This window comes from Lathyrus oleraceus, chromosome 1 (assembly GCF_024323335.1).
Source record: "Lathyrus oleraceus cultivar Zhongwan6 chromosome 1, CAAS_Psat_ZW6_1.0, whole genome shotgun sequence".
Taxonomy (NCBI): domain Eukaryota; kingdom Viridiplantae; phylum Streptophyta; class Magnoliopsida; order Fabales; family Fabaceae; genus Lathyrus; species Lathyrus oleraceus.
The window spans coordinates 26,625,861-26,697,949 of record NC_066579.1 but is presented as its reverse complement, the minus strand read 5'-3'; the positions used below and the strand labels follow the sequence as shown (position 1 = coordinate 26,697,949).

The window sequence follows — 72,089 nt, the reverse complement described above, 5'->3', positions numbered from 1 at the left end:
TCCAACATCTATTAAGTTGGTCATGCAGAAATTCAACGAGTTTTCTCAAGTTACTGGTTTGGAGGTTAACCCTAACAAGTGCAGTCAATAAACTAAATATTTCAATAACATTTTTATTGGTCAAGATTTCAACAGGGCAATAGCAAAACCATTAACAATGACAGTTGTGGTGGATAGTAAAAATTTGATCAAGATTGCAACAGGGCAATGGACAAACCACAAGCATTGAGTGTAGATTCAAACAGGACAGCCATATGCTAACACCAAACAAGCACATTTGAACTCATTGCATTACAATCAAACAAGCACATTTTTAGAGCAGAACGTACCGTGAGAGGCGAGTGCGGCGGTCGAATGTTTCGTTGACGGCGGAGGGACCCTCGACGGCGGATAAAAGGGTTTTCGGAAGTTGAAGGAAAATAGGGTTTTCGTGTTTTGGAGTGGAAGGCGTGATGTTGTGTGCTGTCGTCTTTTAGAGTGGAAGGTTGCTGGAGATTGAGGGGAATACGAGTGCGGCGGAAGCGCTGTGAGGTGAGTGAAAGGTTGCTGGTGAGTGAAGAGGCAAAACAAAAGAACAGAGAACGAAAGCGCTAAAGTCTGAAATTTTATTTTTATTAGATCTTAGACAGCGCTTTTGGGGAAAGCGCTTTCTAAGGGGGGCCTTAGACAGCGCTTTCCAAAAGCGCTTTCTAAACCCCCCCTTAGACAGCGCTTTTGGTTTTATTTTTTTTTTAAAATTTAAAGACTTTAGACAGCGCTTTTTCAAAAGCGCTGTCTAAGGTCTATATTTAAAAGCGCTTTCATTATTTTCTTGGAACATTTTCAGCGCTTCATTTTAATTTTAACCTTAGACAGCGCTTTCTTTTTAAAAGCGCTGTCTAAGATGCGCTGTTAATAGTCCTTTTTGGCGTAGTGTTGGGGTGGTAGCTAATTCCCATGGTGAGGAATTAGTGAGTGAGTCACTATGTCTCAAATGAGTGGGACTAGTGAGCTTGGTAGCCGTGCCTGGATTTGGACGGTGAGGTTGAACTATATGTTCACAAATAGTCGGTACCGCATGCATAGAGTCTCATTGCATAATAAATGTATGGCATATAATATGAATGGATGTATTCCAGTATTATATGTGTGTTGTGTGTTGTGCTGTTGATGTTGAGTATGGTTGAGATTATATATATGCTATATGTTATCGTTGAATATGATGTTTGAACGGATACTGCCGTTGTTGAGTGTGTAGTCTGATTAGGGTGAATTAATGTGTTAATTACTTAGCATTACATGTTGTTCTATAATGCTTGTTATATTGATTGAGGAACTCACCCTTACGCCTATTTTTCAGGTAACGAGAAATGAGTTGAGTAGAAGCTAATGCTTGGAGTCTAGAGTAGTTCTTATGGGTCATGCTCTGATAGATGTAACATCGGGAGGGGATGTTTTAATTAAATTGATATTGGTTGTTGAATGATTTACATGTATTGTGTTACATGTTTTACATTGATGTTGAAATATTCCGCTGCGAATTATGCAAAAGAACCTTATTTTGATTTAAGTAAATGAGCATGACAGGAGGCTTGATAATTTTGTTAAATGATTGTGTGACACCCTTCGGGGCATAATTACTCTGATGAATATATTGTTATTTTAATTATAATAATTGGGGTATTTTAGAAGGGTGTTACATTAGTGGTATCAGAGCATAGTCGGTCGTGTCGAGTCGTAATTATTCTGTTTCCCCTGTACGGGATAGGTGTTGTGTGACCCTATCAGTACTTATTGTTTTAGCTTGTTTGGGTTTTCAGAATAGAGATGGCTGGAAGAGGTAGAGATGATGCTGCAATTGCTGAGGCTCTGGGTATGCTAGCTGGAGTACTTGGAGGAAATCCGAATGTTATGGGAATGGGGGCTGCTCGTCAGTTGAGTGAGTTCCAGAAGAACAATCCTCCAATGTTCAAGGGAGCATACGATCCAGATGGTGCTCAGAAGTGGTTGAAGGAGATAGAAAGGATCTTCAGAGTAACTGAGTGTGCTGATAACCAGAAGGTCAGGTTCGGTACACATATGCTGTCAGAAGAAGCTGATGATTGGTGGGTTGCCACCCGCACTGAGTTGGAAGCTGCTGGAGATGCTGAGATTTCTTGGGCTGTGTTCAGAGAGAGATTTCTGAGGAAGTATTTTCCCGAGGATGTCAGAGGAAAGAAGGAGATAGAGTTCTTGGAATTGAAGCAGGGTAACAGGTCCGTTACGGAGTATGCTGCTAAGTTCACAGAACTGTCGAAGTATTATACTCCCTATGCTGAAGCTGCTGGGGAATTTTCAAAGTGTGTGAAGTTTGAGAACGGGTTGCGTCCCGAGATCAAGCAGGCGATTGGATATCAGAGGATTAGAGTGTTTTCTGATTTGGTTGACTGTTGCAGGATTTTTGAACAGGATTCCAAAGCCAGAGCAGAGAGCTATCAGCAGAGGGTTGATAGGAAGGGTAAGAATCAGATTGATCGTGGAAAACCGTATGCAGCTGGCAAAGGTTTTCAGAGGCAGAGTGGGATGAAGAGGCCTAGTGGGGGAGACTCTAGTGCTCCTGCTAAGTGTTACAGATGTGGTCAGGCTGGACATCGTATCCATGAGTGTACCAGTAATGAGAAGAAGTGTTTCAAATGTGGAAAAGGTGGTCATTTGGCTGCGGATTGCCGATTGAAGACTGTGACTTGCTTCAACTGTGGAGAGGTGGGTCACATCAGTCCACAGTGCCCTAAGCCGAAGAAAGAGAACCAGTCGGGAGGCAAGGTTTTTGCTTTATCAGGTTCTGAGACTTTTGCAGATGATCGTTTGATCCGAGGTACGTGTTATATTAATGGCTTTCCTCTTATAGCTATTATTGACACAGGTGCGACTCATTCTTTTATATCTTTGGATTGTGCTGTGAAACTTAAGTTAGAGATATCTGAGATGCTTGGTAGTATGGTGATTGATACTCCTGCGAAGGGTTCAGTGACTACTACTTCTGTTTGTCTGAGTTGCCCTTTGAGTATTTTTGGTAGGGATTTTGGGATAGACCTTGTGTGTCTTCCATTAGTGCAGATCGATGTTATTCTGGGTATGAACTGGTTGGTGTTTAACCGAGTTTCCATCAACTGTTTTGATAAGACTGTGATCTTTCCTGAGATTGAGGAAGGCAAGAGTTTGTTTCTATCAGCCAGGCAGGTGAATGAGGAAGTGGCAGATGGGGCAGAGTTGTTTATGCTGTTAGCGACTTTGGAGGCTAAAGATAAACTGGTGATTGACGATCTAGCTGTGGTGTGTGATTTCCCTGATGTGTTTCCGGAAGAAGTGAATGAATTACCGCCAGAGCGTGAAGTTGAGTTCTCGATCGATTTGGTACCTGGTACTAGACCGATATCGATGGCTCCTTATCGTATGTCTGCTGTTGAGCTAGCTGAATTGAAAAGTCAGTTGGAAGATTTGTTGGATAAGAAATTTATTCGTCCGAGTGTGTCACCGTGGGGTGCACCAGTGTTGTTGGTTAAGAAGAAAGAAGGTACTATGAGGTTGTGTGTGGACTACAGGCAACTGAATAAAGTGACGATCAAGAATCGGTATCCTTTACCGAGGATTGATGATTTGATGGATCAGTTGGTTGGTGCAAGTGTGTTCAGCAAGATAGACTTGAGATCTGGGTATCATCAGATCCGTGTGAAAACTGAAGATATTCAGAAGACTGCTTTCAGAACAAGGTATGGACATTATGAGTATTCTGTAATGCCTTTCGGTGTGACTAATGCACCTGGAGTATTTATGGAGTATATGAATAGGATTTTCCATCCGTACCTAGATCAGTTTGTTGTGGTGTTTATTGATGACATTTTGGTGTATTCTAAATCTGAAGAAGAGCATGCTGAGCATTTGAGAGTGGTTTTAGGAGTTCTGCGAGAAAAGAAGTTATTTGCTAAACTGTCAAAGTGTGAATTTTGGTTAGAAGAGGTTAGTTTTCTCGGTCATGTGATTTCAAGAGGTGGTGTTGCTGTTGATCCTTCTAAGATAGAAGCGGTGTCGAAGTGGGAAGCTCCGAAGTCTGTTGCTGAGATTCGAAGTTTCCTTGGTTTGGCTGGTTATTATAGGAAGTTCATTGAGGGATTTTCTAAGTTGGCATTACCGCTGACGATGTTGACGAGGAAGGGGCAAGCGTTTGTTTGGGATTCGAAATGTGAAGAAGGTTTCCAAGAGTTAAAGAGAAGGTTAACTACTGCTCCTATTCTGATATTACCGAGTTCGTCGGAACTATTCGAGGTTTATTGTGATGCTTCATTGTTGGGTTTAGGTGGTGTGTTGATGCAGAATAAGCAGGTTATAGCTTATGCTTCGAGACAACTAAGGGTTCATGAGAGGAACTATCCGACGCACGATTTAGAGTTGGCAGCTGTGGTATTTGTTCTGAAGCTGTGGAGGCATTATTTGTACGGGTCAAGATTTGAAGTTTTCAGTGACCATAAAAGTTTGAAGTATTTGTTTGATCAGAAAGAGCTGAATATGAGACAGAGGAGATGGTTAGAATTTCTGAAGGATTACGATTTTGGGTTGAATTACCATCCGGGTAAAGCAAACGTGGTGGCGGATGCATTGAGTCGAAAATCATTGCATATGTCTATGTTAATGGTTAAGGAATTGGATTTGATTGAGCAGTTTAGAGACTTGAGTTTGGTGTGTGAGAGTACTCACAATAGTGTTAAACTGGGAATGTTGAGATTAACAAGTGGCATTCTGGATGAGATCAGAGAAGGTCAGAGATCTGATATGCTTTTGGTTGATAAGTTGACTTTGGTGAACTCAGGTCAGGGTGGTGAATTCCGAGTTGATGAGAATGGTGTTTTGCGATTTGGTGACCGGGTGTGTATTCCGGATGTTGCCGAGCTTAAGAAGAGTATTCTTGAAGAAGGACATCGTAGTGGCTTGAGTATTCATCCTGGAGCTACGAAGATGTATCATGATTTGAAAAGGTTATTTTGGTGGCCGGGAATGAAAAGAGAAATTGCAAGTTTTGTGTATTCCTGTTTGACTTGTCAGAAGTCGAAGATTGAGCATCAGAAGCCGTCTGGGCTAATGCAACCGTTGGCTATTCCAGAATGGAAGTGGGATAGTATCAGTATGGATTTTGTTTCTGGTTTGCCGAGGACAAGTAAGAATTTTGAGGCTATTTGGGTGATTGTTGATAGATTGACGAAGTCGGCTCATTTCATTCCGATCAGAATGGATTATCCGTTAGAGAGGCTAGCCGAGTTGTATATTGAGAAGATTGTAAGTTTGCATGGTATTCCGTCGAGTATTGTTTCGGACAGAGATCCTAGATTTACATCAAAGTTCTGGGAAGGTTTGCAGAGGGCTTTGGGAACTAAGCTGAGATTGAGTTCTGCATATCATCCACAGACTGATGGTCAGACGGAGAGGACGATTCAGTCACTGGAGGATCTTTTGAGAGCTTGTGTTTTGGAAAAAAGAGGTGCTTGGGATTGTTATTTGCCTTTGATTGAGTTTACCTACAACAATAGTTTTCATTCGAGTATTGGTATGGCACCGTTTGAAGCTTTGTATGGTAGGAGATGTCGGACACCTTTATGTTGGTATGAGTCCGGTGAGAGTGCTGTGGTTGGACCGGAGATTGTTCAACAAACTACGGAAAAGATTAAGATGATTCAGGAGAAGATGAGGATTGCTCAGAGTCGTCAGAAAAGTTATCATGACAAGAGAAGGAAGTCACTTGAGTTTCAAGAGGGAGACCATGTGTTTCTTCGTGTTACTCCGATAACCGGTGTTGGTCGAGCTTTGAAGTCGAAGAAGTTGACACCTCGATTTATTGGTCCTTATCAGATTTTGGAGAGGATAGGAGAGGTAGCCTATCGTATCGCTTTACCGCCGTCGCTTGCGAAATTGCATGATGTTTTTCATGTGTCTCAGTTGAGGAGGTACATTCATGATCCGTCGCATGTAGTCCAAGTAGATGATGTACAGGTGAGAGATAACCTGACTGTTGAAACATCACCTATGAGGATCGAGGATCGAGAGTTGAAGCAGTTGCGGGGTAAAGAGATTTCCTTGGTGAAGGTAGCTTGGGGAGGACCAGCAGGTGGCAATGTGACTTGGGAACTTGAGAGTCAGATGAAAGAGTCTTATCCGGAGTTGTTCGCTTGAGGTATGTTTTCGAGGACGAAAACTCTTTTAGTGGGGGAGAGTTGTAACACCCCAATTAAAATAAGATAATTATTTAATTTAAATTAATATTTTATTTATTAATTTAATTGAATAATTGAAAGTTTGGAGTAATATTATTATTTTTGGGAATAATAATTATTGGGATTATTATTATTGGATTATTATTTTATAATTGGAATAAAAGTGGAAATCAGTAAAAAGGTCCCATTTGGTAAAAAGGTTTATTGTTTTCACGTGAAAAGGAAAAAGAGGCAGAACGTGGAAAAGGGCAAAAAGAGAACCAGAGAACAAGGGATTGAAGGGAGGAAAAGCTTGAAGCTGCAGAATTTGCCGGATTAACTCAGGTAAGGGGGGTTTATCATCAATTAACGGGTATTATGGGATGATAGGTACTGGGTAGTGATAGACCATTGTTTTGCCTCTGATTGGATGATATATGTTGAATTGTGAACTTGGAGATGAACGAAAATTTGGATTATAATTGACGAAATTCGTAGGAATTAGAGGTAGAAAGGTTAGAAAATTGTGAAATCGAAAGTGTATGATTCGTGTTAGATGATATGAATGAATTGTGTGTGAAAATTGGACTGTAGAAGGTTGAATTGGATAGGTCTCGTAGCAGAGAAAGCCATTGCAGATCTGAGAGCTCTGGTCTCTGGTCATACGCGTATGGCACTAGGCAATACGCGTATGAGATGTTGGTACGCGTATGGGGGGAAGCCTTACGCGTATGGGAGAAAAAGATGACATTTTGAACGTAAATTGGTCTCTGGTGGTACGCGTAATGGGATATTGTTACGCGTAGCATACGCGTATGAGACAGGTGATACGCGTATGAGTTGGGCGAGGAATTGCGCAATACGCGTAAGAGAGTGGGCATTACGCGTATGGAGTTGGCCAGGTTTGGGCAATACGCGTATGGCATGGGCAGTACGCGTATGGGCAGAGTTGGGATTTTCCTGAACTGTTGTTGTGCAGTTTTGGTTGTTTGGGCTGAGTGATGTACTTAGCTGAGATATGATGTTGTAGGGATAAATTCCCGTGGTTTTGAGTGGTATAGGTATTAGTAGAGTGTGCTAATACTGCGTTTGATTATGTGGCATGACATGATATGCTTTTGTGATTAATTATGTTGATAATGTGTGATGGTATACATGATGATGTGAATGTATACATGTGTGAATAGACTGTATTATGGCTTAGAGTGTGAGCATGTGTCTATTCTTGATTATTGTTGATGTTGCATTGCTAGGTGATTAGCATGCATGTTGTGGCCCATTTGGGGTGGTAGCTAATTCCCATGGTGAGGAATTGGTGAGTAAATCATTTTGATTGTTGTTGTTGATGTTTGCATGCTAGGTGATTAGCGTGCATTTCATGGCCCATTTGGGGTGGTAGCTAATTCCCATGGTGAGGAATTAGTGAGTGAGTCACTATGTCTCAAATGAGTGGGACTAGTGAGCTTGGTAGCCGTGCCTGGATTTGGACGGTGAGGTTGAACTATATGTTCACAAATAGTCGGTACCGCATGCATAGAGTCTCATTGCATAATAAATGTATGGCATATAATATGAATGGATGTATTCCAGTATTATATGTGTGTTGTGTGTTGTGCTGTTGATGTTGAGTATGGTTGAGATTATATATATGCTATATGTTATCGTTGAATATGATGTTTGAACGGATACTGCCGTTGTTGAGTGTGTAGTCTGATTAGGGTGAATTAATGTGTTAATTACTTAGCATTACATGTTGTTCTATAATGCTTGTTATATTGATTGAGGAACTCACCCTTACGCCTATTTTTCAGGTAACGAGAAATGAGTTGAGTAGAAGCTAATGCTTGGAGTCTAGAGTAGTTCTTATGGGTCATGCTCTGATAGATGTAACATCGGGAGGGGATGTTTTAATTAAATTGATATTGGTTGTTGAATGATTTACATGTATTGTGTTACATGTTTTACATTGATGTTGAAATATTCCGCTGCGAATTATGCAAAAGAACCTTATTTTGATTTAAGTAAATGAGCATGACAGGAGGCTTGATAATTTTGTTAAATGATTGTGTGACACCCTTCGGGGCATAATTACTCTGATGAATATATTGTTATTTTAATTATAATAATTTGGGGTATTTTAGAAGGGTGTTACAGCATGGGCCAATGACACTTGCTGGGGATAACAAAGGTAAGTCATGAACAATCTTCAGTCTGAGTACTGGAAACAACTTCTAGCTTATCACTTGGGATACCGAGAATGTTTTATGCTTACATGCGTATGTTTGAATATTTCAATGGCGTAATGCTCCATGAAAATGGAAATGCTACGCGATTTGGAAGGATGCAATGCAATATGATTCTACATGCAGGGATGTGAAATGCTGGGTAGAATGCCAAGCTGAGGCAAGGGGATCTACTGGGGAAATGATCACCATCTTCTGGACCCTGGCAAGGCTGTTGGAGATGCACAGCGCAAAGAACTCTATGAGGAGATGACTAGCCATGCGGTGTTCTGGCCATACCGAGACTCTGATCGGGGAAAGAATGGCATTGGAAGCCTGCTGCTGAGGAAAGCTACAATGGTTCTGGCAACCACGATTTGCGAGAGATGACTCAACAGGGGGAGCAAACACTGATACGGTACCGAGGTTCTGCTTCAAGGAAAGAAACCATGGATCTGGCATTGGGATTATCGATCTGGCATCGAACTCTAAGGAGCAGCCACTTCTGCTGGGAAGATACAGTCTGGCACTGTCAACTCCGCTGGGGATATATAGTCTGGCACTGTCAACTCTATTGGGGAGTGTATGTCCTGAAACAAACGCTTGGGGAAGTACAGTGGTGAGAACCTGCTGGGGTTTGAAGAATCCAACACTCTGATCAGCTCTGCAGGGATAAGACACCAGATTCGTCTGTTGGCGACTTCACTGGGGAAGATATTCATGATCGTCCGCAGCGGATTTTAATGGAATGCCCCGAGGGTATCTGTTCTGAATAGACGATCCAAAGCACTTAAAATTTACAGCAATTTTAAATGTTTATTAAGCATGTACCTGTAAAGCCCTTATGTGTCATGATGCAATATTTATCAAAAATTCGGATGTCATTTTTGCAAACAAAACAGTAAAATGAAAATGAAGACAGAGATATACTGAATAACATGATTTTATTGATTGAATGGCCTCTGAATAGGCATTTACACTAAGAAGCAATCCCTGGAAAGAGGTAATCGCACAATAGATAAAAACAGAAATTAATCTAATGGCAATGTGAAATGGATTTCTATTGGGTTCCAATTCTGCTATGACTTGCCCGTCTTCAAGATCCTCCAGATGATCAGCTTTCTGAAAGAGTGATTGGACTGTTTCCTATCCTTCAAAAATTTCCAGTCATTGGCACGAGATGAGATTCAGAACTACTCAGAACGTAGTCATTCGCTTAATCCCTAACTTCTGCCTGGATCGCCCTTTTCGGGTTTTCAATCCACCGGGATACCCATTTTTGCCTAAGTTGCCTTTTCAGGTTTTCAACTTACCGGGTGTATAATCTTTTTTTTATTTTTGTCCCTAATTTTTGCCCGAACCTTTTCATTTTCTTGGTTCGTCGGGATGCCCATTTTTTGCCTGGACTATTCTTTTTACTGTCCAGCGGGTCTATTTTATGCGAAGTATTTTTTAACTGCGTCTGAGTTCACCGGGGAAGTGAAGTTTTCACCATCCATAGTTGCAAGCATTAAAGCCCCACCATCAAAAACCTTGGTGACAATATACGGTCCATCATAGTTAGGAGTCCACTTGCCCCTGTGATCTGTCTGAGGAGGAAGGATCCTTTTCAACACTAAATCTCCGACTTGGAAACAACGAGGATGCACTTTCTGATCAAAGGCTCTCTTCATCCGACTCTGATACAACTGCCCATGACAAATGGCTGCCATTCGCTTCTCTTCGATAAGACTCAACTCATTGAACCTTGTCCGAATCCATTCAGCTTCGTCTAGCTTGACATCCAACAAGACTCTTAGGGAAGGAATCTCCACTTCAACAGGTAGGACTGCTTCCATACCATACACAAGGGAGTAAGGGGTTGCCCCGGTCGATGTACGTACTGAAGTGCGGTACCCATGCAAGGCGAAAGGTAGCATCTCATGCCAATCTCTGTACGTGACGACCATCTTCTGCACAATCTTCTTTATGTTCTTATTTGCCGCCTCAACAGCGCCGTTCATCTTAGGGCGGTAAGGGGAAGAATTGTGATGCTGAATGTTGAAGTTCTGACACAACTCCTTCATCATTTTGTTGTTGAGATTAGAACCATTATCAGTAATGATTCTTTCGGGAATCCCATAGCGACAAATGATTTCTTTCTTGATGAAACGGGCAACCACATGTCTGGTGACATTCGCGAACGACGCTGCCTCGACCCACTTGGTGAAATAGTCGATGGCAACAAGGATGAAGCGATGCCCATTGGAAGCAGTCGACTCAATCTTTCCAATCATGTCAATGCCCCACATGGCAAACGGCCACGGCGAAGACATCACATTCAGAGGATTCGGCGGTACATGCACCTTATCAGCATAAATCTGGCATTTATGACACTTCCGAGCATACTTGAAACAATCTGATTCCATGGTTATCCAATAATAACCCGCTCTCAACAATTTCTTAGCCATTGCATGTCCACCGGCATGAATACCGAAGGAACCTTCATGAACTTCCTGCATTAACATGTCCGCCTCGTGTCTGTCCACGCATCTGAGCAAAACCATGTCGAAGTTCCTCTTATACAGCACATCGTCTTTGTTCAAGAAGAAACTGCCTGCCAATCTCCTCAAAGTCTTTCTGTCATTGTTGGATGCCCCTGCAGGGTACTCTTGATTCTTCAGAAAGCACTTGATATCGTGATACTAGGGCTTGTCATCGACTACCAGTTCAGCAGCAAACACATACGCGGCCCTGTCAAGGCGCATCACATCGATCCTGGGAGCATGGTTCCAACGAATTACCTTGATCATGGAGGATAGAGTAGCAAGTGCGTCTGCCATCTGGTTCTCATCACGAGGTATATGATACAATTTTACCGTTGTGAAGAAAGTCAAAAGTCTTCTCGTGTAATCTCTGTAGGGGACCAGAGTGGGCTGGAGAGTATTCCAATCACCATTCACTTGATTGATCACCAGAGCTGAATCTCCGAAGATGTCCAGAGTCTTGATTCTCAGATCAATGGCTTGCTCAATACCCAAGATACAGGCCTCGTACTCAGCTTCATTATTTGTGCACTCAAAAGTCAAACGAGCGGTGAAAGACATGTGGGCACCCTTCGGAGTAGTAATGACAGCGCCAATTCCACTTCCTCTAGTATTGACAGCCCCATCAAACAACAAAGTCCACTTTTCGTTTGGATCAGGTCCCTCCTCAACAACTGGCTCTTCACAGTCTTTTATCTTGAGGAACATGATGTCTTCATCAGGGAGTTCAAACTTCATTGGCTCATAATCATCAATCGGTTGCTCGGCAAGGTAGTCTGACAGAATACTCCCTTTGATGGCCTTCTGTGACGTGTACTGAATATCATACTCTGTTAAAATCATTTGCCAACGAGCGACCCTTCCGGTGAGAGCTGGCTTCTCGAATATGTATTTCACTGGATCCATCTTAGAAATCAACAAGGTAGTATGGTTCAACATATACTGTCTCAGTCGGCGAGCAGCCCAGGCCAAAGCACAACAAGTTTTCTCAAGCTGCGAATATTTGATTTCATAGTCGGTAAACTTTTTGCTAAGGTAGTATATGGCATGCTCTTTTCGACCAGACTCGTCATGCTGTCCCAATACACACCCCATCGAGTTCTCGGTCACTGACAGGTACATTATCAGAGGTCTCCCAGGAACTGGAGGTATAAGGATTGGAGGTTTCTGTAGATACTCTTTTATCTTCTCGAAAGCCCTTTGACAATCTTCATTCCACCTGATAGCCTGATCTTTCCTCAGCAATTTGAAAATTGGCTCACACATGGTTGTTAGGTGAGAGATGAACCTTGCAATGTAGTTCAACCTCCCTAAGAAACTACGGACTTGCTTCTCTGTTCTTGGCTCTGGCATTTCCTGTATCGCTTTTACTTTGTCGGGATCCACCTCAATCCCTTTTCCGCTAACGATAAAACCCAGCAATTTTCCCGATCTCACCCCGAAAGTGCACTTGTTTGGGTTAAGTCTCAGTTTGAATTTCCTCAAACGCTCAAACAGTTTCTGCAAATTCAACAAATGTTCTTCTTCTGTCTGAGATTTGGCAATCATATCGTCCATATAAACCTCGATTTCATGATGAATCATATCATGGAACAGAGTCACCATTGCTCGCTGATATGTTGCTCCGGCATTTTTCAGACCAAACGGCATCACCTTGTAGCAGAAGGTGCCCCATGGGGTTATGAAAGTTGTCTTTTCCATGTCCTCTGGTGCCATCTTGATTTGGTTATAGCCAGAAAAGCCATCCATGAAGGAGAATACCGAGAACTGGGCTGTATTATCCACCAAAACGTCGATGTGAGGTAATGGGAAATCATCTTTAGGGCTAGCTCTGTTCAGATCCCGATAGTTGACACACATCCATACCTTTCCGTCCTTCTTAGGTACTGGGATGATGTTCGCAACCCATGGCGGATAATTGGTGACTGCTAGAAACCCTGCATCCAACTGCTTTTGCACTTCTTCCTTTATCTTGACAGCCATCTCTGGTCTTGTTCTTCTGAGCTTCTGCTTGACCGGAGGACAACCTTCTTTGAGAGACAAGCGGTGTACCACGATGTCTGTGTCCAGCCCAGGCATGTCCTGATAAGACCAGACGAAGATGTCAACGTATTCTTGCAGCAATTCAATCAGCCCTTTCTTCACATTATCTTCCAAAGCAGCCCCTATTTTGATTTCTCTCTTGGCGTCTTCGGTGCCGAGATTAATCACTTCAACAGACTCTTGATGCGGTTGAATAACCCTTTCCTCTTGTTTTAATAACCTGGTAAGTTCTTTAGGGAGTTCACAGTCTTCATCACCCTCTTCTTCAGCTTGAAAGATTGGATTTTCAAAGTCGAAACGAGCCATAGCAGAACCGTTATCAATAGGATCCGGTGTTGTGCATCTGCATGAGTGATGGTATGTGCTTATGAGTGTGAACAAGAAGTGAAAACTAAACGAAACATTGCCATTTTTTTTATTTTTTATTTATTTTGAAAAACTGCAAAAATAGAAAGACAGGGAACGAAATATTTGAATGCAAAAAGACGTCCTTTATTTATGATAAAAAATGCAAGCGTCACATAGATGGGCCCTACAATGAGTCATTACGCCCTGGGCGGAACGTAAGACTTGGACATGCATGAATAAACAAAGAAAATTACTCTTCAAGAAGAGTGACTTGGATAATCTCTTCAGAAGACCAATTGTTGATGACTTCACCCGGGATCCTCGGACGCACCCAGTTGTCAATGTCACAATCATTATCCCCATCTTCTTCGTTGACTGCAGAGACTTGACCATACTGAATGATGCCAACACTGGAGAAAGTAATCGGCCCCTGATGAGTCTGAGGCGTTGAAGTACACACATCCGAAACATCGGAATCCATTTCAGTTACATCATGGATTACAGAAACCGTAGGAACAACATCTGCGAATTCATCAGTAGCATCTTCAAACACTTCTTTCTCAACCCCTTCCACAGACTCTTGGACAGACAAACCCTCAACCTGGAGGATACCTTTGTCGAGCAAGGCCTGGATACCCTGCTGTAACTTCAAGCAACCTCCACTCTGAGTGGCACAATCCAAACAACCCTTCCCACAACCGGGGAAAACGTCGGCCTTCAGCAAGCATCCTTTGATATCCAACAATGGAGTCTTCAACTTCAACACATCCTTAATGGACTTGGCTTCTCCCTCTACCAAATTAACATTTGCACCACCATGCTGGGGCATGGGATTGTTGACGACATTCGGAGCCGGTGCAAGGTCGATGGCCTTTGAATCTATGAGGTCTTGAACTACGTGCTTAAAAGCTTTGCAGTTCTCAATATCATGGCCAGGTGCCCCAGAGTGGAAGCTACACCTAGCGTTGGCGTCGTAACCCACCGGAAGTCTACCAACAGGAGGAGCCAGAGTGCGCAATTGCACAAGTTGTAGTTGTTGAAGACTAGAAAGTAACTGGGCGTACGACATTGGAAGGGTGTCGAAACGCCGGTCCATCATCCTTTGCCTCTGTTGATAAGCGGGTCTGTTACCCGATTGTTGCTGTTGTTGATACTGAGCTGGTTGACATTGTGATTGTTGTTGTTGTAGTGGTTCTGCAGCTGGAATGGTCACCCCTGCGGCAGTACCTGTTATGTAAGACATGCTAATGAATATGCAAATGCAATGACATGTTTATCAATTCCAAAGGTATTCTACCCCCTTGATTCCAGTCTCACATTTGATAAACAGTGTAAGAAGAAAACCCCGACTAGAATCAAGAAGAAGATTTAAACCTCCTTGAAAAGGATAAACATGTGTTAAATGATATGAATGCAAATGATGTGATGATGTGAATGCAATGCAGTGGCATGTCAATCAGGATTGCTGTATCTGCTTGAACATCTGTCAGGTTGCACTGTCTGGAGAGAAATCAAGAGCACACCAAACAAAGGTCATGGGATGGATCATGTTATCCTTAATATCAACCACCCATTTCAGCGGATTATGGTTTACACCTTATCAACACCCGGGTTTCATTGATATTAAGGATACCTGATCGGATCAACCATGAATCAAGGGTTTGTCGCAAGTCACGAGCATGGAGTTTAGGTTAAGAACCACCCAAAAGGAGTGTACTAAGGTTTAAACCTGCCAAACATGTTCTACAAAAGGTTCCCATAGTCATAATCTCATCTTTCGGATATTATTAGAGGAACGATTACTCGTATTCCAACAATATTCTCAAGAGAGACTCTTATGAGTGTAGTATCGTGTAACAATCGTATCAAATCTTACACTTGAACGACTTTCGCACTACGTCCTACGAATAGGCCAAGATGGGTTAGGTAAACTAAGGTCCTTGGCTTCTTAGGTCTATATTGGAACAAGTAATGTCTAACCACAACTTACTTATGTGACATTATTGATCTCAACATGACCTCCACCAAGTGAATGGGCTTGCAAGTCAACTCGCTAAGGAATACTCCACACATGTTGACAGGACTATGCCATTCTCCTATCTTAAGTGCACTCGAGTTCGGGTATAGAACTCATCTCACAAAGATCACCAAGCAGCCATAGCCAACCAACAGATACAACAATGATATGTACACAATGTAATAAGGTAAACCAGGTAAATAAATAACTGTACAAAAGCATGAACACCCAATACACAAACAAACTACAAAAGCTAGGAGGGACTCGCTTAGGGAAGATGGACCAGCAGGAAGTCAACTTCTTGGTATCCCCAGCAGAGTCGCCAGCTGTCGCAACCTGAAAAATACAGTGCGCGAAAAAAACAACCGGCGAAAGAGAATGACAGGAGAGTCGCCACTGTGCGTTATTCATCCCAAAGGAGGGAAAGGAAACGCTCGAAGTAAACCTGAAAAAAAGAAAGGACAAGACGGGGTCTCGCAACCAAATCTTGGGTTCGGGAGTCGGTTATGCGAAGAGAAGGTATTAGCACCCCTACGCATCCATAGTACTCTACGGGATCCACTTTTGTGTTTTTTGTCTAAAGGGTGTGGGTTTACCTAATGTGTTTATTTACTAAAAAGGTTAAGAGAAATGACTCGCGCGGATGTCGCATCCACTGCATACGTATCTCATCTGAATATGAGAATCAGAGTCTTCGTAGCTCGGCTGACCTATGGGTTAAGGGGATGTGTGCTTGCTAAGACATCGCGTCTTATGCCTACGTATCTCATCTGGAATGAGAATCAGAGCAAGCCGTAGTTCGGCTAACTACGGGGTTATGGATTGGGTTTTGGACGAACGACGTCACTACGCAATCTACCGGATGCTCGACCTTCGGAGACTTACTCGCCTGTAGTAGAAGGAGTAAACGTGTTGCTTTGGGTTTTAGGGTTTGGGATGCTCGAGGGCAAACAGGCAGTCCTTGACGAAGGAACCGCGCTACATGTGGGGATATGAATACAAAACACAAAACATGTATCTCAAAGTAAAATGCCACCCAGGGGCTCAAACATTGCCTCCTATCGAGGTCTTCCAGCTAAGAAAGCGATAAAGTATGAGAAAGGGAAAAAAATTACCACACGGATAAAGATCCGAAGCTATAGCAGTTAAAGGGGCAAGAAACTCTGAAATGTCTCCAGCTGGACCGTCAAAGGAAATCAGTCAACACGAATAATCAGAATAAAACTCCAGGGGGTATCCCACAAATAAAGTGGGAAACCACGCGAGTGTCTCTGCGAAAGCCATGTGAGCCCTCACAAAACTCGACAAAGGGTTAGAGCAGCAGGATGAAATCAAGAGAAAACAATGCCATGGAAACACAAGACAGGTTAGAATAAACAAAATAGGGTAACCCAAAGTTGCCCCTAAATCAAAATGTAACCACATGAATAATTCCATCAAAATTCACAAAAGGCTCACAAAAAAGGTATCAAATTCACCCATAATACCTCATACATTTATAGCATTCAAATTAAAGGCATAAAGATGATGGATATAGGGCAAACCTAATTGGAGAGCTTGATTGAAATTGAGTTGCACCCGTGAGGTTTACAAGTTGATTTCCCTTCAGGGTTTGGAGGCTGCTCTGAACTCTGTTAGTTCTTCTCTCACTATCTTTTTCCTCGGGGTTTTGTTCCAAGGAAACCTCAGAGTATTTTGCTTCTCTCCCTTTTTCTCAAGTGAATCTCCCAGTGTAACTCCAAGTGTGTTTTCCTCTACTGAAACTTCAGTATTTATAGACTGATTTTCGTGGGTAATGGGCTCAAATGAGGGAGACCCAAGTCCAAAATAATTTGTTATATTTTATTTATTTATTTATTTTATTTATTTAATTAATTAATTAATTAATTAAATAATTTTTTTTCTTTTTTCTTTTTTTTCTTTTTTTTTCTTTTTTTTTCTTTTTTTTTCCGTTTTTTTTTTTCCAGGAAAACTGAAGGGTAAATTTTGGGGTATTACAAGTTCGGTCCAACATGACCTACGTCTGGGGGCTACCAAGCCAGGGAGGAAATCCACTATCAGTAGTATTAATTCAGACCTTAAACCAACTATTTAACCCTATCACTTAATACCTACCCAATGCAATTTCAATCTTACACCAAGATCAGAGTTCCTACTCACTCCCCCTCAATCACCTCAGTGATTACTACCTTTAATCAATATTAAATACAATTATGAAGTCACACTTCAAACAACTCTTGATTGTGCTTAACAGCTTTAATCAAGATACACAACACTCACGCTTAAAAGCTTAGAGTGACACAACACTTACAACTCAATGAACACCCTATACCAATGCAATCATCTACGTGATAATAGCTTGGCTTACAAGATACGTCTAATACAAGATACACAAAAATACAGCAGTGAAGTATGATGGACACACTAAATCTTCACGCCTAAAATCCCTAGTTCTGAATGAAGGATTGCCATCATTTTATATTGCAGCACTTGGGCCTTGTACTTGTATTTTCCTGAAATTTAGGTCACGCGAGTTCCCCTAAATTCCACATCTAGGTTACTAACAAATAGGCTATTTGTTAGGTTCATTAATTGTAGCTTGGTTGTTGGTTTCCTGGATTTTCTCTCAGCTGTTGAATCCCTGAAGAATAGCCTGAGAAAAATGCTGAAACAGAAAAACTAAACAACCTACAATCTAGCATACACTGTCAGGAATGAATGTCACAACATTCAGTTTGACATCCAAATCACTGACCATATGCTAAGTCTGTTTTTCCTGAAAACATACTGTACAAATTTGCTGAACTGTACAGGACCAATCTGTCCATACCTCAGTATCAGCGTACATTAGTAAATGTCAAGACATCCAATTTGACATTTACACAATTAGCCTTATGTCAGGTCTGTTATCCTCCTGAAGAACAGACTGAGATACATACTGAAGTGTAGCAGAAAACCACTCTGCCTATTGTTCAGTATATGTTGTCAATGATGAATGTCATAACATCCAGTTTGACATTCAGACGGTAGGCCTTATGCCAGGTCTGGTATTTCCTTGATAACCAGACTGCAAATAAATACTGAGTTCTAACAGAACACCAACTGTTGTATTCCTCAGTATCTGCTGACAGGGATGAATGTCATAACATCCAGTTTGACATTCAATAAATCATGTATTAGCTAATCCTGCAGTATACTACTCAAGTATGTCATGACATCAGTCAAGACATCAGAGTACAGCTAGATATTCTAACATACAATGCAGTCAAACAAACACCTCCACAGCATGTCATGACATCAGTCAAGATATTAGAATCCAGCTAGTGTTTTACCATACAATGCAGCCAATTAAACACCTACACCAATGCTTCTAGAAAAAGGCCATGTAAAACCTGTTTTTAACACACAACAGAACGAGCAAAATAGTGAGAGAGAATAAGGGTTTTAGTCGTGTGTGCATTTGTGTATTCTGAGCCATTCATTCATCCTCTTGATGATTGAATTGGATTGACTTTTGAGTTGTAATTTGTCCACTCTAAGCTTTGAAGCATGAGTGTGTGTGTACTTGGTTGAATCTTTTAAGAAAGTTCAAGTATGTGTTCTTGAAGAGTGGCTTCTTTCATTGTAATATTTGTTTTTACATCACTGCTGTGATTGAGGGGGGTGAGTAGGATCTCTTATCTAAGAGTTCTTAGATAGAAGTCACATGGGTGGAGATTAGGTGAAAAGACTGTAACTTGAAGTTGTTTATTAAGAGTCTTTGAACTAATTCTGTTTAGTGGATTTCCTTCCTGGCTTGGTAGCCCCCAGGCGTAGGTGAGTTTGCACTGAACTGGGTTAACAATTGCTTGTGTCACTTGTACTATTGTTCTTTATCTTTTATCCTGTTTATATTGTTCAGATATTAGTGTCGTGACATTACCTTTGACATCTCATATCTGATACCAGAATTTCAGCTACTATGGGTGTTCTTGTATGATATTTAATATGCTATAAATTGATTTGATGTTGTTGGATGTGAAATAATATGATTAAAACTCTATAAAGATGAGTGAGGAAACCTAGGAGAATAACTTGATTAATAACTTAGAAAGATAATCTAGGTTATGGAAATGAGTATACAGAGATGCTTGGACGCAACGGTACCTAGGTGTGTATCGTGGACAAGTATTCACTTGGTAAGTGAACCAATATGCATTGTATGGAACATGTGTGACTTATGTATGAGAATGGATCATGTTATGATGCCATGAGAATTGATATGATGTCATGAGAATCGTTTGATATTTTTGGTGAGGAACATTTGTTCCAAAAATCCTATTTTGGTGATGAGCATTGCTCCGAAAGCCCTATTGGTTATTGAGAATTAATCACGTATTCAGAATTATTTGTGATTGTGAACATACCACTTCAAGGGCTTCGGTAAAGCGGTAAGTGGGGATGTGGCACCAATGATTCGCGCCTCAATTGGGTTTGAGTCCCAACCATGACAGAAAGGTGGACACCTAAGTGGGTTAGAGTCCCATATGGTGAAAGATACTCAACGTGGGTTAGAGTCCCATATGATGAAAGATACTCAATGTGGGTTAGAGTCCCATATGGTGAAAGATACTCAACGTGGGTTAGAGTCCCATATGATGAAAGATACTCAACGTGGGTTAGAGTCCCATATGGTGAAAGATACTCAACGTGGGTTAGAGTCCCATATGATGAAAGATACTCAACATGGGTTAGAGTCCCATATGATGAAAGATACTCAACGTGGGTTAGAGTCCCATATGGTGAAAGATACTCAATATGGGTTAGAGTCCCATATTGTGAAAGATACTCAACATGGGTTTGAGTCTCATATGATGAAAGATACTTAACATGGGTTCGAGTCCCATACGAGTGATGGTTCTTAAAAGTGGGTTCGAGTCCCATAAGGGAACCTGATATCCATCGTGAAAGTCGAATCATACGGACATGCGTGAACCAAGCCTTGGCCTAGACGTAGGTACGGTTGGGGATAGATGTTGCGTGAATCCGAATAGTGATTTGTTGAGTGGATGCACTCAAGTGACATGTTTCCATACATTGCGTTTATCCCTCTGTTACTCAAGTCCTAGTTACAAGGTGCGAGTGATGCACAAGTAATAAAAGGTGAATACATGAGTTAGAATCGAGTAGGAACCCTGTAGAGCCGAGTGGACCCATATGATAGGAGAACTCACTGAGATTATTATCCCATCCCATTATTGTTGTTATTTTTCAAGTAATCCTTGCAGGTTAAATCTAAGAGAAGTTGTTTATGGATGCTTCAAGGGATGCTGTTTATCATGATCTTCCGTTGTGGAGTTGTGTGCAATGAAGATATTGCACATAGTTCTTAAATTTTTATTGTTTAGGCACTATTGTATACCATGTTTCATTGATGTTTTTAGTTTGGACATGTGTATATATTGATGCCATTAGGCACTTATGTTGTGACAATGCAAAAATTTAACACTTGTATGATATTATTCTAGATATATATTATATGGGTTGTTACAGTTGGTATCAGAGCAGGTCGATTCTCGACCTAGCCTTGAAACATCATAAGTAAATCTATTCCTGCCTCATATGTATGTTTAGCCAACATGATTCTTAATATCACTGTATGTAGTATTGGGCCTGATTAACCTAATGTTATGTGCATGGTAGGTAGGATCATGGTTCAGCGACCACGAGGACTCCGAAGTGTGGGTTGAACTTGTGCTTTGAGAATATGCTCAAGCCAATAGTTAGAAAGTAAGGAGAACTAGATAGCCTAGTTGAAGTTTCTGAGGAGTTGTGATTTGGGTATTATGGAATTGAAGAGTAGTGTATCGTTCAAGTGATTTTGTAGTGTTAACGGAGTTGAGAAGTTGAGGGCCTCTATTGGATAAATTGTCAGAACTTTGAGAAATGTGTGAATTACTAGTGGAGTAAGATATACTCACTGATATGGAGTAAGTATTGTGAGTAATTCCGTATGGTGAAGGAAAAAGGATGGTTATGTTACGCATATGTCATAAGGTCTGTAAGTGAGGTAGTGTATTAGTGTTTCAGTTTCTAAGGCCACTAAAATATTTTGGAAGAACAAGAGTACTTCATGGAATATATATTTGGAATGGTACCTTGCAAGTGGTTAAGGACTTGAGGGATAAGGACATTCAGTTTTGTTGTGAGCCTAAGGTAGTGGTGAAGTCTAAGGAGAGACTCGAGGACATGGCTGCCTATTCCAAGTGAAATATGTATGGACCAAATGGAGGTTAGAAGATAAACCAAGTATGTTCAGTCTTAGAAGGGAGATCAGATTTGGAATAGCTCAGCAGTGGTTAAGTGTTAGTTAGAGACCATTATGGAATGTTGAGTTACCTAAGGATCAATTATAAGACTTTGTGTGGAGGGGGAGAACGCACATTATATAGTAATGGAAGCTCCGGTGAGTTTTGGTTGTAGGAGATTTGGTTGAGGAGAAGAGCAAGTAAGTCGGATTTAAGGAATTCCAGTAGAATGGTTTTGTAATTGGAACTGGGAGAATTACCATAGGAAGATAAGTGAACACAGAGTGTGGAAGCAGTGTGAATGTTATAATACAACTGTTGTAATGGGGTATATTTTAGATAAAGGAACAATGGGACCATTAAGATTCATTAAGACGAAGTTATGGGCGTGTAGTTGATGATTGTTCGCATCGAGGATTTCTAGAGTATGTAGTGGAAAGGAGGAAGTTAAACCTTGGTATTAAGAGAAGTATGTGATAGCAGCATTATGGTCACAAGTAAGTGTAATGGATTCCTTGTCTTGAGATGGATGCGAAGTAACACACATTTTTTTGAGTGGTAGTCTTGTATCCTAAGAAGTTGAGTTGATGATAGACAATAATAGATAAGCCAAGCTGGAGCATGTGAACTAAGTGTAGGATATGGAATATGTTATGTTGCAAGAGTTTATTGGGAGACAATGAGAATTGTTCGAGCAAGTCATCTAGACAAGTAACCCCAGTATGATGAAGGGTGTAGTAGGTATTGGTTTAGAAGAAAATTCCAGTCATAAGTGTGTGGCCATGATAAGGTTCATCTTAAGTTCATTTTATTTGAATTGCAAGAGTAATAATGGCTTATTGGAAGTCTGGTTGTTATTAATCTTCTTGAGAAGTGTTTGGTTGGTTGGTCACGGAGTATAAACATTCACACCGTGTTGGAGCTAAGGGTGTCTTAAATGTCATAAGTGTACCGTCGTGGATGTACAAATTGAGGATGGAGTTACAATTCACCACAAGTTAGATTGGTAATTTTGGAATTGGGATTTCTGAAGGTGTGGTGCGTAGTTGGTCATCTGTAGAGATATCATAGAAGTCATATGTTTGGGGGACCAACCTAGTGAACCATGTTAGGTGTGAGTAACTCTTGGGTGTATCACTACTACGGGTAATGAGAACCATAAGGAGTGATGTTGGAAGAGACTTACTAAGTGGTGATATGGAAGGGATTAGCTCAGTATATTGTATGCACTAGTAAGGTGTGAATTGATTAGTCGGAATATGGCATTCAATAATTTCTTGGATTCATGGCTTTGGATGAGGACCTCCAGGAGAGTAGTATTTTGTATATAATGATGCTCTAGACTATTGGAAGGATTTGTGAAGTTTTACTTCCAAGATGGAACAAGAATTAGATTCTTGAAGTTAAACATGTAACTCATACTGTATATTAGTAAGAGCATAAGCTAAGATTAAGGAAGATGGGACAGGACGACTGAGAGGAATGATTTTGGATGGGAAGTGCAATGTTATCTCTAGATATGTGTGAAATATTATGTGTGACTCTATGAGGTGTATTAACACTCATAGTTACACTCTCGATTGCTTAAGTTCCTTGGAAGTGGTATCTTGTTGATGATTTAAAGTTCCTTGACGGTGTTACTTCGTTATTGGTCGAGATCATGTGTCGGGAGAAATCTTGAATGAATCAAAACCCTACAAGAGGATTTGATATGGAATATAGTAACCAGAACCTGATATTGTCAAACTAATTTGGTTTAGCTGCATTGAACACATGATGAATTTGGATGTTTTACGTTTTTATGGTTGTAGTAATGTAACTCCTGGATACCTATCTTTTGAAGAGTGTTGGTCTTATTCTAAACTTTTGTGAGTCATCAAGGAAGTTATTCTACTAATGGGAGTCGATAAGGTTCTAGTACCATTTTGGATAGTAGGCACTCTTGAGAGTAAATGTGTTTCTCTGTAGATTGTTAGCTAAATAGTAGTGCCTAGGAATCCTAGGTGTTCCACTATTGGAATCAGAGTAGCACAATCGAAGGTGATGGATGAAAGAGCTCAATCAAGTCTATGGGGATCAGGGAGATAGTTACTCGTAAGAATGGAGGTAAGGATGAGAGTAAGACAATCTCGTGCTAATGGTTCTATCTCATTGGAGTAGTACGAGAGAAGTGAATTAATAGGAGTAGAGACTTGCAGCATACAATATCAGATCAAATGAAGTTGATGAGATTATCAATAAATGGATTACAAGGTTGTCGCATTTGTTTAAAGAAATTTGTCAGCAAGGACAAGTTAGAATAATGAGTACGTCAGAGGTTTGGAATCAAATAGAAGTTAAGTGTTGGTCTAAGACTTGGTACAAGAATTGTTCGTTTGTTGAGTGAAGGAAATTCGAGGGCGAATTTCAATTTAAGGGGGGGAGAATGTAATATCCCATATTCCCTTAAATGCTTAATTAGTTGTCAGTTGAGACCAATTGAGTTCCTATGTACTCTGTCTATTATCAATTGTAACAATTTGAGCTCATATGTGCTCTAAGTGTTATCAGTTGGAACCAATAGAGTAACTAGTGAACTCTGAAGAGATTAATTATTAATAAAAGAGACAGACCAATATTAATAAATACAAGAGAGGACATTTTGATAACATTAATAATTGGTCAATTGATACTGGAAGATAAAATATCAATTGAGATATTTTATATTACTACTTAATATTATATATTATTTATATATATTATATAGTATTTGTGTGGTTATAAGAGAAAGAAGAAGAAAAGGATAAGAAGAAGTAGGTAAGAGAGAAAAAGAGATATCAGAAAAAGAAAAGAAAGAAAGAGGAAAAGAGGAAAATAGGGAGAAGAGAAGAAGAGGAAGGAAACCACCACCACCACCATCATGTCATCTTCATCATCATCACCAACTTCACCTCCATTTCACAACATTCATCTTCAAGGTGAGTTCTTAGATAGATTTAGTATTTGGGGGAAAATAATCCATGTCTGGGGGTTAGGATTTGTGAGAATTTGTGACGAACTTGTTGTGTTTATACTCCCCTTGGTGCCATGTAGTTGTTGTTGTTGTTGTATGTTGTCTGTGATCTTTCATGTTGCCATATTAATGAATATTATGTTGTGATGGATTAAGGTGTTGTTCCTTGTTTACATGATGCTCATGTTGGTTGGGTTGATGGGATGAATTAAAGATGGATAGGGATGGTATAAATGGAGTTAACAGATGAATCTTTGAAGAAAAAGGAAGAACCAATCGATTGGTTCTTTGGTGCAATCGATTGACTGAACTTTCTGTTTGTGAAGAAGTGAAATTTTTCAGGAACCAATCGATTGGTCCTTTGCATCAATCGATTGATTGAACTTTATGTTTTTGAAGAAGTTGGAATTTTTCACAGACCAATCGATTGGCCTTGGGAATCAATCGATTGATTCCTTTGTATTTTGTGAGTACGGAGTTCCAACCAATCGATTGGTTCCTAACCATCCCTAACCATCTTTAATTCACCCCATCAACCCAACCAACATGAGCATCATGTAAACAAGGAACAACACCTTAATCCATCACGATATATCATTCATTCATATGGCAATATGAAAGATCACAAACAACATACAACAACAAGAAATACATGGCCCCAAGGGGAGTATAAACACAACAAGTTCATCACAAATTCTCACAAATCCTAACCCCCAAACATGGATTATTTTCCCCCAAATTCTAAATCTATCTAAGAACTCACCTTGAAGATGAAAGTTGTGAAATAAAGGTGAAGTTGGTGATAATGATGAAGATGACATGATGATGGTGGTGGTGGTTTCCTTCCTCTTCTTCTCTTCTTCCTCTTTTCCTCTTTTCCTCTTTCTTTCTTTTCTTTTTCTGATATCTCTCTTTCTCTCTTACCTACTTCTTCTTATCCTTTTCTTCTTCTTTCTCTTATAACCACACAAATACTATATAATATATATAAATAATATATAATATTAAGTAGTAATATAAAATATCTCAATTGATATTTTATCTTCCAGTACCAATTGACCAATTATTAGTGTTATCAAAAATGTCCTCTCTTGTATTTATTAATATTGGTCTGTCTCTTTTATTAATAATTAATCTCTTCAGAGTTCACTAGTTACTCTGTTGGTCCCAACTGATAACACTTAGAGCACATATGAGCTCAAATTGTTACAATTGATAATAGGTAGAGTACATAAGAACTCAATTGGTCTCAACTAACAACTAATTGAGCATTTAAGGGAATATGGGATATTACATTCAGGGTATCCCATGGACATGCATCTCAGAGATCCAACAATTGATCGCCTCAATGGGCAACAGTGAACCCACTTAAGGATCAATTGTTCACCACTATGGGCGGAAATGATCCAACATAGAGATCCAGCAATTGATCGCCTCAATGGGCGACAAGGATCCCGAATAGAGATCCATTAAGTTATCGCCTCAATGGGCGGGAATGATCCCACTTGAGAATCTAGCAAAATGGATTGCCACTATGTAACAAGGATCTCACATGGATATTCAATAATTTACCATCTTAAAGGGCGACAAAGGTCCCACTTAAGGATCCAACAAAATTGACCGCCTTTATGGGCGACAAGGATCTTGCATAGTAATCCACCGATTGACCGCCTCAATGGGAGGCAATGACCTCACATAGAGATCCACCGATTGATAGCCTCAATGGGCGAAATTCTCCTGGGATTTTAGATTCCTTCAAAGAAAGGAACAAGAAAACATAGATTCTCTAAAATAATAAAAGTGAGGTGCCTCGTTAAAAACCATCGCCCCATGTAAAAGCGAAGAGGGAAAAGAGTGCACCCCACGAAATAACTTGTTATTTACAATCTGCAAAGATGCATACTCGTCTATAAAAATTGTTAATAAATCAATCAAAAAGTAATAAAAAAGAATAAATGACAACTATGTTGGTGTCTTCAGAGGTCATCCCTTCTCAACCTTAAATGTTCAATCTCTTCTGATTTTGGAGAGGAAGTTTTCTCGCCTTTGCAAGTTTCTCTTGGTGGTGTTATTCCTGAACTCACCCTCTTGGATTTCCTGCCTAAAGCGCATATCCTTTTTAACTTGAGGCTTTATGTGTAACACTTCTTGAAGGTCTTCTTATCTCCTTGTATAACTCCAGCTCGCCCATTAGGGAATCGGTACTTACACACAAGTACAAAGTTGATAAGGCAGAACCTAGCCTGTTAAAAGTTGGTCGCCCTGTAATCACATTGTACAAAGAGGGGGTCATCAATAACTAAATACCTAACCCTTATCTCTTTGGTCTAGTCCTACTCTTTGAAAGTGATCCTCAAGGTGATATATCCCTTTATCTGCATTTTTTCTCCATATAGTCCAACCAATGATCCTCTGAAAGGCTTCAAATATTCTAGGTCGAGGTGAAGTCTTTCAAATGCCTCCCAGTGTAGTATGTCCACAGAGTTTCCCTTGGTCAACGAGAACTCTCTTAATTTCCTAGTTTTCGCAATTGACGGTAATGGCCATGAGGTCATCATTATGGGGGTGGATGCTAGCTACATCTTCCTCCGAAAAGGTTACCATGGCTTCTGACATTTTGCGCTCACCTTTGGTCTCTACTTTATGGAGGTTTTTTACACTCAGGATTTGGCGAGCGTACCTTCTTCAGGCAGAGTTAGTTTCTTTGCTGCGTCGAATCCTTCTGTTATGGTGTTGAGTGTGTGGTGCACAAGTTTACTACCTTCTCCCAGAGGCACCTCTTTGGCTTTGTTGGGCCTGGGGCTTCCAGTGTCATCTCGCTCTTGTGAGTCAGACTTGTCTTTTAAATGGGAGGAGTCACCCTTCACATATTTCTTGAGGTATTCCTCCTATATTAGTTTATTGATTTCCTTTTTTAGCTGGTAGCAATCTTTAGCATGGTGTCCCCTGAATCCATGGAACATGAACCACCTCCCAACTTCAGAACCCATCACATCCTCCATAGGAGATGGCGGCGTATTGATGTTGTGTAGGTGGGAAACCTCACACAAGATTTGCCTGCGATGAGTATTCAGGGGCGTGAAGCTCTATGTCCCCTTACCAACCTTTTTTAATGTAGTTTTGTCCTTTATGGGTGAGGTGTAAGTGCTTTTCCTCTGGTGAAGTGAGCCTTTAGTGTTGGAAACACGCTCCTTGACATCACATGCCTTCTTTTCTGCGTTTCTTTCCTCACCCTTTATGTAGCACTCTGCTATAATGACCACTTCTGCCAAAGAGAGCACTGACACTTGGGCGAGGAACTCGTTGAAGTGTCCCATCTTAAGTTAATTTTTGAACGCCCCCTTAAACATTTTGATGCCTTAACCTCTTAACCTTCCTTCCAATCTGATTCTCGACCAGAGTCTTCCAGCTCTTGAAATTTTTAAAAGTTACATCCTTAGTTTTTTCAGTGAATACCCACAACTTCCATAAGTAGTCATCAACTATGGATAGGAAATACCTTGCTCCTGAGTATGAAGGAATTCTTGTAGACCCCCAAAGATCAGCCTGAATGTAATTAATGGATCCATGTGTTCTTTGTTTACCTTTATTGAACTTCACCCTACAGGCTTTTCCAAATACACAGTGTTCACAGAACTCTAGCTTTTCTACCTTGTCACCACCTAGCAGATTTTGTTTCCCTAATTAGACCAGACCATTTTCACTGACATGGACCATTCTCATATTCCATAGATTCGTCTTCGGCACAAGCTTTATCGATGCAAAATCTGTTGATCCACTTACAACCTCAACCTCAAGGTTATACAATCCTTGCTTGTGCACACCTGTTAGGACTTTTTTGACCCATTTATAACTTTCAGGATACCTTGTTCTCCTATGAAAACATATCATTTATTGTCAAATTCACCAAGATAAATCAAATTTCTCTTAAGATCATGTACATACCTAACACCAATCAACAACTTTATTGACTCAACGTGAAGCTTGAATCTTACATATCTAATTCCTACGATCTTGTAGGATTTATTGTTTCCTAGCGGAATTGATCCACCATCTTGATCACATAATTCCTCAAACACATCTTTGTTTTGAGTCATGTGCCAAGTTCAATCTAAATCCATAATCCATTCCTTTATAGAATTGTCGCTCAAACCACTAGAACATCAGATGATTCATAATCATCTTGTACAATGGTTGCATTGCCATTATCCTTACCTCCATGATTATTCATATGTTCAGGGCACACTTTTCTGGTATGACCATCCTTCTTACAGTAATAACACTTAATTGCAAGAACATCACCACCATAAGACTTTTGATGATCTTTACCCCTCTTCTTCTCAAACTTGCCATCTTTCTTTGAGAATTTTCGCTTAACGGACAATCCTTAACCAACAGATGATGGCTTGTGCTCCTTTCTTCCATTTATGTCCTTTAAGTACAAGGCAGATTGGACTTCTTTAAAAGTGAAAGACTCTCTTCCATACAAGATACTTTCTTTGAAATGAGCATGATATTATGGTAAAGCACACAACAACAATAACAACGATTGATCTTTATCACCGATGCTAACAACAATATTCTCCAGATCAAGAATTAGTTTATTGAACATATCCAACTACTCAATCAATACTTTTTCTTCACTCATCTTGAATGAATACAAAACTTGCTTCAGGTAGAGACGATTTGCCAAGGACTTGGTCATGTAAAGACCTTCATGTTATAACCACGCACCTACTACGATTTTCTCCTTCGAGAACTTCTGAAGAACCTTACAACCAAGGCTCAATATGATGGCACTGTGGTCTTTCTTGATCATCGTGTCTTCTCTTTTTCCATTAGGGAAACATCCATGTTTTCCGATCCTTTCAACGATTCTAACAAACCCTGTTGAATAAGAAGGGATCACATCTTCAAGCACCATAATCCAAAATCATTTACTCCGATGAATTTATCAATCTCATACCTTATTGATGGCATCTTGATCCATGCTTACCGCACCATTTTACTGTGACAATCATCATCAATAATGAAGCAATGTTGTGAGAAAGAGAGAGTTTCTTGAACAAACACAAGAAAAACGGTTCAATTCACAAAAAGAGAGAAGAAACACAAAGTTGGTTATAACGATTATTCATTCACTTTCTCATTTGGAGTTAATGATTACAAGTAAAATAGAATAATAACCAACCTCCCTCAACATCCTGAGAGATCAACCTATTTATATACTACTAACATATGTATGTCATGTATAATGATAACACTCATACATGACATACATAGCTACTGCGTAATAAAATACATAAACAACTTCGACTATTATATGCTACAACAGACTTCGACTACATCATGCACATCCCAGTCAAACCATGAAGCTACTCCTGTCGAGACTAGAGTTCGACCCAAAATACTACATTTTCAAATATGAAAGAATAAATAAATTTCAAATTGTTATTCAAACGTTATGCATATGGGAAAACTACTGTAAGCTAAAGATGGACTTTTTTGCCTCCAAAAAAGTGGCGTGAAAGAGCAAGTATACGCGGTCCTCAAGTGGTTCTCAAGTGATTCTTCGGGATAAATTGTCCATGTTATTTATATATAGAATTAAGTCTTAGAAGTTTTTAACAAGTAGCTATCTATTGAGTTTGTTACAAATTGACTGAGTGAAATCCCAGGGATTAATATCTCAAGGTTTAGAGCATGTTTATATCATTTTTTTGCCCGAGAATTTCAGTGCATAATTCTCTTTTCGTTGAAGTTGACCAATGCTAGAAGAAGCATAATAATGAAATACATATCTAGGTTGAGTGGTTAATGCGACAAGTAAAAGCTAAAATGGTTGACTATATATCAGAACTTTAGTAGGACTCCGAACTCACTAGTCTCTCCAAGTTGTCTAATCCAAGACCTCTATAGGGGACGAACACCAAAGTCCACCAGGCTCTCTAATTTATTTAACCCAAGACCTCCTCAGAGGATAGTCATTAGAATCCACAAAACTCTCTAAGTTATTTAACCAAAGACTTCCACAGGAGATGACCACCAGAACCCTTTGGGCTCTCCAAGTTATTTAACCCAAGACCTCCACAAGTGAAGGCCACCGGAACCCACAGGGCTCTCTGAGTTATTTAACCCAAGACCTCTATAGGGGCGGCCATCAGAACCCATTGGGCTTTTTGATTTATTTAAACCAAGACCTCTGATAACTCATTACTTATGAGATAATCAAGAACTTTTATGTGTTTTATGTATTTTATGCATGTGTACGAATACTCTAGTGGCAAGCTCTAGCGCTAGGAAATTCATACCTCAAAACAGGAAGCATTTGGGCCAAATGAAGCTGAAAGGAGTCGTTGATCTCAAAGATATAACCAACGTGACAAAATTATGAAGGTGGAGGCAAATGCTAGGCTAGAAATTTAAAGGGATAGGGATGATCACTACGTGACAAAACTATGCAAAAGCTGAATGGCCCTACAATTGCGCGTTGCCTGTCACTCTACATAACAAACTTGCCAAGAGACGAGTCGTCTTCTACATGTGTTGTGTACTACTCCTAGTATTGGCACAAAAGGATAAAAAAAGAGGAATATTTTGAATTATATGGGCCAAATCAAAAGACAATCAAGAGGCTCGTGACCCAATATTGAGGAAAACCCCTAAAAGTAAAGAGGCTATAAAATGATCATCTTGAAGAAGAAGAAGAAAGTTTAGAAGTTGAGAAACTTGAGAAAACACTAAGGAAAATACAAAGAAGAAGGTTGAACCAGAGTTTGAGACAAAAATCCACCATTACCTCTCTTGAAGGATGCAATGCACTTGAGTGTGATAGAACTCTGAAGATTGCAAGAAGTAATTGTGTTACTCTTAGCTTTATATTTTCTTTTCAGTATTGTCTAGAAACATTAAGCTTACAAACTATTTTTGTTGTATTTGTCAAGTTCACCATGAGCTAAGCTCCATATATTGAACAATGTGAAATTTAATGCAAAATAATCTTGTGTGAAATGATGTGATTTTAAGTGATGTTTTTGTCATGTGATTTATTGTCATACATTTATATCTTTGATGATCATCTTAAAAATAAGTAAAGAGGCTATAAAAGGATCATCTTGAAGAAGAAGAAGAAGAAGAAGAAAGTTTAGAAGTTGAGAAACTTGAGAAAACACTAAGGAAAATACAAAGAAGAAGGTTGAACCAGAGTTTGAGACAAAAATCCACCATTACCTCTCTTGAAGGATGCAGTGCACTTGAGTGTGATAGAACTCTGAAGATTGCAAGAAGTAATTGTGTTACTCTTAGCTTTATATTTTCTTTTCAGTATTGTCTAGAAATATTAAGCTTACAAACTATTTTTGTTGTATTTGTCAAGTTCACCATGTGCTAAGCTCCATATGTTGAACAATGTGAAATTTAATGCAAAATAATCTTGTGTGAAATGATGTGATTTTAAGTGATGCTTTTGTCATGTGATTTATTGTCATACATTTATATCTTTGATGATCATCTTAAAAATAAGTAAAAGTGTGTTATTGTTAAAGGACTCTTTAACAAGTGGAGTTCGTGATATATATGGTTGAAAATAGTAAAATATGAATATTTGCTAGATAATAGAATTAAGAACTACAATCATAGGGGAAATCAGAACTTATGAAAGACGTGCACTAGTGTAATGTGTGACTTAAGAACTTGTTTCTTACTTAGTTAAAAAAATCAAAGATTCGAACAAATGTATACTAACATATTGTTAAATAGTTGAACACATGATGGTTTGAGAAATATTCAAGGACAAAACAAGACAATACAAAAATTTTGGATTTGAGAATTTAAGGATTAGATTATTAAATGAAAAAGTGAAGGGGATATGAGTGGTTTTGTGAATTATAAGCGTGTTTTCATTTTTAGAATCCAAATCTCAATTGTACTTTGAGCTTTTCGAAAGGCTTCTTAGAAATTAAAATGGTGGAAAAAAAGAGAATTTCTCATCCACCCATATTTCTCAAGCATTACATAAAAATTCAATTTTACTATTTTTGAAAGGTCTTTCCAGACGCACCTTATCATAAATTTTTCTTCAATATAAAAGAAGTTGCAACTAAAATTGCAAGTTAAAATGCAATTAGTAAAAGAAACTACATACAAATCCACAATTAATATTGTTAAAATATTAAAAAAAATATTAAATCATTTAATTTAATTATTAAATTAATAAAAATATATATTTTAATACTTAAAAATTATTATACATATTATCATAAATTCAATCATGAACCAACAATTTACACTCATCTAATCAAACATAATAATTCAACTATCTTATCCGCTCAAACAAAATTAAATTAGATAATACCATTTGTTATGATAATTCATATAATCATTATTTGCAAACTTAATTAGAATTTTGAATTGTAATATTCATAGTTTATTTTCATATTATAGTTACTTTGATATTTAATATAAATATTAAAATATATTTTAAATTTTTTTTTTTGTCAATTCAAAAAATAAATTAAATGTTAGTATAACAATATTTTAAATTTTTTTTAGTTATTAGTCTTCGATACATTCTTTATCCCACTTTGTCCAAACTTGTGCATAAGAAGCTAAGTGCCAAAAGCTTAAGCTGGTTGAAGAAATTAGGGTTTAGGGTTCAATGAATTCAGAAGAATTAGAGAGAGGAATTGAAGAAATTATACTGAAAGAGAAGGAGCATGGTGCACATTCACAGAACGAATTGCAGTTCACTTGCTTCACGGAACTCGTCAACGAGGCTAACCTTCATTTTCAGATCACTCGCTTTCCCAAACAGGTTTTTCCCTTTTCAAACGCTAGTTTCTTCAATCGGGTCATTCACAAACTAGGGTTTAAATCAATAACACAAAAGTTGTTGTCTTTTAATGCTTCTTCAATTTAGTAATTGTTTTGAATACGATTTTTTGTGATAGATAGATATTTGTGTGGATTGGTTATAACTCTGCAAAATTGGGATCGGTTTATGCAGCAGCTTCGACTCGTCCGGCAAGTGTTCACTTTCTTTTTGAGCTAGTTGTTAATTTTTGTGATTATTTTTGGATATTATGGATGTATGGATAGTGATTTGGTTTGTGGTAACAATTACAGAACAATGTGGTTTCTGTAACTTCTATACTTGGAGGGAATTCTGATAATACAGGTTCTGGCATTGCTCGTCGATTAGGTAGGTAACTGTTATGCTGTTTTGTATTTTGAGAAATCATTCCTCTGGTTCATATTTTAACATTATTTATTTGTTTGTTTATCACAGTGTTAAAAACTGGTCTCAATATAATCATGGCTTGCAATATTCCAAAAAATAGTCCCATGGTTGAGGTCTGTTCTCTCTCTTTCTCTCTCACTCATTCTTGGCACTTAGTTTAGGGAAGTTGTCTTTATTCCTTGTAAATGGTTTTCTTGCTTCCATATGTTATAGGATTTATTTGGAAAAAAAAATTATATGTTCTGTGATAGGAATGAGATGGTATAGAAGAAGAAAAGAAAGAATCCTGTATTGAAATGAATGTTACACATTTTGATTAATAGAGAGAATCTGATCTCTCCCTGGTACAGGACTAAATTACCAAATGAATGTTGTTCCTCTCACCCTTCTTCCTATTTGTATTTTATAGACAATATACTCTATTTTCCCCAACTACCTAATTAACCTCCTAACCAACTCTCTAATCTAACTGAGTATACAAATATTAAACCTTGGCTATATTTTTATTTCAAATTTTAAATTTCACTTGCTACTAGAGTTAGTTCTCAGACCTGCTCCTCCAAATGTTGAATCCCCTTGGGTCACATTGTTGAAAGAAAAACTGCCAAGCACATTGGAACTGTTGTAGTGGCATTTGATGGCATCCTCTTGAAACTTAGTGAATATGTTGAACCTTTTAATTAGGTCAAATTAGCAGAAATAAGCCAACACCAAGACTTCCAGCTTGTGCACATTCAGTAATATAGGTCTTACTGATTTATGTCACAAGTTGGCCCACTGTTTTAAGCTGACTCTTATGTGTAGTGCTTCTAACTCTGTGAAACCATGATATTATCTTTATGTTTCCTAAAACTGTTCCTTGCGTTTGGGCTGGGCCCAAGAGGTTAACCTGGCACTGTGGCCACTGTCTATCTTTTTCCACTTAACAATGATTCTGGCTCTTTGAGGCACCTGTGGCCGGTTAACCTCTCATGTTATTCTCTACCCTTCTTACAACAGCTCGGTCAGTTGGCTTGAGAAGTTGAACTCTGCCGCCCTCGACAAATAGTAGAGGATTGGCTTATTGCTTTGAATCATGCTTGGTTTATCATGTCTTTCTAATACTATGATATGATATCTTTTTCATCCGAAATAATTATACTCTATTTTGAATTTCTAGTGCCACCTTATTACTCTGAGTTGAGTTCATTGGTTTCATTCTTACTCTTAATATTACTTTACAAACATTGCTTTTTGGATGTAAAATCTCCAAATTTAAACTTCCAGTTTGTTGATTCATAGTGTGACTCGAACATTCTCTATAGTCTATACACAACTTTTCAGTTTGTATAATTTTTTATACTGACTGATCATTTTAATTAATTAACCTTTTATACAAATCTTGTTCAAATTTGTTTATCAAACAAGTCAGGATTAATATGGAATATCCCATAAGATATTTCTAAGCCTGAGATTCTATGCCAAATCTTGTAATTGGTGGTTAATTTTCATTTTTTGCAGTTAGTGTAATTTTAAATAACCTCTTTACTTAATTGTTGTAAAGTTGATCTCACTCTCCACCCAAATCTCACAATAGAGAGCCTTGCTCGCCGAACTACTTTATTTTTCATCGCTATTCTCATGTATTGATTTTTAAGTTCAATATTGGTTTTCTAACATCATCTTTAAATTCAATATTGATTTCCAACTTTCATGGATTGCAGATAGAAGCTGAAAAAATATTGATACAGAAACTAATTAGTCTTGGATATACCAAGTCAAGATTGGAAGGAACATCTTTGTAGCATGGCCTGAAGAGACTTTTTATGCATGCCAAACATGCATTATCGTTTATCCCAATGTGGACACCTATTGAAGACTTTTAGCGTTGTTTTTGTACACAACAGTTACAAACAGTTCCAAATGTTTCAAGGTTCATAGAAAAAATAGAAATTTTCTTGTATGCTTGATTTTTATAAGTTCTGGCTTGCTTTTGGGAACCTTGTGCTGGTGAACAAGGCTAGACCATAAAATTATGTTTTTTTTTAAAACCTATAACAGTCTTCTTTAAGGGTCTGTTTGGGAGTTTGGATAGCAAGGGAGGAGAGGGTTTTGAAAAAATGGAAGGATTGAGGGGGGAAAATTGAAGGATTTTGGTTGGAAGCGTCTTAGAGGTGCAACTGGGAAAACAACTAGGACCATTAGTTGGGAAAAAGGTCAGAAATATAATGATATAACATGCTAACAATAGATGGTTCCCTATGTAGCTCTCCTTTAAGGTGGAAGAAGCTATTGAGCAAGTTGCATCAAGCCACATAAACATCACATGACTACCATGATGCATTCCTCACAGTTTAAGAATATAAATTTCTTTCTCATTCAAAATTTAATTTTTATGATAAAAGAAAACACTTTTAATTCAATTTTGCATGTTTTAACCTCTGCTTAACACTGGTCCCAAGTCCTAATTTCTAGACATATTTAAGATTATACTAGCACTGTCAATCTTATTCTAAATCTATCAGCTCACATTGACCGGTCTAAATCTAGTTTCTAAAGCAATACAAGTAAAATATTATAACAGAAAATGAGTGATGTATTGATGGTGTAAATTTACACTGTCAATCAATGACGATCATGCATTTCGTCAAATCAGACTGAAAATTTTAAAATATATATATGATATGGCAAAATGATATATTTTTATTGGATGATAGTGTAAAACTTTTTTACACTGTCAGAGTATCATCATTAATCTTATATTATAAAAGTCACTAGTAGTAGAAAACGGTTCAACTCCACAAAATGCATGATGTAAATAGAATAGAAGATCGTTTGGATCAATGTGATCAAATATCCGCCTACATGGTGGTTTTTGGGCTTGCTACAATGATAAATATTGATCATATTGTTGGTTTTTCCACCATAATCCGCTATAGTGGGGCCATAGAAGAGGTGATATGGAGGGATTTTGGTTCTCCACCATGAACTGTCATCGACAACACTGGTTTGAATTGATTTAATTGAACTTATCTATTGATATAAGCACTTACGATATTGTTTGAGAGAGTTTATAAAAAATTACTACCTTCAATAATTGTATTTCACATCAACATTCATACATCAGAGTAGAGTATGAGATGTAGAGTAGAGTATGAGATGTAATCAACGTAGACTCCTAACTTCATTAACAACGTGTTGGAGCATTATGTCAATATTCTAATATAAGGAAATGAATTTGAAAAAGTTTTTTAAGTCTCACATTGTGTGTTAGTTGAAAAAATTTATTAGTCCCACATTGCTTAAGTGGGATATCTTAGCTAGTTCACTTCATTATATAAAGAAATTTCATGTTTCATTTTAAAAGACGCCAAAAAAATTTATTGAGTTTTTTCTTACTGACTCTGGTAATTTTGTATCTTTCGAATTGTCAAAGCGTCAATTTCTCTCCCTTTCTTTCTACTTGTTGAATTTTCCTAATATTTTCTTGAATTCTCTTTAGATAATTAGTTGAATTTCTCCTCGCTTGAGTTGAGAAATTACTAAATATTTTTTTATTCTCTTAGGAGAGTTATTTGAGTTTTTCATTATTTGAGAAATTACTTTGAGTTGTCAAATGGCCATCATTGAATTCTCTTTTGAGAATTATTTGAATTTCTTTTCGGATGATATATTATGACATGTCTTTATATCAGATATTACGAGTGATATTTATACCATGTTCAAAGGTCTTGGTATAATCAAATGATGTATTTCTAAGTTGATTATCTACCATGCAAGTAGTAATTGTACAATATAGAATTGTGTTGTTTTATCCTGGAGATGTCATGGTAGTAAGTCTGCTTTGCATATTCTCGGACAGTGCCATGAAACGTCTCAAAGAGAGAAAATTATTCTGAGACTCATCCCGGTAACTTCTTTTGTGGCCATTTTCAAAACTGTGTAACAACAATTTTAAGACGGTCGAAAAATTGTCATGGCTACCGAAGAAGTTATTGGTAACACAGCGGCCGCAATCTTTGATAAATCATTCAAGTTTGAGAATTTTCACTTCAAACGTTGGCAATCTAAAATGAAAAATTTCCTAACCTTAAAGAAGGTTGCCAATATTTTGACCGAGGGCATTCTGTTGCTCTTCTGGATCAACCGAACAAATTAATGATAAGAAATCTTGGGATTCAGATGGAGCACTTAGTAATGTTAAAGCAAATGATTTACAATTTAGGAAAGAAATCACCATATGGAAAGAGAATGATAATCTCTACAAAATCGTATTTTTAATAGACTCGCAGATGATATGTATGATTATTACCAATGTTGTCAAATCGAGATCTTACATAAGATCGGAAGAGGATATCAAAATCGTAAAATATAAAATCGTAATTAAGATCGAAAGATTCTACTCACTTATTTTATAGAAATGGTAGGCGATAACAAAATCGTAAAACATAAAATTGTAAAATCGTAAGATTTTACCAAAATAAAAATAAGGAAATGTTAGATTGACATCACTTTTGGTGTCGAACTCTGTGTAACTATACAATATATGTACAATTTTTTAAAATAATTTTTTTCTCTTTTTTTTATATACCAATTATAAATTATGTATTTTATACACTGTGAAATGTCAAAAATACAGATTCAGATTTTAGATTTTTAAATAACATCGCTCATAAAAACTTTCCCTTCAGACTAAGCTTTCTTAGTTTTTTTTTTGCATTGAGTACTAATGTGACCTAGTTCTCCATAGTTGAAGTAAGTTAGAACATTTCTCTTACAATCAACAATATGGTGTCCTGGTTTTTCACACTTGAAACATTTCTAACCAGAACTCTTGCATTCACTAGCACAATGACCCATCCATCGACAACTAAAACATCTTACAAAAGCATGAGTGTATCCCCCCACATGTCTCTTTCCCACCTGAAATCTTCTACTTCCCTTTATCAGCTGGAGCCCCATAAGGCTTTCCAAGGTTTTAATTTCCACTTTTCTTCTCGTTAATACTCTGATAACAATTAGATCTAGCACGACTATCTTCATCATAGATTCTACACTTATTAACCATCACGGAAAGCTGACGAAACTCCTGATACTTGATGAATTGTTTGATCTCTAGACGCAATCCACTCTTAAACTTGATACACTTAGAACCCTTAGCTCCTACCCCATTGTAATACGAGCAAAACCTAGACAACTCCTCAAACTTCGCAACATAGTCAGCAACACTCTTGTTTCCCTGTTTCAACTCAATGAACTCAATCTCCTTCTTGTTACGAACATCAGCAGGAAAGTACTTCTCTAGAAACTCGGTCTTGGAATTCTTACGAATGATCTCAGTACCTGCAACTTCAAGCCTCTTACGAGCATTTTCCCACCAATACTCCGCTTCATCTGCCAGCATATGAGTACTAAACACGGCCTTTTATGCGTCGATGCAAGCCACCACCGTGAGGATCTTCTCAATCTCTTACAACCAAACGTAAGCACCCTCTAGATCTTACCTCCCCTTAAAAGCTGGTGGATTGTTCCTTTGGAACTTTCTCATCCCTCTGAACTCGTCTACCATCCCATTTTGATTCTACAACACCTGATTCGCCTTACCCATTACATGAGCCATTAGCCTCCAAAGCATTAGTGTTTGCGCGATCATTTCTTCCACCCATTTTTATGCACACCGGTAAACATCCATTAGAAGAAACATTACATCGACATTATTTATACACATGTCACATACTCTGGAACAAATAACATTACAAAACCAGGAATGATAGACCAACCAAGCTCTGATACCACCAAGTAACACCCTAAAACCCCGACTCACAATTAAAGAATAAAATCAACATTTTAGGATGCTACTTGAACATGCATATCTTCTAATTGATTTTAAAACTCGCAACAAAACTCAAAATAAATAACATAACTTCAATTATCTCTTCAAATGAAGTACTTAATGAAATAAAAAAAATCAAACATTAACCCAAAACAAATTAAACGACTTGTTCCCTGATGTTACATATCAAAGCAATAGATCCAACTAAACAACAATAAAATAATTAAAGAAAACGAAGAGGGCTTTATAGTCCTCTTCCAACTCACTACTACACTTACTCCTTCTAGTATATGTACAACAATGTACTTAGTAACATAAAACAAACAAGAAAGAGGTGAGAATATGCTCAAATGTATTAACAATGTAAAAGAATGCAAGGGTATCTTAAATCACACAATCAACAACACATATTCAATTTACACAATAACATAATAATTCAATTCACATAGGCTTTATGTATGCAATGTGACTCACAACGTGACTTTATGCATGTGGTACCAATTTGGACATTAGAGATTTTTTTATTGATTTAGTTCACTAAAGGTTCCTCATTCGAACCGGGTTCCCACGTCTGGACCCCAGGTTCCCACTTTTGAACCCCGAACGGTCACTGGTCCCAACTTCTGAACCAGTGACTCGCCTCTTTCAACACACGTATAAAAATGATGTATGACATTTAAAGTAATGCAACAACAACAACAACACTTATGGTTCCAATTCTAACCATAAACAACATGCAATACAACATTCACAGTAGTCCTCACTTCTGAACTACCAACTTTAAACACAATTAATCATAATTACCTTCACAACACATAATTATAATCACCAATTCACAATTCACATGCATAATCATATTTATACAACACATCAGAACTCACACATAATTATACTTCTCTACTTATAATTATACGAATAACTCGAATGTTATTTAACTCATAATAATATTTCATCACAATAATTAATCTCAACAAAACACCTCAAACAGTAGCTAAACATCCATCGTACGCGAAAACATCATCAAAAAGTGAACCTACTGAAGGAGAATTGCGATCCAAAATGCAGCGAAAATTAAAATTTTCTCCTTTAGAGATCCTTACGAATGGTCATGATCAGTGATAGAATATTTACCTCTTGTGATGATTGAAACCTTTTGTGCAAATCTCTTGTGACGATCAAAACAATTGATGCAGATCCACGGAGCGATCACGAACGTTGAACGATGACAACGTCTCTACTCAGTCCACACGAACGAATTCCTTCAATCTCAGTGCTAGCTGGTACGAATGAAGGCTTTGAGTGAGTGAGTGAGAGAGAGAGGGAGAGAGAAAACGAAAATAATGCAACCGCAATGAATGCTTCTACACAAGGGTTCTATTTATAGAACCACTTGTGTGGGCTTAAAGCTAAAAAGCCCACTTAAGTGTATTTTGGCCCATATCTTATAATATGCCCAAAATCACTTAAGCACATGGTACCTTACCATATTTCGTATTCTACTTAAGTACACTGTACCTTACGATGTTCTACAACTCACTTAAGTGCGATGTACCTTACGGTGTTCCTTAGTTACTCTATCTCTCATCAATCCGTCCTTTGTGTGTGACCCTGTAGGTTTTCGTGACGTTGGCAATTATATTAAATCACGCATTTAATATAATAAACAGTGAGCGGTATCTAGCAACACATCACTGCTACCCAAGACACGAAAATGTCATGTGATCTGACAAATTCTTCTGTGATAATACTTATGTGCATAATTATCCTTTTGCCCTTATGTCTATATTGAACACAAGGCATAGACCGTGTCATTCTTGTCCAGTTCAATATTGGGCCCATAGACATTTATCCTGTTACGCAGGATGGGCAAATTCCATCTAGGTCACTCATGTCCCTCAGCATGCTTCGTGGAGTACCCATCAACTGTCTTTATGGTTATCCAGTTACAGACAACGTTTGATCAGCAATAAAGCACTTGACTCTATATTTAGGGTCCATAGTGGTTTCAGGTCGAAGAGTGGTATACACCATTATCACCATGAGAATAACTTATGACACTTTGCATAACATTCTATATAGTATTCTCATAACGGGTCAATCCAGTATAAATATTACTCTTAATATTCATACCTATGTTTAAGACTTGATAACTCCTTATCCATGATCTATGAGATGTGATCATCAGTCTATATACATAATAGTCTTAATACTTTAATGTTATCCCACTTCACAATAAAGCTCGACTACGGATACTTTAAGAACAGTGTCCTTATGTTTAATGTGATCTCATGATTAAGTCATACTTGATACGTTAAACAGACTAGCTATTCTAGGGACTTTATTAAACAAACATAATAAAGAAAAAGCCTTTTATTATTAATAAATAATTCGATACAAGTACCAAAAGTATTGGCCTCTAGGGCTTACACCAACACCTACCGCTGAAAAACGATCTATGACGATCATGACGACCAGCCCGTCACCCATCACGTGACCGCCACCTTTCACAATCTGCCGCCCTTGTGAGGATCGGCATGAGAAATCCTATATGGAGACTATGGCGGTCTCCCCGTCAACCTGCTGACGATCGTGACACCCGCCACGCTGTTGCAGAGGGCGACATCTATGTTTTGACCATGGGAGCTCATTCGAAGCTTCGATTTTGACCTTCAGCCCCCCCAATTCGCACAGAAAACAATGGACACATATTATACAACAATCAAAGCATCGCGTATACATCAATTATCATCCAATTCCATCAAGTAATCACAAATTCAAGGTTATGTTCATAACTTCAAATATACAACAATGACATTCATAATATTCAGATTCATACCATCCACCATTCATAAATTTCAGCAATATACAAAACACTAAATTATACATTAAACATGACAATTAGCATAAATTTTACACAATCATCATCAAAACGCATAAAATACAACAATGGTGAAGAAAACCTAGAGGAGGGTGAGGATCCCTCTCTACTCCTCATGCCATAACAGTTATATTAAAGTAGTTCCCCTACCTAAAATTTCAACAGCAAAACAAATTTGGCTAAGGTGTTCTTTTTCTCCCTCAAGCCCTTATTCTCCTTCTCTCACACTTGACTTTTTATCCCAATTGCACAATTTCTATGTACTAACTAGTTTTGCATCCTCTCCCTTTACTATTTATTTTAACCTAAAATATAATTAATTTCCCTTTTCACACATTTACCCCTCCACTAATCTCTACTTTCACCATACTATCTCACATCTTCCAATATTTTTAATTTCCACCCAAAACTTACAATTATACTATTTCTCCTATTTTATTATTATCCTACTATTATAATCAAATAAGCTACACTAAATTTCCATAAACTCAACAATGCCAAATAATCACATAACATATGTTATCACCAAAATAAATAATTAAAATATATTAAACCACTTAAACATTTAAACAAAAGCAACACAAATTAAATAAAATAACTTAATTGAATTTTGGGTGTTACAAGAAGGAGCGAGTAGCCTTGGTTGACAAGTTCTAATGCATCAGAAACTTAAGGCCAATGCTATGTAGGCTTAACACTAGAAGACACTGATAAAGGCATAAGTGATAATGTTATGACTGGCGTGAAACAATTACAAGCAAAGGAACTAGGGTTGCGTTGTTAAGACTAACAAATAAGAATGAGCGCTAGAGGACAAAAGTATGAAAAATTGATGCAAGTGATGTTTTGTCTCTCATGTGTTGGTACTATCATATTACTAGTACAAGAAGACAGGGGAACAATATATTTCTTGGACTTAACCATTAGATAATCATAAGGCTCAAGACATAATCTATGAGACAACATCCAAATTGAAGAATATATAAAAGGATCTGTTTTTAGATAAGTGAAGAGATTCAGAAATTTAGATACAGAAAGTTAGTAACAAAGGGATAAGGAAGAATCAGAGTCTGACACGCCTCTCGTCCTATCATTTCTGAAGGAATACTGCACAATCAGGTGTGACACAAGATGCCTCTTGTTGGTTGAAGGCTATAAGTAGTTGAAGTGTCACTCTTAGATTTTATATTTTCATTTATTTACTTTTTAGAAATGTTGAACTTACGAACATATATTATATTGTATTTACTTTGCTCATTATGAGTTAAAACTCTTAAGTTGGTCAATGAGAAATTTCATGAGAAATTAATCTTTTGTGTTATTATATGGTATTAGTGATTTATTTTGTCACATATTGGTGCTATATATTTATTTATTTTATTTCTTTGACTGATCTTCTTAGAAAAAGATAACAATTTATTAGTATTGAAGGATCTTTTAATAAATAGAATTCATGACAAATATGATTAAAAAAAAGTATGTAGGAATATTTTGTCACTTTAATTTCTTTAAGAATAAAGAGCTAGCATCATAAGAGAAAGAAGGATTTATAAAATAGATGAATAGATGTTATTATAGGGCTTAAGAATTTGCTCCATAGTGAATTATGCATATGCTTAGACATCGTAGGTATACATCACTAGATCATATTCAATGGATCGTTTTCTAACATGTTCTTCCACTCTGGTTAAAACCCTTACTTTCTAATTGTAGTTTCTTGTTTCTGATCAAGTGACAACCATCGATTTATTTATTAATTTTTCTCTTATTCTTTTCACAAACTCTTAGATTGAAAATCAACTTAAATTAGTATAATCTATATAGAATTGATAATCTTACTTTTAATACTTTCTACTAATTGTGTGCATACTTACATATGAATATATTATATGATAATAAGGCTATTATATATAATGCTAGGAACCTGAATTAGCGTGATAGAACAAACCATGCGAAGATAGAGAGATACTTCATCAAGGAGAAAACTATTAACCATATTTCATCTTATTAGCAAATTGCAGATATTCTAATAATAAAATCAATGTGATATAACTGCAGATATTCTAACAAAAACCTTAATAATGTATACGAAAATCAATGTGGTATAATCAACATCTACCACGGAAGAATCAACATATAATCAAATTACTTTGTTTTGTACAATCCATTAGGATTTAATGTAAATAGTAATTAGTTGTTTTTCTGTTTTTACAGTAATTATAATTAACACAGAAAGATTAATTCCCATAATTTTTTTAATATTTTCTAATTTTTAGGTTAGATATATGTTTCAATTTATGCCCTAAATATATACCGCATATGTATTTGTTATCATTCAAAAAATAATAATAATAACAATATAAATCATCAAATTCAAGTCGGATGAAATTGAAATAGAGAAAGATATTTGGTGTTTTATATGATACAAAAGGTACCATTTAAACTAAAACAAAAATTGAATTGAATTGCGGTAAGATCAACGATTTTGTAACGGACAAAATATAGGACGGTTAAAAATCAACACGAGAATAAAATAAATGTAGCAAAGATGATGATGTTGTGGTGGTTGTGACTCGACATAATAACATATAGAGATAAAACATGTAAGTTTTATAGTAAAGAGAATAAACCAGATAGAGAGAACGCAAACAATTCAAGAAAGACCCAAAAGGACTATAAAATAAGTAATTAAGAAAGATATTGAGATTAATGTTTGAATAGAAGCATGATCTTTGATAGGGGTGTACACGGATTGAGTTGGACCGGATTTGGTATAATTCATTACCCAACTCATTCGAACTTCAATGGATTGCGTTTTTCTTCCAATCTGCAATTTCATTGTCAAAACTGACACGAACGGGCTCATCCATTTATAGGTTGGATTATGTTGGATTTACAAATTGTGTTTCAAATATAAAAAAATTATGATTCTTTTTATCGGTTTAAAAAAATATAACACAATTTAATACGATCATACTCATTTATAATTAAGGGTGGAAATAGGTCAGACCGACTAACAGAGGTCTAGACCTAACCTATATAGGCTCAGGTCGGACCTGATTTTTTTTTTAAATAGAAAAAACTTTTTTTAATAAGCCTATTTAGTTAAAAAATTTAGGCCTCAAGCCATAAAAAAAATTTTAAGCCTATTAGACCGACCTATTTAAATAATATGAATAATTTATTTATTATCACTATAGTATATTTTGTATTTTGAATTAAAATATATAAATAAAACTTGATTATTTTGGAAAACTTATGAAAATAAGATGAAAAATCTTATGGACAATGTCATAAGTTATTTTCATAAGTTCTCTTAAAAATAGTCTCAAAAAATTTATGCTAATAGACAAGTTATAAGTCAATGCAAACTTAGTCTTCTTGGTCTTTTAGTTTTTTTAGTCTAATTAAATATTATTTGAATTGCTTATTTACATGTCTAAAATAAATAGGTTTTTATGTAGACTAACAAACTAACTAGACCTTCGAAAAAGTCATGCTCGGGCTTAAAAATAAACCTATGACAGACTACAGATCAGATTTAGGTTTCAATTTTTTTAACTGACCAAACTTAAATTTGGCAAAATCTAACTCGACCTAACCTATTTCCACCCCTATTTATAATACTCAAATTCGACTAAACATATCATATAATATCTAATAAAATTCATCAACACGACATAAAATTTAATAATATTATAAAATTCAATAAGACACATTATTTTTATAAAATACATAAGTTGAAAATACTACAAAAGAAAATAAAAAATAATATTTAATCTTAAAATTACATAAACTCATTTGTCAAAATAATATTTAATCTTAAAATTACATAAACTCATTTATCTAATAATATTATTGATAGAGAATAAAAATAAATAAAATTAAATAAAAATAATGACTATTAATGAAATATTAATTTTATATTTTAATTTAAAATAATAAAAATAATAAGAAATTACTAAAGACAGAATCAACATATCCGTGAGTTGCAAAACTCAAACTAAATTATACGGATTATTATGAATTAAGTTGTACACACCCATCAATAAACGGATTCGAATAATTTATGAATTGATTTAATTTAGGTCAGTAGATTCGTGGATCGACCCACATCCATTAACGTCCTTAATTGTTGATAGAATATTATTGCAATAGTTAATTCATGTAGCCAGTTGTTCTGGAAGAAAAATAATCACCAAAGTTAGATTTCTCAAATTGATTTTCAAATATTTCTGATATACAAAGTGAGTTAGCAAATTTTAAATCAAAGTGATTTAGCAACTTTTCATCTTAAACAATAATGGATGTAATTTTATACAACCGATGCATCAAAAACTAATTTATATATATGCTTAAATTCTCACATAAATAAAATAAAAAAGGGCGGGAAATGCCTCACTTGAATGGGACATGTAAACCATAGGTCCGATAACATCATTATATTCATTCTAGGCCTACAATATTTTGTTTAAAATATTACAGAGCAACTCGGTACTAAAAAAAGGAAAAGACTACATAAAACCACAAACAGAGATATACACAGCTCAGGCATGAAAAAAAATTAATTTAAAATTGATTGATGATTTCCAAAAGATGCCCCCATAAAGCATTACTTAAACTTTCATATCATCCAAGATACCAAGACTCCTGGTTGGATGGGGATGGAAAAAACATGTAAGATAAAAGAATTAATCAAGATGTTATCCAGTCCTTACATACAAAAGCCTCCTAGTTGGAACAGGAGGCGCCAATCCTGGGATATCTCTAATATCTTTGTTGTGTGGATTCACAATCTGCAAAATTTTAGAAAATATTGGGGTAAATATTAGTAAAATTTCACATAAATATTGTTCTTTCTAATAAACTCTTGCAGCAGCTTACTTTGGTTTTGATTTCTGAAAAGTGTTAGATTACACAAGGGGGAAATATATATTCACAAGATTATGCAATTAATAGATGGACTAAGATAGTACCTTTACAACAATGATGGCAATTACACCGCACACGATAAGGAACAGAAAAAGCATGATGCACTTATCGGTGGCTACCTGATATAACAAGGTAAAGACTAAAGATACTTTAGTTTCATGAAAATTTTAGGATTATTGTGAATAGTGTATTAGACACAATGAAAATGAAGAGACCTTTCTTCCGATCTCCTTCACAAGCTGGGAGGCTTTCTTAATTGAGAACTGAATTGAATCAAGCTCGTTAACAATGCGGCCCATCTGGTCAGTCTGCAAAGTTTGGTAATAGAATGAAAGTCAGAAATGTGATCAGATACACTCTTCGTTTTCAAAAATATACACACATTGTGCAGATAAACTTACTTGGCCTTTCAAGGTGGTGGCAGTTTGGGTACCTACTTCAATTGTTTGATGTACAACCTACATTTCAATATGATGTTAATAATAAAGGTACAAGGGGAACGAAGTAATAAATGTTAAAAAAGTGTCACCTGCTTAGATCTTTCTATAGCCTGATCAGTTTCATCCATTGTATTTATCCCAGTATTGATAAGTTCTTGATTTGACATTTCTAGAAGACAAGCCAAATAAGCATTTTAATGATATATATATTTATTAACTACATATAAAAGCATAAACATCCAGAAAAAGGCCCAATCCCCAGCCCAGTGTATGAATTATCATGCACCATCAAACATAATGCCTGAAGTAAGTCGCGGCGAAAAAATAAGCACACAAACTATATGCAAGATGAGTAATAAAGACTGGATATAACAGAAAACATAAAACATTGAGAAGGGCTTTCATTATCTAATTGGTAACTTACACCCACTTAAAATTTGTTTACCTGAGTATCTTCACAATATTTGGTTTTTAAACAGTTTTTATTAGTAGATGGATTGCCTATTTTGAGCTATTAAGGATATGTATTAGGAATTCTTATTCTACTGTAAGCCTATTTAAAGGCAATGAGATTATCAATAATCATAATTGGAAAAGTATTTGTGAATTTAAGAAGAGACTCTGTCAAGGACGGGTCAGCTTCTGCCTTCACCATAGGGCTTCTACCGTGTCTAGGACTGTGTCAACACGATCCAAGACAAAGCGCTATAACAGAAGTCTTGACTTGTGTGAGGACACATGATGGAGCCACAAAAAATTCTCCCCTAACAATAGGATTGCACAAGGGGTGAACCTTTATCTTTTTACTTTAGTTTTGGATGTAAGTACGGAAGACATCCAAAAGCCGCGACCAAGATGGATGTATTCTATTCTAGCAAATGCCTATAAGAGAAGCTAACTTACACCCACTTATTTTTTAGGAGTATGTTAGCAAGCTATACCTTTGGGGGTATTTAACCATTTTTTAGTTATAACTTTCTAAAATACTCCTTCATATCGCTCATATTGAATTTTTGATTAATTTTTCAATACCAAATCAGTTCAGTTCAATTAAGTGTAGTTCGGTTTGCTTAACTGCGGTTCGGTTCAGTTATTGGTTTGGAAAATACTAGATAGTTTCAGTAACTAAAAGAAATAGTTCGGTTATTTATCAACAGTTTGGTTCGGTTCTTTGGAATTTTTTAACAATCTTACACAATCATGTCATCGTGTGGAAATCGGGAGCTAAGCCTGTAAGTGTCTTCCCTTATCATTATGCTTACCACCATAAGGATAAAACAGAGACAAAACAGAGAGTCAGGTAGCGGAAATGCTGTCAGAAGGAATGATGAAACATAGTACCAGTTCTTATTCAAGTCCAGTTATCTTATGGGAAAAGGACAACTCATGGCAGATGCAATTGACTATAAATCTCTAAACAATGAGACCATACCAGAAAAGTACCCAATTCTAATAGGCCTATACCCACAGCTCAATGCCATTCGGGCCCAATAAAGAGGTAGTGTCGATGGAGAATATTCACCAAAAGGTGGAGAAGTTAGTGGGAAAGTTAGTTATTGAGAGAATGAGTATTGTCTATGTTTATATTAGAAAGAATAGAATATGGGAGGGTTTTGGATATTTCAGGAGTAATTGGAAGTTCAGAAGAATACTATGGCTTGGGAGGGCAGTGTCCTCTTTCTTATCTTGCTTGGGAGGGCAGTGTCCTCTTTCTTATCTTGCTTGTAAGTACAGTGCCAATTTTATAATACAATCTCAGTTTTGTTATGATTATATCCTGCCAAATTATGAGGTAAAAATTGGTTGAAACATGGTTTAAAGTTAAAATCGAAGACCAAAACCAGGAGAAATATTACAAAGAAGCTCCACCAGCATGAAGTAGGAAAAAGTAGAAATAAAATTCAATGTCTAAAAAATATGCATAACTAAGAATTCACATCAACTCCATATATTACCAGCAAATAAGGTTAAGACGAGAAAATTCTTACTTGATGCCAATTGAACATTTTCTTCAGCCATGGGTTCACTTGGTCCTGCTCCCGTGTCAAAAAGCTCAGCTTTTTTATTACCAAGGGTACTCATGTACCTATTAACCACCAAAATAATATCATAACAAACTTTCAAATAGCCAAAGCATACTTTGTACTAAGCTGTAAAAAACAAAAAAGGGAAGGGAAATTATAGTTTGAATTATTGGTTTGGTTTATGCCAACAGTGAACATTAACCATTATGCTCATAGGGAAAATTCATACAATATTTTCTAAAACCTTTACCAGGAGCAAGTTCCAAATGTACAAAAAAACAATTTTATTCTGTCAGCAGAACACTATATGGATTAACTTACGTTTTTCTCAATGCAACATAGGAGTTTAGTTCCTTGATCTGCAAAATAAATGTATGTGAGAAAACAAAAATAAAGTGGTTTTGGGGCAAGACCATGAAATATGCAATATATGATGCATATCCATTAATCCGTTAATAATATTAATAATCAACAATAATGGACTTTCCCCGTGCCATTTGGTTTCTTCCAAATTGGTATGACCTGCTGGATTTTCTGAGGAGGAAATGGAAGAAAACCAAAGAGGTGTCCAAAATGGGGGTTGTTGAGACCAGAATGGCATCAGTGGAGAAAAGTATTAACATACTAGAAACAACAGGAAAAGAATTGTTGAGACAATGTTCGATGAAAAAAAAAAGAAATCATCAACATTTCAGGTCATAGAGGTGGAAATAAAGGAGGTAAAGGACTCACAAAAAACAGTAATAGCACGGAAAAAAATCAAAAATCATAAGTCATAAAAATTAGATAACAGAATTATATAGGAATGAAACTAGAATTCAACTATAAAGTAAATAAAATAGACGTGGCATGTCTTAAGTACCATAAAACATTCCATTCATAAAAGTCATTATAAAACACAACTACAAAACATTATTAAATCTGTAGTCTTCTTCTCTAACTCCAACATAATCTTCTTTAAAGTTATTTGGTATGAACATTTGGTGCAAGCTTGAACATTGCACTTCTTTCCATTAGATGATCTTTGCCTCTTGTTATTCCTCCATTAATCAATTTTGTGCAAAAAAAATACAGCGAGTAGAGTTTAAATCTCTGTTAACTATGTCTATATATTTTCATCTAGGGTCACTTCTCTTTGAAGTGGCGACCCTGGAGGTTAGGGAGGTTTCCCAACCCTAGAGGTTAGGAAGGTTTCCGATTTTCAGGCATTGGCTAAAACTAATAAAATAAAAAACAAAGCACTTAAAAAGAGATAAATACAGCACTAAAAAAACAGAGCATGAGAAAAAAAAAGGGAGAACCAACAAAGTAGAACAAAAAAGAGAGTGGTGGGAAGGAATAAAAAAGAAAAGAAATAAAAGAAATTAAAAAAAAAAGAGAAAAAACTGAAGAAGAAGAAGAAGAAGAAGAAGAGTACCTGATAGTTGTGTAAGCAGATAAGAGAAACAGATGGAGAAGGAAAGTCTGGAGAAACATGAGAAGAGAAGAGAGATCGAGAGAGAAGAAAAGTCGGGAGAATGGAAAGGTGGTAAGACACAGATGGAGAAGGAAAGTATGGAGAAACATGAGAAGAGAAGAGAGACTGGGAGAGAAGAAAAGTAGGGAGAATGGAAAGGTGGTAAGGTTTTGGTTCTATAAATATTTAATTAGAGTATTTAATAGTGGTTATTAGTATTTAACCACAATTATAATTCTTTTGGGTCTCTTTCCTGGTCGCCAAAAAAATACTCAGACAAGAATTTTAAAATTTTATTAAAAAAATGCAATTTCCGCCATACCGCCATGCACGTTAAATTTGTGACGGCCGCAATGCAAAATCGCAACGCCATGGCTTTTCCATGGCGCTATGTTGAAAATCCGCAACCGCAATCCGCCATGGCCGCAATTTGACAACACCGAATCTAATATCTTACATCATTCTAATTCCTTTTAACTTTTTGGTACTAGACCCTTAATCTATTCCAGCGTGAGAATATTCAAATTTTCTAAAACAATAAATGACCATATATTAGTGTCGCCAAACAATATACCACTTTATATCTGAAAGGAAATTGAAAAGATTAACTGCTCTTTTAGTGACTTTGACTTGGTGTTATCAATACTTTTTTTTACCATAATTTTTTTGGTACTACAACTTTCTAAACTTATTCCGGGGTGAAAAAATGCCAATTTTTGAAAAAGGAAACGTAGTGTTACCAAACATTATCTGGTCCACTTTTTACCTGAAGATATTGGAAAGATTAATATTTTATTAAGTGATTTTGGCTTGGTGTTATCTATTTAAGCTAACTATGATCCTGGGTCCCACCCCACCCCCAACTCCTGTTCTCCCTTTATATTCTAAGAATACTCTTTACAATTTATCATGATCAAAAAGAATTTTCACTCTGAAAAGTCACAATAGAAAGTCATCACTGGTCTATTCGCTCACTCTGTAATAGTTTCAGTAACTGTGTCACCAATTAATGGAATTTATCTCCTCTGAAGTAAGCCACTCACTTAAGAATGTAAAGTGAATAATATGAACCATTAAGGAATAAATTAATATTGATATACATGCACATGCCTAGCAAATTATGGATGTGTTGAAATATCAACCTTTGATTTTCTCACCTTACTCTCTACTCATTTTAAAGGAGCTAAATCCCATTAATAGTACTCGCAAGTCCCAACTTCAATGGAAAAGTCTACAAAGGTTCGTGTATGACTCCAAGCATACAATGAAGCTGTACCTTAACAGGGAAAAAAGGTCCTATAAGTCTTCAAAGTATCCAAAAAAAGAGTACAGGTTTGTCCCAATATAGGTTTATATATAAAAAAATGTGCTTAAAGGAGAGTCTTTCTCTAAGAAGAAACCAATAAAGTGTGTAATCTAGCACAGTTAATGCACTAGATTCAGTTAACCGAGTTTCCATCATTCTGCAAAACCATACATGAATTTTCTTATCCTTGCATTAGAGAATAAGACTATAACATCTAGGTACCAACTATAAACTTTATAGACCATGCATTATCTAGTCCAACTATAACCTTATATAATGTTTATAACTTTCATTGAGAAATACCAACCTCTAAACTCCCAAGAAATTAAAGTTATAAACTATCCAACGGCCGTGACGATAAAGTGTTCTTGAGAACCAATTGGTCGTGCAAAATATTTATAAAGTTTTCAAAAGTTTTTAAAATGGTGAAGTTGAATTCACAATACATGGAAGACAATCCCGGCATGATCATATCAAAAAGACAGATTTTGGGTACTGACCATTGATTGCTTTTCATCATTTAGTTGCTTGTTCACTTCTGGGGTATTTCTGCCCTCTTCATCTTTAATTTCACGATCAAATTCTTTTATCAAACTGGAACAATTATAACAACATAATGCTTCATATGAGGAAGGGAATGCATTGAAATCAAATTGTGAAATATGTCAAATATCAAATATAATTTTACTTTATTCACCACTAAAATAACATATGGCCAAAGACTAGTGAGTTGTCAAAAGAAAAAAATTGGAAAGCAGATAACGACTGGGGCAAACAAAATATATAACAAGGCTGTATGCTACCCATATCACCATTCAAAACCTAGGATGCTGGCACGGGATATAAATTTCCATTAAAGAGCTCTTTTTTATTAGAACTAGTTGCAACAGTTTAAAAAATCCACTGTGCGGTCAATATGGATTAGAAAGCAGACAAGTTTTTAATGGAATCTGCATTTTCCTTAGTTCAGTCATCACCAAGACATACCAAGATTGCAACAATATAAATCCAGGACTAACCCTTTGCACTCTCTCATCTTCCCCGTGAGCTCTTCCAGCTGATTACTTTGTCTATTGGAATCTTTAATCTTGTCCAGCTTCTGGAAGCCATTTCTGGGAGCAAAAAAGATTGAGTATGTTAAAAATATCCACAAATACTTAATAGATGAAATATCTACTCAAATAATTAAGCATTCTTATTTCTTTTCCTTCTCCTAGAATAAGTAAATCATGACTCTGATAGCGCCAACAAGTAACCCTAAATGACACAATAGCCTCTTGGACCTAATAAGACCAATCTATAGGCGATCGCAATAGCCTCTTGGACCTAATAAGTCGACCTTTTTAAATAAATATAAATAACATGAATTTTTCTATTAATATGATAAGATTTTTTATAATGTGCTAAACCATATACTAATTCACCTTTGTAAAGATTTAAGCATATTAGTCAATATAAATGACTTGAGTCTAATATTTATTTAGTGATAAAGGAATATGATGCATGGATTCTGCCCTGTTGACCTAGTAGTCCTATTACCTACTTAGAGATAGATTGGATGACAAACCTTTAAATCAAGCATGAACCGTATTTATCTTACAAGAGACAAGGCCTATTTAAGAAAAGTCTGGCGAGGTTCACCCTACTTCTTCCTCTACTCAAGAGTCTACATGAAATCCCCATAGACTTGCCTCTTACAAGTTAAGTTTACTTAATAGAAGTAGGGCTGTTCAGAAAAAACATGAACTGAACCGTACCGCCGAACTGAACCGAAGTTAAAATAACCAAACTGTTATGCTTGGTTAGTGAACCAAACCATATTGCACAAAACAGTTCTAGAACCGTACTGAAACTAAAACCGAACTGAAACTGTAACCGAACCGAAACTGAAAATTAAAAATACTAAAAACAAGTTTTAAGTTTTTTTTTTTTAAATTGAAAAATAGTTTAATCGTTCGGTTCTTTAATAAATGGTTCGGTTTGGAAAAGTTGTCTTCTAACGGTTCGGTACGGTTCGGAATTTCTAAACGGTATACCAAACCAATGATTTTGGTTCGGTTCGGTTCGGTTCTAAGTAAATTGAAACGGTTTGGTTCAGTTTGAGTAGATTTTTATTATGGTTTGGTTCGGTTTGGTTTTCTCACTTAACTGTACCAAATCATCTATAATATCTATATATAATTTAATAACATATATATATTGCAAACTAACTAGGACAGAATACACAAACATAGCATCACAATTCAAAATTGATGGACAGATTTACAAATCACATGATAGATTCAGAGCTCAGCACCCGAAAAAGAGCAAAACAATTTCAAAATTGAAGGACGAGTGAAAAAATCGCAAGGTTCAAAATTACTAAAGGGTGTAGAGTGATGGGACTGGTATCCAGTTTCCCCTTCTACTCTACCTCAAACATGAACCCTCTTCCCACTTTGCTAATCACCCTCTCTTCACGCCCATATGTTATAGATTGCAACTCTGTTATCCTCTACTTTCATCTGCGTAATGCTACTCAAGCCACCGCCCATTGTTCTAGTTTTTAGAGTACGGCTCAGTAACTCAGAGTATGTCCTTATTTTGGAAGATCTTTCTTGTTCAACAATTATTGGTGCATTTTATAAACAATTATGTTGGATCAAATCTTCGGAATATTAGCCATACAGCCAGTGTTTTCAGACCCACCACTCCATACCAATATTAAGATTGACAACTACCTTAAAAAACAATCAAAATAAACAAGTATTATATTCGTATGTAGCTGTTGAAAGTGAAAGGGGGCACGAGATTTAAATTTCAAATGACGGATTCAGTCAATACTCATTGAAAATAATTCAAAAAGGTCTATATCTCAAGCACAACGTACTAACTACCAACTGTTGGTCTGAGCATATGTACATCTACATAATGCTTGTTTCTACCTCAAATCTTCACTACTATCATCACCTCAAATATCAAGTGGAATCAAAGAAACAGCGTCTTCCATCACATTACTCTCCTCGCATACTCATAACACAAAATATCAACATATTATAAACCACAACGATCAATCACTTTAACACTATCTAAAAATAGTTAAACAGCTAGTTATGTGCCTTCAAACCATAAAACACTTCAACAACAACAGCAATGAAACTTTATTCCACTAAGTGGGGTCGGCTACATATCCAGGACCAAGTTTCTCTCCAAACCGTTAAACACTTGGACTCTAAAATTATATTTCAACATGTTGGTACGTTATAGCAATTACCAACTCACACTGGCCAAAATTATATTCAATATTAACCATCAAAATTTCTAGAATCTTAAAAATAATGTACTAACAAAAAGAAAAACGTAATTCACAAGTTCTAGAATCATAAAAACAATGTACTAACAAAAAAAATACGCAGCATGATCTAAAAATTAGTTGTTGTGATTAAGAGACATACGCGAGAGCTCGAAAGTGATCGCGGATTTGGCCGTGGATCTGCTCCACCTCAGGGTTCATCTGCAAGTTGGTAGCCATTGTTGCCGGCGATTATGTCACTTCGACAGAATCCCGGCGAGAATCGATATCCCGGCGGAAACCCTAGCTCGTTGATTTGGGGAAGCTCAACGCAGGATGCATACCGTTTAACTCTCGTGGGAAAATGAAAGACGGAAAGTGGAGGAATCGAGATGCAAAAGAGATTGATGAAAATGCGCGAGAATTTGGGTTGAATTGAATCGGAGTGAAGTGAAATTAGAGAGGGAAAATGGAAGCAGAAGAACAGAACAGAACAGAGAAGAGGAAAGTTTAGAAGAGATAATAGTTGTTTGCTGATATGAAAATGAATAATTATGTTTAATTACTTAATCCAATTTTTTATTTTTATTTTTGAAGGTAGTGCTACAACATAAGTTAAGAAATAAATATTAAAAAAAAATTAGAAATTATATACTGAATTTATAAAAAGTTTACTATTAATAAAATTATTAGTTTTTTCAATACACAATTTTTTTATTCTGGAGTTTCTTAACTTTGTACCCCAACCAGTAGCATTACCTTTTTTTTCTTTTTAACTAAATAACTCAATGCACTTTTAAAGTATAGAACATAATTTTATGTCATCACTTCCCTGCATTTATTCTCATATTAATTTTTTTTTACTTAAATATTTTCATGAAACATATTGGAAATTCAATTGCAAAGTATTCCGATTTATTGGAATATGGCATTGGAATTCTTTTTGAAAATATTCTGGTTTTGAGTTATTTTTACGAATCAGAATTCTTGAAGAAGAAAAAATGTTTCAGTTTGATTTTTTTATTTTTTAAATGTGTTTTTTTGTAATTTTAGCAGTGGTGTGAAAATAAGGCAGGGACGATCGGATTCCAGAGTGCGGTGGTTTAAGACGGGGCACTCGATTTTCGTTGGTAGGGGAGAAAGAACACATTGGTGGATCTTCATTTGCGTTAACCGAGTGACATTCGCTGGATCTCGTTCTTGCAATGAAAGCAATATGTGTCTAGGTGGAACATGTATCTTTGCCAAATCAATAACATGTTGCTTCTCATATGTGCTCAGCCTACCAATAAAGAAATGACTTTTTAACCTATAAGGTAAATCATGGATATGAAGTCCATATTTTACATCAACCTTTCATCCATACCCATCTTTCGTCGGAGTCGACTTATTTTGAATGGACATCAACATTTATTAGCTGCACTTTGTGTTCCGCTATATGTATCCTTGTATTTTCCACATTTATCACAACCAAATATTATTTTGTTACTTCTCCCTTTCTTGCTTGTTTTAGTATCTGAAAGAGTGATGATAATTGTTACTTTACTCACCACTTTGTAGATTGCATTGCATAACAATATGGTACAAAACTGCATGATATTTTAAGGATGTTCCACCTTTGAAATCAAACAATTATCAGTCTGGTTGATATTAACTAAATCATGAGAGTTACTCCAATTTCTCTTGACAATATTACACATTGAATTGCCAATAATTTTCCAAGACTTTTGATAGAAACCTATTGGGAATCCGTCTGGGCTCAACGTTTTCCACGGCTTCATCGAGAACAAAGCTTTCTTAACATCTGCATCTTCTACCTGGGCTGACAGTCTTTGAATATCATCAATTTGCAAGGTCGGGAAAGTCACAGAAGTTGAAATACACTCCCTTCAGCCACCTTTTATCTCAAAAAGCTTCTTGTAATACTCATTAACATGGGTTTTAAGCTCGCTCTCTTCTTATAACCAACCCATTTGATCATTCTTCAACATTATAATTTTTTTATGCCTCATTCTAATGATTGTCTTCATATGACAATATTGCGTATTACGGTCTCCATCAGCCAACCATTTTGCTCGAGACCTTTAGAACCATATAAGCTTCTCCTTGCGAAGAATATCATTGAGCTTCTTCTGCAGCTTCAGCTCTAATTTCCTGAACCCTTCCACGTTGTCTCTCCTTTAAATGATACATTGAATACCTTTCAGTTTGGCCATCAACTCCTTATTTTAACACTTGATCAATAGTGACATTCTCTCCAAGAATTTATGTCTTCTCGAACTACATTCGGATTAATCTCTATGCTTATTTCATTTCTCCAAGTCTTTTTTATCACGTCCTGGTAATGATCTCCTATAATTCAAGCACTCTCAAAACGAAACCGCTTTTGGATTTTAAAATTGTGTCCTTTGTTCAAATAGGTCAATATCGGGTGATGGTTAGAAAACTCTACTCTTGCGAGCACTTTTACACGAGCTTCTGGAAAATCAAAGCTCCAGTCATCATTACACAATGCCTTATCCAACCTCTCATATATCCTTTGACCACCATGATAAATGGGCCGACACCATATAAACTTGGGACCAATCATGTTTATGTCAATCAATTTATAGTTGTTAATCCTCTCCCTAAATGTTTTGCATCTTCTAATAGAAACTTGAGCCCCGCCTTTCTTCCCTAAAGAACTAGAAATGTCATTGAAATCTCCAACTATCATCCAAGCACCATTAATCCTATCAGTTATCTTCTTCAAGTCTTCTTGCAACACTCTTCTTTTATCCTCATTAAGACTAGCGTAAACTGTTATAAAATGCCACTTTATACCTTCCTGAAACATGGCCTTCATATTAATATGTTGAAAGCTTATATCTAACATCTCCACTTTCAAAGACTTCTTATTCCATGCAACCATTATGCCTCATGCATACCCTTCATTCTCAGCAACAACAATTCCATCAAAGCCCATTGTATTGACACTTTTGGCCAATTTAGAAGGGTTGCACCTAGTCTTCATAATTACCAACATGTCTGGTTTGGATTTCCTTACATGTTGGTTATAGTACTTAAAAAACATTGCTTTAAGCACTTATACAATTCCAAGCTAATATACTATGTTGTTATTTCATCATTATAGACAAACAATTATATTAACAAAATCTCGAGTCAAAACAATCACAAAACTCCAAGGGTCTCAAGGACAACCTCTATATCCATATTGACTTCATGTTGTGAGTTATGCTTCATTGTTACACCTTCACTCTCATGTTCCTCCAAATCTTCTTTTCCAGCTGCTTGAGTTATGTCCATCTCTAACCCTTGATTCTTATCTGGTGGTCTCGTGTTGCTACCCCCATCTCCGTAGTATGGCTCTTTTCCAATCACATTGCTAGTTATTCATGAGTTTATGTGGTTCTCCAATTTCCCGTCTGCAATTCGATTGTTATTAGTTGTATTTTTCATGTTCCCCTCTACCTTGTTATTTTCTCCACATGTTACTTTTTTTTCTTTTCACTTCATTATTGCTTTATTTTCCCTAGATACTCCACTTACTTTGCTTTTGAAAATCGTTTTCCCACGTGTTACCAAGGAATTGGTGCGGGTTCCACTAACTTTAATGTTGCTTACTTTCGCGTTTCCATTTTTACCCTTGATGTGCATTATATTTGGACCCCCCCCCCCCCCCCCTCTCTACTAGCAACACCCATGCAATTAATACATATAATTAAATCAGATACTAATATTCTTACTACCCGTGTTTCTCATTGGTTGCTTCTTATTTCCTCGAACATTTCTAGAATCCTTGTTTATATCATTTTCTCTCTCCAAACTTGATTGTCCTTTTCCTTTCCCATAATTGTCTTCATTGAATATAATAACATCTTCTAAGTAACATTAATGCCTCCATTTAATTCTAGAATCTCCTCACTTAATGATACAAATTTGGATCCAACAATGTTTTTATCATCATTTGTTATCACCAAAGGTTGGTTTCTCCGATCATACATCATCTTCCTTCCCTTTTTGTGTTTTTGTACCACTATCCATGGCCCTACAATGCTCCCCTCAATTATAATATGATTGTTTCTTTGTATAATATTTATGTTGTTACCTCCAGTCCTTCCTTCAACATTGCCACCTCCTCAGCCGGTTCTGATCTCAAGGCACCTTTCTCTATAGTGACCAAACCTTGCACAAGACAAACATAGAAGGTGAAGTCCTTCATACTCGATTTCGTACATTCTTCCTTTAATGGAAAACATTGTCAATAATGGTTTTGTCAAGTTTACTTCTACACAAATTCTCGCATAGTTTCCTTTTTTCACTTGCAACATGTTCTTGTCCACTTTCACTGTTCTACCAATCTTGTTACCAATGGTTGACAATATCATTACATCATAGTATTCTATTGGCAACCCTGTTACACAAATCCAAACTACTACTTCCTTGATAGTATCTCGTTCTGGATGAAAATTTAGGCTTCAATCTTTCACTATCAAGTAATGATCATAGATAAACCATGGACTATCATATAACACTGCACTTTTGTCATCTTAATGTGAAAATGCTACTAGATAGTAATCGTTTCCCAGATCAATGATGTTGATGATTCCACTTCGGGCCCACATTTGTTTCAGCATAGTCTCTAAATCCTTATACCCTATCTTCCTCCCTAAAAGCTTAACAATGACACCCTCATCCAAGGACGTAGGATACGTTTTTCCTCAGCTTTTGATAGTACAAACATCGGACAATCATATCCTCCCACCTGGATCTCTTCAACTCTGACTTTCGATTCTTCTTCATCAACCTCTAACTCTTCATCACTTATCTCGTTCTCTCATTCCTTTTGATTTTCCCCCATCTTTCCAACAACTATGTCTCTGAGAGATTTCGAACCACTGTCTGTTGAAACTTGATGTGTCAATTCTTCACCATGATTATTGTTGTGCTCATAACCCATATTTTCGTACGTGATAGGCACGGTTACCGTAGTTGAGAAGTCTTTATTGCCTTCTTTTGCTCTTTTTTTGTTTCACATTTTTGTTTCACCCTAGCCGAACACAAAAAATATTTTATTTTCAATTATTATAATATTGCTTATTTTTCTTTCTTCATTGTATCGTCTAAAATTTATTTCTCACCCTTTTATTAATTTTTTATACTATCAAATTTCTTAGAATATGAAAAGTTAACATTTAATACGTTTCTAAAAAGATAATTTAATAATAGTTATAGACAAACATTTATTACATTATAATTTTTTTTATGAGATTTACATTATAATTTTATTTATATTTGGTATGCCTTTGATTTAAAAATGTAAGTAACTGACAAAGTGGTAGGAAACATCCATATAAGATAGTTGACAAATTTTATCTTATCCGATATTTGATCTACATTAGACAACACAAATATATATTAATTTAATTTTTCTCATCCAATACATTTTCCACACACTCACAAATCGTCCTCATGCACTTTGGAATTTCAAATGGAAGACACATAGATTTAGGACAATCTTTATTATTTTCACAAAAATAAACTCCTACAATGTCAAATAAAATAAGATAAATATTAATAATATAGAATGAAACTTGTGAATAAGATAAAGAAAAAAGATTGGTTTTTTTTAGAAAGTGAACTTACCTTCGATCATAATGAAACATATGAAAAGAAAAATGATTATAACATACACAAACTTTAAAATTCCAGCCATATTCGTCCACATTTGTATGTAAGAATATAAAATATAATTAATTTATAGTGTGAAAAGCATTTTTTTTATATTGGAATATATTTAAATGGCTCTTAGATACATTTATGTGTTGTGTATGTCTTTATAACTCATCTAATTGAACACGGATCTTATTTAATATTAAATATAAAAAGTTTAATGGTTAATAGAGCTTTTTTTAATATGTACATGATAAAAAATCTCAAAAGAGAAATGATAGGATTGAATAGGTAGAAGTATGACTTAAAATATCAAGTGAAGACAAAAATAACTTGTTTTGAGATTGTCAGAAATTAAATTTTCAGAAATCAAAATGCTAAAAAGCAGCATGAATGTCGGCAATGTATGTCGGAGTGGTGGTCCGGCAACGCGGTAGACAGAAGCGATTTATTTGCGGAAGCATCAACCATTCATGGGTTCGATCGATCAACTGCGGCAGGTCGAATAGGGTCCGAGTGACAATGGGTCAAATCTGAGAATTCACGTGTATCAAATTTAATCGTTTTGCTTTATGGATTTGTTGGTTAACGAGTCGTGTTTCGGACCCGTTATAGATCTATTGAGTTTTAGTAATTATAAATATGTATTTTTTATCATTCTTGTTTTTAGAACATTTAGAATGTAGTCTGAAAAGTATAGTGAAAAGGTGACAATCCTAGTAGAGAAATTAGATTGATAATGGTAGAATTTCTTGAGGTTTTTAGAATTCTGAACACCTTTGGAAGTATGTAAAGGGATTATGGAACACAGCTAAATTTTTTGGGTTTGCGTGATTCATATATTGAGAGTTGGTGAAATTACGAACCATTTTAGTTGAAACAAAGTTTGTTCTTGGAAACTCTGGTGATTATTTTCTTTTAAATCTTTTTTAATCTCTTGTAAATGTTTTGGAAGTAAAATGAATTAGAGATATTATATCTCTTGTATTAGATTGACTTAATCCAACTAGAGAAACAAGGTCTTTGTTTTCTCTTATTTTATCTTCTTTTTACTTGTTGTGGATTTGCTTATACTTATTGTATCTTATTTTGATTGCTTGAGACCATTTTATTTGTCATTATTCTTTATCCCAATGAGGGGTGGCAAAATGGGTTTTGGCTTGTCGGGTCGGACCACGCAGTCATACCCTAAATTTTACCCTAAGTTTTTTTACTCGTATCCGCATAGCATAATCATTTCATTTTTATCATTCATTACATTCAGTCAAAATCATTCATCAAAATTTAGATAAAAAGTTAGGAGTTCTTTCATTTTATCTAGTCTTGATGACATTCATTCAGTCATCTATTGATTCAGAAGTAAAAAAAAGATTTCTCAATCTCAATACATCGTTCATTCCATTACATTGTGTTTTCAGAGGTTCATAGGGTGACAATCAAGAGTATTAATGTCATCTGAATCTTTGTAGGAGTTTAATTGTAATTGAGAATTAGAAGCAAATGGTCCAAGAGCGATTCATTTGCATATGATTTTCTATTCATAATTTCTTGATCGATAATCAAATGCATTTACCAGACATCTGCATTATCTACTCATCATAACATGCATTTAATTTCGCATAATGCTTAAAATATCAATAGGAATAATTTTTCGGATCTACAGACAGACCGTTTAAATCGTTTCTCAATTGTACGTCGAATTAATGACCTAAAAGTTTTGAAATTGAGCTTGTAGACGTCAGTTTTATCAACCTACGGTCCACGTAGGTTAACTTGGCATGCTCGTTTTAATTTTTTGACTACTTTTTTGGTCACATTTTTTATCAGTCTGCGTCCTTTAACTAGTCATTTTTTATTTCAAAATTTAATCAAAACATATATGTTTTCGAGAAATTTATTTCATGTTGATCATTTGTGTGCATTCAATTTATTTTTTGGGACACTTTCGTGTTCGATTTTTTTTTAAATTTTTTTTAGTCAAAATAATTGCTTAAATTAACTAGAGTTTAATGAGTAATTAGATTAAATTTATTGAAAATAATATTTTTTTTTATTTTTTTTAACTAACATATTTCAAAAGAAAAGAAAAAAAGGAAATGGAAAATGAAATAAATTTGCTGATAATAGAATCCTCCCTCCAATCACAGGATCCCACGCGGCCCCCATTTTGGAGAAGGGAAAAATTGTTTTTTTTTTTTGGATTATAGAGGGCCAGCTGTACAAATCTACACTTAGTAAAAAGAAGTTGAAAGAAGGAATTAAACAAAATATCTCTTCTTCTCTACCTAACGAAAACTACAAACATAACATCTTAATCACTCTTCTCAACACAACATGGTTACATAACAATTATCATCTTTAACATCCCTTCAACTTTCCTCTTCTTTCTTCGAACTAACACCTTCTTCCATCAAGCTCACTCATCCTCTCTTCACAACAAATCATTTCATCTCATTATTAACCATCTTTTTCACCCAACACAACCTACAACACTGGAACCATCGTAACAACACGTCTAACAACCACAAAACTCCCTTCACGTCAACTAAAGCACCACTTTTCCATACCATAAAAGGGTTGTTACCACCCTTTAACCACGGTTGAACCATTACCACTTTAAACCTCAAACAACAAAAGTTTCTCCTCTGCCTTCCCTCACTTCAACGCCTTCACCATCATCAACAACAAATCTTTATATTTTTCAAATTCATCTCATATAACAACTCATCTTCTTCCTTGCAGTTCATCAACACCACCCAGACCTCAACCTTTTCGTTGCCAGAAGTACCCTTCGAAACAACCAAGTTTCACCACGAAACATACAACTCCCATCGACTTTTTCCAACGATCCAAAATAACAACAAAACAACCACAACCACACCACCTTACACGGTCACACCACCACCGCTGAGTTTCGTTTTGAGATGGTGAGTGAAAGGAGAAAAAATTATTTTGTTTTGCTTTCATTGTTGTTATTGTTCGTTTAAGGAGAGGAAAAGATAAAAAAAAACAAGTTATCTTGGTGTTGATGCACGATGAAGAAAAAGAGGGAGAAAGAAAATGTTTTGGTTTTAAACTTTTTTTCCCTATCATGTATCAGGCATGGAGTGGTTCTTCTCAAAAAATTTAAAAAAGATATAAAATCCTCTCTCTCTCTGCCACTTGCACGCCATTTTTTTTTTGTATTATTTTTTTCTTCATTTTTTTAATTATTATTATTATTATTATTATTATTATTATTATAACCTATTAACTATTATTATTATCATTATTATTATTATTATAATAGTATAACTATTATTATTATTTGTTTATTACTATTCTTATTTATTATTAGAAATAATTGATTACTATTATTATTGTCATTTATATTTATTAATCAAATTTATCATTGTTATTAGTTATTAATCATTATTGTTATTATTAGTATTGTTATTTCGTTAATTATTATTATTAATTATTATTTATCATTATTATTATTGTTGTCGTCATTTTTTATTTTATTTTATTAATTATTATTGTTAAGTATTATTATTGACTATTATTGTTTATTAATTATTATTTATTTTAATGATCTTTGTTGATTATTTTTGTTAATTATTATTATTTATTATTACTACTATTATTAATCATTGATTATTATTATTATCATTATTGTTTATTATTATTGTCATTTATTATTTATTTGATTAAAATTGATTATATTTTAAATTGTTATAGAAAAAAATTAATTTATTTGTCCTATCGATTTTTCAAAGATGCATTGTAGTTTCGGAGTAAAAAATACAATTGAACTTTAGAAACTATTTAAACGCATAAAGTTTTATTGATTGGTCTCAGATATGGTGATTCCTACATGAATGGCTTTACGATTGCTTAACATAACGTCAACTTCTTTAGTTTAACTGTTGTTTGTTTTCATTAAAAAATGTTGTTTAAATTATCGGTTTTTCACATATGCATTACAATTTCGAAGTTAGAAATCACTACGCCAAACAAGACCTTAGACAGCGCTTTTTTTGGCCTTAGACAGCGCTTAAAGCGCTGTCTAAACCTCCGCTGCTAAAGGTTTAGACAGCGCTTTTTTAAATCTTAAAAGCGCTGTCTAAGCCCCCCCCCCCCTTAGACAGCGCTTTGGCCAAAAGCGCTTTCTAAGACCCTCCTATTTTAATTTTTTTAGGTATACCTTAGACAGCGCTTTTGGCCAAAGCGCTGTCTAAGGGGGGGTGGCTTAGACAGCGCTTTTCAAAAAGCGCTGTCTAAGCCCCCCCTATTTTAATTTTTTTAGGTATACCTTAGACAGCGCTTAAGGCAAAAGCGCTGTCTAAGGGGGGGGGGGGCTTAGACAGCGCTTTTCAAAAAGCGCTGTCTAAGCCCCCCCCCCCCCCCCTTAGACAGCGCTTTTGCCTTAAGCGCTTTCTAGTCCCCCCTTTAGACAGCGCTTTTTACAAAAGCGCTGTCTAATGTATACGAAAATTTTTGAAGCTTTTGTTTTAAACCACATTTTTTCCAGGTTTATAAACCAGAATTTCTACCTGTTTTCAACCAGATTTTGACAGACAGTTATCACATTTTATACATGCCATTTTGGCCTTTTTTCTAACAATTTTTGGCTAACAAATATATATATATATACCAATTCAAACCAATTTTGCCTTAAATGTATCAAAATATATACAAATTTATGTACACATTTACAAGTCATTACATATACTACAAATGTACACATTAATTACACAAATTTATGAAAAAACTTTGAGCTCTATCATGAATTGACACCACTCCTCTTTGATTTCGTCCACTTGATCCTTTGTATAAAATGCACACTTGAATTCCTCAAAGTACTACATAATAATATAACATATTTTGAATTAATTCCAACTATTTAATTATATGAGATATGTGTAAATATAAAAATAACTCATAAGTTAGAAATACATACATCGGTGGGAATCACTAATCGGCCCAAAGCAAGAGTATCTCGCATAAACCTCAACACGAAATACCCGCAATCTATTTGATTACGTTGTTGAGGACACTACATGAAAAAAAAATATGGATTATAAATCCTAAGTTTTATCAAGTGTCATCACTAATATAATAAAAAATGTGGTAATTAAAAATATACCGCCACTTTAATCCATGTAATGCGGTTGGCGCTCCTCCTTGAGGTTTGGATATCTCGTTGGGCCCGAAAAGCTTGTAGGACGCTAATAAAATAAAAATGAAGCAATTAGAACAATTCACATAAACTAAGAAAATTTTTGAACATTCTCACTTACGTGTCAATTAGGTCCTTCATATCCGGGTATGTTGTCCAATCATTTCCTAACGAGTCAAGATAATACACAATTTCTCGGATAGGATTGATTGCGAGCAACAACCAATGTCCACTGTAATGATTAGGCAAATGTTAGATGGTAACTTGGAAAATAATTATAATAGATGAATTTAGAATGAAATGCTAACCCGGTATTAAACGGTATAAAAAACAACTTCTCCGCATCTTTATTGTCATTGAGGATCCGAAGAACGTACTCCGTCACGGTATCCGGTCTACTTAAGATTAAACCTAAGTTAACGGTCGCGGGTGCTAAGAATCCGAATGACTCGTCCAAATCATTGGGGCGCATCATTTTGTCATACAAAAACCTAATATAAAAACATCATTAACACCTCTTTTGAAACATAAAGTAAACCGGATTAACATAAAGTAAACATCATTAACATAAGTTGTTTAATTAATAAAACAAAGTAGACCGGATTTACCTAATATATGTATTGACAACGGTGACGCCGATTTCTTCATGATTAAAAACTTGCATGAAGTCTTCATTACCAATCATTTGGTCGTGAGCAAAGCCGAAAATCCCTTCCTCCATATGTACAGTCCGAACACCTCCGGTCGGTATATCGGTCATCTCTAGAAACCATCAAATATCAAATATAACTTATAATCAAAACAATTGAAAACAAAAAAATAAAGAAATCATGCATTATCAGATATAACTTATAATCAAAGCAATTGAATACAAAAATATAATGAAATCATGCATTATCACATATAACTTATAATCAAAACAAATGAAAAAAAAAATAAAGAAACCATGGATAATTTACCTAAGTCACTAACATCTCTTTCTTTTCTTTGTTGGAATATTAATCACTTGTTTCTTCGCAATGCGTACGGATGAATTGATCCAAATTCCCTCATTATGATCGTTTCTTATATATGACTCATCCGGTATAAGATCCTCAACTTCATCATTTCTATTCAACTCATTCCGTCTAATGCATGACTCATTCTCAACATCAATATCACATTGATCGACACCGCTATCATCAGTCACTTTGTTAGAGAAAAGCACTATAGACCATTTTGTACTCTTCGGGTCATTCACATAGAACACTTGTTTAGCTTGAGATGCTAGAATAAAAGGTTCATCTTTGTACCCCACCCTAGTAAGATCAACTTGCAAAAATCCAGACTTATCCATTCGTATGCCACTACTATTCACCCACTTGCAACCAAAGATGGGAATCTGAAACTTCTCGTAATCAAACACCCAAATGTGCTCAATAACTCCAAAATATGACAAATTTGCATATTTGGGGTTTAAGCCCTTCATACTTGATATATGCATTGCTTCAGCTAGCACGGTGACACCACTATTTTGCATAGTACTCTTATCATCTTGTTCTTTGGTATAAAATGTGTATCCATTAATTGAATATGCGCTATGAGAAAACACATGCAAACTTGGACCATATGCCAAACATCTCAACCTTTCTGTTACCGAAGAAGGATCTGAAGAGCGCTTCAAATAAATATGATCCTTCAACCATTGTATGAAACTTTGATTGTGCTCTATAACTATCCAATTTTCATTTCTGTTCGGATTTAACCTTCGGAGTACATCCTTGTGCATTTCAACATATGGCTCAACCTCATTATTATTGTGCAGAACATACAAATGAACTTGATCCCGTTCATCCCTTGATATTGTCACAATTTTATTCCCAATTAATTTTTTACCTTCCATTTTGTCGAAAATCTGAGCTCTGGGGAGTCCAATCGATTGAACGTTAGACAAATATTCAGTACAAAACTCAACAGCTTCTTCAACAATGTATCGTTCAACAATACAACCCTCTGGTCGACTTCGGGATTTCACGTACCCTTTTAATATTTTCATATACCGTTCAGCAGGGTACATCCATCTCATATAAGCTGGTCCACACAACTGTGTCTCTTTCACAAGATGAACAACTAAATGAACCATTATGTCAAAAAAAGACGGAGGAAAATACATTTCAAGCTCACACAAGGTAATTACAATCTCTTTTTGTAGTGTTGGTAAGATCTCGGGATCGATCACCTTACTACAAATTGACCTAAAGAAAAAACACAATTTAGTTATGGCACTTCTTACTTTTTCTGGCAAAATAGAACGTATACCTATCGGTAGAAAATGTTCCATTATAACATGGCAATCATGTGTCTTCAAATTCTTCAACTTGAGGTCTTTCATAGAAACAAGTCTTCTGATATCATATGAGTATCCTTCTGGAACCTTAACTTCACTCAGAGACTTACACAAAATTTTTTTCTCCTTTCTAGATAAAGTAAAAGCAGCAGGTGGTAGATATGTTCGTCTTCCTTTCTTCACGGGTGCTAATTCAGTTCTCATTCCCATTTTTAACATGTCCTCCCTTGCTTTAAGGCCATCCTTAGACTTGCCTTTTATATTGAGTAATGTACCGATAACACTTTCAAATACGTTTTTTTCAATATGCATAACATCGAGAAAATGTCTCACGTACAAAGACTTCCAATATGGCAATTCAAAAAATATCGACCTTTTCTTCCACCCACCTTTCACAATCTTATGTGCAAAAGGCTTGCCAAACTCAGTACGCACATCTTTCACCTTTTCAAAAACTTGTTCACCTGACAATGCGGGTGGAGCTCTACGATGTTCGGTGTCTCCATTGAATGCTTTTCTCCACCCACGGTAGTGATGTTTAGAATGTAAGAATCTACGATGACCGAGAAACACATTCTTCTGGCAAAGTTCCAATCGAATCGTATCGGTTCCGTCTTCACAAACAGGACACGCACGTTGACCTTTAATGCTATACCCAGATAGATTCCCGTATGCTGGAAAATCATTAATTGTGCCAAACAACATCGCCCTCAAATTGAAACTTTCTTTCCTATATCCATCATAAACCTCCACACCGTTCTCCCACAAAATCTTTAAATCTTCGATCAGAGGTGTCAAGTATACGTCTATGTCATTCCCTGGTTGTTTAGGCCCAGAGATTAACATAGATAACATCATGTACTTACGCTTCATACATAGCCACAGAGGTAGGTTATAAATCATAAGAATCACAGGCCATGTGGTATGTGAGATACTTTGAAGACCATGTGGGTTCATTCCATCAGTAGATAATGCCAATCGAAGGTTTCTTGCTTCTGATCCAAACTCAGGATAATCATTATCAATCTTCGACCACTGTGGTGAATCAGCCGGATGCCGATACATTCCATCAATAATTCTTTCTGTAGCACCTCAAATTTGCACCTATCATTGTACATACATTCTCATATTAGGTCATAGCATAACATGGTCCACTGCATAGCATTGCATTGTCCCATTTGCCTCGAGTGCAAGCCATTCAGAAGAAATAAGGTCAAACTGGTCAGGAGATCAGTCAGTCAAGCAAGCAAGCACAATTCTCAAGGAGCCAAGGCCCTAGGGTTGGTCCAAAATGTCCACATGACTTGGGGATCCATTTGAAGTGTTTTGGTCAAGGATTGGATGTTCAGAAGTCATCAGTCAATGCACAGTCAGTCAGAAACCCTAGAAGTCAACTGTTGGTCAACTGTCCATTTAATCAGTGATTTGATGATGGGATTTGGTTTGAGAGAGCTTATTCATGTCCAAATAGTCTTCATATATCATGTCAAACACCATCATGGAAGAATTTGAAGCCAGATCAGAAATTTCCGAAAATGGAAACTGGACCTGTAACTGAAACTTACCAAAAATGGAAAGTCTTGATCCTCAAACTTACATCATGATACAAGCTTCAAATGAATTTTTGCCCAACAGGAAAGTTGAAGATCTTGTTCTCCCATTTCCAAAAAGTCCAAGAACACTCAATTCCCATGTATGGTTGGCAAGATATGATCAAATCATTTTCAGAAATTCTTGAACTTCAAAAGGTCATATCTCTCAAACCATTTGGCCAATTTGGGTGGGGTTTTTTCCTACAAGTCACATTTGATCCCCTCTTTCCAAAAATGTAACTTTCATTCACCAAAACATCACCATGCAAAATGGCATTTTTGGGCTTGCCTTGATTAATTTCAAGTGAGTTGAATTTTGACTTTTCAAAATAATCATTTCTAACCAATTCTACCAATCAAACATGTTCTGAAAATGCATTTAAAACTTGTTGGAGGCCCATTCTTGTGCAGTACATACACCCATCACCTAGTTGCTTGAAAATTGGAAAAAAGTACATTTCTCAACAACTCTATCCCACTCTTTCATGAACCATGCTTTGTACCATCAAACAGAAGATTAAAACATCATTTTCTGCAAGAAGCAACCCTAGAAGGAGCCACCAATTACAAACAGAAAACTCACTTTTTCTCATTTCACCATTTTTCCACTTTTGCATTTTTCTGCCAAGAACACCTAAGAACTCGAGTCATGCTTGCTTGTTCCATCATCCATTAACCATTTGGAAGCTATTGTGAGCCTCACATCCCAACTGTAAGCAAGAGAAAGGCAGCTGCAATATCAACTTCCATCCATGGCAGTCCACGATTTGAGCATTTTCCAACATTCCTGAGCCAAACTCCTTCACTCATTCATCATTTGGAGGCTTATTGAGCATCTGTTTTAGGCCAACAACATCAAAAAACCACTGTACCACGACTGTTCTTCAACTTAGGTGAGTTTTCGACCTCAACCTTTTTCAAAATCATGTTGTGCTTTGTATAGATCTTGCAATGCTGAACACAATGAGCTTTAGATCATGGAAAATGGTTGAGTATTTCGAAAGTTATGTTGTCATGAAACTTCATTTGTGAATGTTATGTTGCTTGTTGCTTCCTTGTTAGTTCGAACTAGGGTTAATGATGGTTGTAATGTTGATGTATACTGCAAGATGAACACATTGATATATTGCTTTTTGATTTTGGCTACCATTTGTTCTTGCTGGAAATTTTCGTGGAAGAACACTTTGAAAATGCATAAACCCTAAATTTCCTGGCCAAAAACCCGTGTTTGATCTTCCAAACCGTGCCCTGCATGAATTTCCAAGTTTCTGGGCCATGTGGCCAATGACCGCTTGCCACGTCTGGGAGCGCTGCGCTGCGTTTCATTAAACGCCCAGCCAAATTACAAG

General features: G+C 36.2%; 4 protein-coding genes across 4 annotated transcripts; 1 reads left to right on the top strand and 3 right to left on the bottom strand.

The window, feature by feature from the left end:
* The first annotated feature begins 33,189 nt into the window (after nucleotides 1-33,189).
* Nucleotides 33,190-35,898, top strand: LOC127073848 (uncharacterized). The gene is made up of 5 exons (XM_051015119.1): nucleotides 33,190-33,443; nucleotides 33,584-33,652; nucleotides 33,755-33,830; nucleotides 33,918-33,982; nucleotides 35,573-35,898. The coding sequence occupies exons 1-5, from the start codon at nucleotides 33,288-33,290 to the stop codon at nucleotides 35,651-35,653; spliced, it is 447 nt and encodes a 148-aa protein (XP_050871076.1). The 5' UTR covers nucleotides 33,190-33,287; the 3' UTR covers nucleotides 35,654-35,898.
* A 2,928-nt stretch (nucleotides 35,899-38,826) lies between these two features.
* Nucleotides 38,827-39,252, bottom strand: LOC127088221 (uncharacterized). Its single transcript, XM_051029137.1, has one exon. The coding sequence runs from the start codon at nucleotides 39,250-39,252 to the stop codon at nucleotides 38,827-38,829; it is 426 nt and encodes a 141-aa protein (XP_050885094.1).
* A 7,684-nt stretch (nucleotides 39,253-46,936) lies between these two features.
* LOC127073759 (novel plant SNARE 13) lies at nucleotides 46,937-56,547 on the bottom strand. The gene is made up of 10 exons (XM_051015009.1): nucleotides 56,152-56,547; nucleotides 53,737-53,829; nucleotides 53,218-53,311; nucleotides 50,277-50,314; nucleotides 49,920-50,017; nucleotides 48,021-48,100; nucleotides 47,893-47,949; nucleotides 47,707-47,799; nucleotides 47,536-47,610; nucleotides 46,937-47,355 (listed from the first exon to the last, which is right to left on the bottom strand). Exons 1-10 carry the CDS (start codon nucleotides 56,226-56,228, stop codon nucleotides 47,263-47,265), a joined length of 798 nt encoding a protein of 265 aa, XP_050870966.1. The 5' UTR covers nucleotides 56,229-56,547; the 3' UTR covers nucleotides 46,937-47,262.
* Nucleotides 56,548-58,347: 1,800 nt separating this feature from the next.
* LOC127088210 (uncharacterized) lies at nucleotides 58,348-58,899 on the bottom strand. Its single transcript, XM_051029128.1, has one exon. The coding sequence runs from the start codon at nucleotides 58,897-58,899 to the stop codon at nucleotides 58,348-58,350; it is 552 nt and encodes a 183-aa protein (XP_050885085.1).
* Nucleotides 58,900-72,089: the final 13,190 nt, after the last annotated feature.

What these genes read in the sequence shown, in the direction of transcription:
- LOC127073848 (XM_051015119.1), top strand. Translation starts at nt 33,288, where the DNA reads ATGAATTCAGAAGAATTAGAGAGAGGAATTGAAGAAATTATACTGAAA. An exon ending in CAGCAGCTTCGACTCGTCCG is followed by an intron (nt 33,653 to 33,754) that starts GCAAGTGTTCAC and finishes TAACAATTACAG; the next exon opens with AACAATGTGGTTTCTGTAAC. An exon ending in TGGCATTGCTCGTCGATTAG is followed by an intron (nt 33,831 to 33,917) that starts GTAGGTAACTGT and finishes TGTTTATCACAG; the next exon opens with TGTTAAAAACTGGTCTCAAT.
- LOC127088221 (XM_051029137.1), bottom strand. Translation starts at nt 39,252, where the DNA reads ATGCTGGCAGATGAAGCGGAGTATTGGTGGGAAAATGCTCGTAAGAGG.
- LOC127073759 (XM_051015009.1), bottom strand. Translation starts at nt 56,228, where the DNA reads ATGGCTACCAACTTGCAGATGAACCCTGAGGTGGAGCAGATCCACGGC. An exon ending in GATCACTTTCGAGCTCTCGC is followed by an intron (nt 53,830 to 56,151) that starts GTATGTCTCTTA and finishes TTTTGCTCCCAG; the next exon opens with AAATGGCTTCCAGAAGCTGG. An exon ending in AAATGTTCAATTGGCATCAA is followed by an intron (nt 48,101 to 49,919) that starts GTAAGAATTTTC and finishes CTTGTCTTCTAG; the next exon opens with AAATGTCAAATCAAGAACTT.
- LOC127088210 (XM_051029128.1), bottom strand. Translation starts at nt 58,899, where the DNA reads ATGGTTGCATGGAATAAGAAGTCTTTGAAAGTGGAGATGTTAGATATA.